The following is a 52,499-nucleotide window of genomic DNA, read 5'->3' as shown; positions in this document are numbered from 1 at the left end:
GTGGGCCAGAGCCAACTGAGAGACGGCCCTACAGTTGGATGCATAAATATTTATAGAGCTCTTCCTAGGCCGCCCGACTGTCCCTAGGAGGCAAGCAGACCCCTGCCCCCCTGCAGGCCTCAGTTTCCCCGCGCACACCTCGTTTCTGCCTGTTGAGATTCTAAACCGCCGCCCCAAGCGGGCGTCGAACGGAAACTACAACTCCCGAGAGGCTTTGCGGTCAGAGCTACGCGAGAACTTCCGAGGTGCTGGTGGGAGGAGCCCTGCGCACGCCTCTCGCGCAGCCAACGGCCGCTCGCGGAAGGCTCGGGCTGCCCTTGGCGCTGCCGGTCCCGAAGGTCGCTGTAGTGAGGCGTCCGCTGGCGACAGCCCTGCACGGGGCGGATGAGGGGGCCCTGACCGGGGCTCGGCGCAGGCGCAGTGGGCGCGGGTCCCGTCAAGCGCACGCGCAGTGAGTGCGAGCGGCGGCGGCCATGGACGACGAGGAGGAGACGTACCGGCTGTGGAAGATCCGCAAGACCATCATGCAGGTGAGCGGCGCGTGCGGCGCCCCGCTTGGCGGACGCGGGGAGGGCGGGCCTCGCTGGTCCGGGCGAGCCGGGCGCGCGGCGGTCCGGGGGGCGGGCGGCGAGCGCACGGCCCGGAGCGGGGACGAGCCTCCCCCACGCCCGCCCGAGCGGCTGGAGCCGAGGGGTCGGCAGGCGGGGCCCCCGAGGCTGCAGCGGGCGGGGTCTGTGGGGACGAAGGGACTCCGGGGGCAGGGGCCTGCGGGGGCCGGGGGACCCCACAGGGGCCAGCAGCCGAGTCGAGAGTCCGAGCGGCCCCGGGGGCGGGGTCTGCGGGGATGGGGGGACCCCATAGCGGCCAGCGGCCCGGTGGCCGGGGTCTGCGGGGACTGGATGACCCCACACGGGCCAGCGGCCGAGTCGAGAGTCCGAACGGCCCCGGGGGCGGGGTCTGCGGGAATGGGGGGACCCCATAGCGGCCAGCGGCCCGGTGGCCGGGGTCTGCGGGGACTGGATGACCCCACACGGGCCAGCGGCCGAGTCGAGAGTCCGAGCGGCCCCGGGGGCGGGGTCTGCGGGGATGGGGGGACCCCATAGCGGCCAGCGGCCCGGTGGCCGGGGTCTGCGGGGACTGGATGACCCCACACGGGCCAGCGGCCGAGTCGAGAGTCCGAGCGGCCCCGGGGGCGGGGTCTGCGGGGATGGGGGGACCCCATAGCGGCCAGCGGCCCGGTGGCCGGGGTCTGCGGGGACGGGACGACCCCACAGGGGCCAGCGGCCGAGTCGAGAGTCCGAGCGGCCCCGGGGGCGCGGTCTGCGGAGACTTTTGCTGTCTCTCCGGGCCGAGATCTCCCTCGAGTTGGAGAGGGGGAACGGCAGACACTGGGTGTCCCGCTTATTGATGTTTTTGGAAGGCGGAGCACCACCCCGCGTGCCTAGCTCAGAATGCCAGAATCGTGGGCTGGGAAGATACTCTGGTCAGCTGGCCTGAGGTGCCGTCCTGCGAGGATGTCCGTCTCTGATCTCTCGGTTTGGTGGCTGCTTTTGCGCCTCGGCCACCAACTTGGACTTCCTGGGGCTGGTCGGAGTGGAGTGACACTAGCCAGCTGGTTGAGCAGTCACTGTTTGTCACTTGCTTTAAGCCGTCCTGTGGGAAGGGACCAGTGTGACCCTCAGAGGCCCGGTGGGGCATGGCCTTGACCAAGACCGCCCAGCTTCTCTACTGCTTTGCAAAGTGACCCCAGAGACAGGGGCTGAAACAACTGTGCTTCAGGCTGACAGCGTTGGGGACCCTGAGAGAGCAGACATGAGGGCTCAGGAGGCAGAATCGGGCTGTGGGGACTTCACGGAGGAGATGGGGTGGGAAGCTCTGACTTTCCTGTTATCCATCTTTGTCCTCTTCTAGTTGACCCCAGTCAAAGAGCCCACACGCTCAGGCCTTCACCCAGTTTCTGAGCTGGAGTTGCCTGGCCAGCCCAGCAACGCCCCTCTCACCCAGCTGTCTCCATCTGCCCCAGACCCCAGGGCCCAACTCTGCCGCTGCTTCCCACTCAGGGCCTCTCCCCGAGGCTGGGGATAAGACGATGACGCACACGATTACCTGGAGCAGCTCGGGGCTCTCAAGTGCCCCGTGGTCTTTGTCTCCACTCGTCCCTTCTCCCTTTTCTGGCCTCTACGCACACCCACTGCACCAGGCCCCACACTGCCCACGGCGCCCTCTGCAGCGGCCTCGTCCGGCCCCACCTCTTTCTGTTATGCCTTCTCTGCCCTGGGGTCACTTGACTCTTTCTGTCTGCAGCTGTGCCACGACCGTGGCTACCTGGTGACCCAGGACGAGCTGGACCAGACGCTGGAGGAGTTCAAGGCCCAGTTCGGGGACAAGCCGAGTGAAGGGCGGCCGCGGCGCACGGACCTCACCGTGCTGGTGGCCCACAATGACGACCCCACCGACCAGATGTTCGTCTTCTTCCCAGGTGAGGGCTTTGCCGGTCCCTGGCAGCCGTGTGTCCGCGAGGGGTCATGGTTCTGGTGGAGCCATCTGAGGGCCTGCTGTGTGGCCCAGAGTCCACACTGGGCCTTGTCTTTCTGGGAAGAAAATCCCCCTCGCCCTCCTTATTGGGAGGGTGGTGCCGTTGATCTCTGAACCCTCTCAGTGCCTTGTCTAGCTTCGGTCTCCTTGGTCCCCTTCCTTGTTCTCTTCTCCTTGGCTGTTTTCTCTGCCCAGGATTATCACAGGCCTTTAGCTGGGCCCCCGGCCCCTCCTGACCTCAGATCCACCCGTGTCCTCTGCCCCCACCCCGTCAGCCCCGCCTGCTGCTCCCTGAGGCTCCTTCCTGCCCTTGTCCCTGCCGATCCCCCTCACCACACCGTTCCTCTTCGCCCTGCCTGGTCGGTGTCCATCATCGTCCCTAGAGACCCAGCTCAGGTGCCGTCTCCTCCAGGACCCTCTCTGAGCCCGGGCTGAGTGAAGAGCCCCCCGAGGGGTGTCCCAGGACCCCCGCGTTCCTGTCTCTGCGCCTGCTGCACTCAGGCAGCCTGGCTCTGAAGCCTGCCAGAGTTGGGCCACGCTGGGGCGTGAGCACCTTGGGGGCGCTGGAGTCAAGGGAGTGGGCAGAAAATGTTTGCAGAACAGACCCAGGTGGCGCTAAGAACGGTGTCCCCCGTGTGGAGACGTGTTTACTGGGGACAGTGAGGCCTGATCACCCGCCTCCCCAGACCCTGCCTGGGGGCCGGGCTGCCCTGGAGTTGGGGGTCTCTCTCTACTTCCTGGTCTTTGGTGACGTTGGGGGCGTCCTGCTTCTCTCGGACGTGCCTCGGGGCAGAGTTGAGGCTCCCACCTGTGTTGCTTAGCTGGGGCCGCGCCAACGAAACACTGCGGGCTGGGACTTAGCAGACGTGTGTTCTCTCCCAGGGCTGGAGGCCGGAGGTCCACGTGTGGTCAGGGCCGGTTCCCCCGAGGCCTCTCTCCTTGGCCTGTAGACCGCCTTTTCCCTGTGTCCGCACGTGTTCCTCCCTGTGTGTTTGTGTCTTCATGTTCTCCTCTTAAAAGACCCAGTCAGAGGGGATGAGCGCCCACCCTGATGGTCTCTTTGAAGGCTGTGTCTCCAAATATAGTTGTAAGCTGAGGTCCTGGGGGGTCAGGACTGCAACATGGGCGTTTGGCTGACACAACTTGCCCCAAAACATTGCCCATTGGTGTAGTGAGATGTAGCATGAGGATAAACGCCCAGCTGGGAATCCCCCACAAATCCTGGTGGCCGGCGCCCGGTGGCTGACCTAGGCTCGCAGGGTCCAGCAGTTCTCCAGTGACAGGGCCCCAGGCCCTGCGTGCGGCAAAGAGGGTGAGGACCCTCACCCTGGCAGCATGGGGATGGGGGCTGTGTCTGTGTCGGGACCGTGCTCTCGGGGTCTCCTGGCCTCATCTGCTCTCTGAACACCCAGTCATACATCTCATGGGCTCCCTGAATAACAAAGCCACTTAATCTGGGGGTTCCCAAACCCCGGAGCCACTGAGGCACCAGACCAAACCCAGACCCCAGACCCCACTTCCAGAGAGGGATCCCTCGGGGCCCGGGGTGCAGGGCGCCTTTCAGCTCCCAGGTGACGTGGAGGCCGCCAGTGCCCTGTTCTGGGAGCCAGCAACTCAGTTCTTTTGCAAGTGGGGAAACCGAGACCCCCGACAGGGGCAAGGGCTTCTCACAGCCCCGGCACGTGCCCAGAGCCCCAGGGCTCGGGGGCCCCTGACAGTGAGACCCTCGTGTGCTCTGTCCCCAGAGGAGCCCAAAGTGGGCATCAAGACCATCAAGGTGTACTGCCAGCGGATGCAGGAGGAGAACATCACGCGTGCCCTCATCGTGGTGCAGCAGGGCATGACGCCCTCCGCCAAGCAGGTGCCCACAGCCCGGCCCCGGCCCCACCGCTCCCCTCCTGCCCCCAGGCCAGGCGCTTGCTTCCTCTTCCCTTCCTTTCCTTTCTCTTCCCTTCCCTTCCCCGGGCATCGCCCTGGGTGGCCCCGGCGGTTTTCACCCAGGGGCTATCCTCACCTCGGGCCCCTGGAGGAGAGAGCGAAGGGGGCGCTGTGCCTGCTGGCTCCCCAGCTGTCAGCCCCATGTCCCGATGTGGCTCCGGGAGCTCAGGATCTGAGGAGGAGCTGCTGTCCCCAGTGGGTGGGATGGGGTGTCCCCCCGAGTGGGCCCAGCGTCGCCCGTCTGGGTCTGGGACAGGCCTGAGCGGAGGCGGGTGGTTGGGCTGGAGGACCAGCGAGCACCTCCCTCGCTGGGGGCTGCAGGGCCTCGAGGTCCCTCGCCTCTCCTGGGAGGGGCTGCCATGCCTGCCCCAGGACAGGGCCGGGAGCACCTTGACAGATGGGAGTGAGCTGAGGGCCGGGCGGCCGGCTGTTCCACGGGGAGGCCCACCCGGTGGCTTTTCCTGATTTGTGACGCCTGGCGTCTTGCTGAGGTGCAAGAGGACCCCAGTCAGCTTCCTGCCTGCCGTCGGCCTCTGGGGAGGAAACGGGGTGGGGCTGTCTCGGGGGACGCGGCCAGGGTGGGGGAGTGGCTGCCCCGGCGAGCTGAGGGTGGGGTCTCTTCCAGTCCCTGGTCGACATGGCCCCCAAGTACATCCTGGAGCAGTTCCTGCAGCAGGAGCTGCTCATCAACATCACGGAGCACGAGGTGGGCCTGGGGCTGGGTGGGGGCGGGGAGGCGATCTGCTTTCCCAGCAGCCCGGGGGGCTCCGGAGCTTGCCTGGTGGCCCGTCCGCATGACAGTCCTGGGGGCGGGTGGGGGCACCATCCATGGGTGCCAGCGGGACGGGGTGGGCCTTGGGCCAGGACTCCTGCAAACCCCCTGAGCACCAGGGATTGATGGTTCACGCCCAGGAAACGACCCAGGGCCCACCCCGCACCCCTTCTCCGCGTGGGACGCACGGGTTCTGTCGCAGCCCCACGGAGACCCTGTTCCTCTCTTGGCAGCTGGTCCCAGAGCACGTGGTCATGACCAAGGAGGAGGTGACCGAGCTGCTGGCCCGGTAGTATCCTTTCTGGCCCCTCGGGCCGTCGCCTCCCGCTTCTCGTGTGTCCCCCCCGCCACACCCATGTCAGTCCAGCTGGGCTTTTCCCTGACCCGCTTCCAGTAAGCTCCGAGAGAACCAGCTGCCCAGGATCCAGGCAGGAGACCCCGTGGCGCGCTACTTCGGGATAAAGCGCGGGCAGGTGAGAGGCCCCCATGCAGCTCCTCTCCGCCGGCCGGCCCTGGGACCCCCCCCACCCCAGCCTCCCTTGGAGCCAGGGCCGCCCTGTCCCCATGTGGCTCCATCCCTGGAGAGGCCGCCCCAGCTCTGCTCTCCGTCTCGTAGGTGGTGAAGATCATCCGGCCCAGCGAGACCGCCGGCCGCTACATCACCTACCGGCTGGTGCAGTAGCCACCCGCCCCTGCCCGCCGGGTGAGACGGACGCGGGGCCCAGCGGGGGGCCTGGGCAGCTCGGGCCTGGGGGGCAGTGTCCACCTCCCCCAGCCGTGTGCAGGAAGGTTCCGGCTCCTTCCCTGAGCGAGCCCCACTCGGTGTCCACCCCGCTGAGGTTCTGACCAGAGGACCGAGCACAGCCCTCCTTTCCAGACCCAGCCGCCTCTGCGCCCCGCACCCTCTCCTCGCTGGTTTCCCCACAGCCCTCGGGCCACGTCCCCGTCCTCCTGTGGGGCTTGGAGGAACCCTGTGTCCAGCCTGGGCATGCCAGCTCACGGGACGGACCTGACCGCCGTCTGCTCTGGTCCAGCTCCCGGGAGATGGACACGCACTGTGACCACCCTGCCCGGCCGTGGGCGAGGGGCCGCCTGCCTGTGGGACCCGCTCCTCTTGGGACCTTGCCGCTGCTCCTCCAGACCCCAAGGCGGACTGGCCGCGAGCTCAGGGTCTTCATGGCCTCGTCTGGACGCTGAGCCCCCACCTTGGATCGTGTGTGATGTGACGAGCCTCAGGAGGGGATGGTGACAGACAACAGTCCCGGGTTCTTGTTGACTCTCCCTGGGGGCCCCGAGTCCAAGCCTGGTCAGCCCCTCTTCCTCCCGGCCTCCTGTCGCCGTGTCCCCCTCATGGCGGCCCTGTCGCCATCTGTCTGTGAGCTCGGAGGGCAGCAGTGGGCGAGATTAAAACTTGTGTGGATTTTGAGTTACTGTTGAATGCTGGGTGTTTTTAAAAATTAAAGATATTTGGAGTAAACACATTTGCTTGTCTGAAAAACCAAGAACAGCAGGTTGGCGGTGAGCGGCCTTCCTCCAGGCCCGCTCCCACCTTTGTGTCGCCGTGCTTTTCTTGCAGAGAAGTTTGGGGTCAAACTACCCACTTTCCCCCATTTGGTGTCTGATTTCAGACGGCCTTCCCCACCCGGGTGAAAGCAGGCGTTTGTGTCTTCTAACACCTTCATTGAGAGAGTTCACATACTGTCCAGTTCGTGTGTTCACGGTGCGCAGTGCAGCGGGTTTAGTCCATTCACGGTCGTGCGTCTGGCACCACCGTCAGTTTTGAACATTCCATCACCCCGAAAAGAAGCCCCGTCCCCGTGAGCAGTCACCCCCACCCCCTCCCCAGCCTCTGACAACCACGAACCCGCTTTCTGTCTGTGATGTGCCTGTTCTGGACATTTCACATCAGTGGAATCACACACCGCGTGTCCTTCTGTGTCTGGTTCTCTCACTGAGCGTCGTGTGGTCAAGGTCCGTCCACGGTGTGGCTGTGTCAGGGCCTCCTCTTCATGGCTGCGTCATGTTCCAGTGTGTGGGGGGACACTCGCTGTGCACCTGCCTGTGTGGGGGGACACCTGTGGATCCGTCATCCACTGCTGGCCACCTGGGCTGCTTCCCCCTGGCTGTTAAGAGGCGTGCTGCCGTGCACGCCCGCGGACAAGTCCGTGTGGACGTGTGTTTTCATTTTCTCTGATGTGAGCCTGGGAAGGGAATTGCTGGGTCATGTGGAAACCGCTTACCCTTTGGAGAAACTGCCAGGTTGCCTCCCACAGTGGCTGCCCCGTGTCACCGCCCACCAGCCTGCACAGGTGCCCGTTCCTCACATCTCCCCAGTGCCAGTGACTGTCCGTCTGGCAGGCGCGGGAGGCGGCGGCTCGCTGGTTCTGACTCACTGCCCCGATGACGGTGACGGAGCGTCCTCCCCCTGCCTCCCGGCCGTTTGCGTGTCGTATTTGGAGAAGTGTCTGCAGACTCTCTGCCCTTTGTTTAGCGGGGTTATTTCTCTTTTTCTTATTGACTTGTGGGAGTTCCTTCTACATTCTTGATACAAGTCCCTCATCAGATAAACAATGTGCAAAAATTTCTTCCCCTTTTTGTATTTCTTAAGTGTCTACTTATAGGTTTGCTGTCTACACAGGCCGTAAGTCCTGGGATGTACTTCCAGGCATCGGATGATGTAGCTTTTTTGCCCCAGACAGACTGTGGTCTCCACACGGTTCATTGAACATCTGGCAGGCCCTTTTGTTTTTTTTGTTTGTTTGTTTTGTGTGTGTGTGATGAAGATCAGCCCTGAGCTAACATCCATGCTAATCCTCCTCTCTTTGCTGAGGAAGATCGGCTCTGAGCTAACATCTGTTGCCAATCCTCCTCCTTTTCTCCCCAAAGCCCCAGTAGATAGTTGTGTGTCATAGCTGCACATCCTGCTAGTTGCTGTATGTGGGATGCGGCCTCAGCATGGCAGGACAAGCGGTGTGTCGGTGCGCGCCCGGGATCCGAACCTGGGCCGCCAGCAGCAGAGCACGCGCACTTAACCGCTAAGCCACGGGGCCGGCCCCGGGTCTTCTTTTTCATTGGTCAATTTAGGTTCTTAAAATTATAGTTTTTGGTAGATCTAATGGTAGAACAAGTGTCCTCTTTCCCCCCAAAGATACATACATTGTTTTCCAAAATCGTCTTGGCCAAAACGAGCCCAACGTGGAAGGACAGATACTGTGTGGTCCCCTCACAGGAGGCCCCTAGAGGAGTCACAGCCACAGAGACAGAAAGTGGATGGTGGGGCCAGGGGCTGGGGGAGGGGACAGGGAGTCAGTGTTTCCTGGGGACAGAATCTCAGTTTGGGAGGATAAGAAAGTTCTGGAGAAGGATGGTGGGGATGGGTGCACAACAGTGTGAATCTGCTTCACGTCGCTAAGCTGTGCACTTAAGATGGTTAAGACGGTGAATTTTATGTACATTTTACCACAATAAAAAAAAATCTCCTTGGCTGTTCTTGACTATTTTTGCATGTGAATTCTAGGATCAGTTCATCACGTCTGTAAGATTCCTGTTGTTCTTGGTTGGGCCTGCCCTGGCTCTGGAGCTGGTACAGCCTTCGCCAGCCCGTAGGAACACCTTGGACGCCCTCGGGTCGGGTTTCCTGTCAGCTCTGTGGAGGGAGTTAGCTGTTACCGCCCAGCCGTGCCCCTCCTTCCAGCAGCACCTGGCTTTCCTTTGGGAAGTCACCCCTTTGTTACTTGGGGACCAGATCCTGCCTTTGCCACCGAGCCCAGTCAGTTCCAAGTCCCCGAGATGGGCCACTGTCCTGTGTCACCTGCCTCGGGGCTTCTGCAAGAAGTGGCCCCTCCTGGGGGAAGGGTGGGGTGAGGAGGGGGGCCTGGGCATGCATGCAGCCCGCGGCCACCGTGACAGGCTGTGAGCCTGGGTCAAGCTGCGCCTGAAGCTGGCTTCACCTGTGAAGCCAGGTGATTTGGTAAATTACCAGGCATGTCTCTAACAGCACCCAGAGCCCTGTGTTGCCAGGCCCGGCCAGGCCCGCGAGATACTTTACACCTGAGAATGGGATGCTTTTCATGACGTGTGCTATTTGACTAACGCTGTCGAGTGGAAAGCTGCCGTCCAGCTGAACACTCGGACTTCTTAAATAGTTTGGTCTGTTAGTTCTTCTGACCTTTTAAAAAATGTAGATCAGGGGTCGGCAAATTTTTTCTGTAAGGGGCTGGATAAAGTAAACATTTTTTGCTTTGTGGGCAGACGTCCCCATTGCAACGACTCGACTCTGCCGCAGCCATGCGCCATTAGCCTGTGCGCAAAAATCCCGCCCTGGGCGGTCATCTGCCAGCCTCCTTTTCCAGCTTTCTTAGGAATCTGCTGCGGGGCGGGCAGCCGTGACTGTGCTCCGCCCCGAATGGCTGCAGGTGACGGGGACGGGGGGCTGCAGTCTCAGGGCTGTGCTGTGTCAGAGGGGACCCCATTGCCTCGCTGTTTAAGTCGTGACGCTGATCCCATCTAATGCTTCCCGTCGGATGGAAACGTGGGTCTCCTCTGCTGGGTGTCCTTGGCCCTCCCGGACAAGCCCCCCCGGGGGTCTCTGAGCTGTGCCAGGGGTCATGACAGGAACGGGTGGGGGGTCCTCGCTGACGATCCGCTGTGCCCTCCCAGGGCTCGTCCATCTCAACAAGCTGCATGAAGTTTCCACTTCAGTCCGCAGCACACTGGCTGCGTTTCCAGTGCTCAGTGGCCACGTGGGGCTGCCACCTGCCACCACGGAGAATTTCCATCTTCTGGAAAGTTCTACCCCCAGTCAGCACTCAGCTGGAAGTTTATGAGGCAGTCATCTGACCTCCGAGTGTCTGCACTGCCCGCCCGCACCTCCAGTCTCCGAGGCCGCCTGGGCTCACACACCTTAACAGGCTGTCTCCCGGGGGGATCTCTCCTCCTCAAGCCCTCCCCAGCGAGGAACTGGGCGCGACCTGAGGGCCCTCCGTGACCCCGCCCCAGGCCGCCGCTGCCAGAGAAGACGGGCTCTGAGTACAGGCTTTATTTTAAGCAAAATAAATGTGCATGTCAAAAAACTGCATCGTGACCCATGGGGACCTCATCGTGTACCTGAACCCAGGTGTCCACACCTGGTATTCCGGAAAATCAAGGGCATCCTGAAGCCACCGCCCACCCCCACTGTCAGCGGCCAGAGTGGCCTTCCCTGGCCTGGCGACTCAAGGGCAGGGCAGGGCCTGCGGTCCAGGGGGTGGCCGGCCCCGAGGGGAGAGCAGGGGTCACCCAGGGGGCTTCTCTGTCCACACAGCCCCACGGCGCCTCCCAAGAGCAAACTCCCCCAGCTCGGCCGAGCCGGCCTGCAGGGCATGCAGAGGAGCGCAGGGCGGGCCACAGTCTCGTGCCACACTCCTGGAAGCTTCTGGAAAAGGCAGCTAGCCATGCCCTCGTTGCTGCGGGCCAGGAGGAGGAGATCTCATGGCGACCAGCTCTGGTAGTCCAGGCCGGCGTGGCCGGGCTGAGGAACGTCCACAGGGACAGGAACTAGGAAGGGGACGGGCCTGTCCTTCGCCCCGTCTAGACAAACTCCGGCCGCCTCTCCCGGCCGCTGCCCGCCGAGACCTGCCCGCCGCAGAGCTGCATAGCGTGCAGCCGGGCCTGGGCCACATTGTTGCTCTGGTTGGTGTTGGACTCGGAGAGCTGCCCGGCCAGGCCCTCCCCATGCCCCTCCCAGAGCCCGTCCCTGTCCCCGTCCTCGTCCCCTGCCTCGGCCCCCAGCTGCTCCTCGCTGCCGCTGCGGCTGCGGCCGCCCCGGCCCTCGTCCACGCTCTCCAGGAGGCTGAGGCGGGGCAGGGCGCCCCCGCCCGCCAGGGACAGCGGGTCCAAGGTCTCCTCCAGCTCCGAGTCAGAGTCATTGGAGGCGGCGCGGGATTCTGGGAAGTCCGAGAGAGGAGAGACAGGGAGAGAGAGGGATGTCCCCGTCACCGAGGGGCACCCGGGGTCCGCTGCCTGTGACGGTGCGAGGCGGGTCGCCCTCCGCAGGCCCGGGTCTCCGCTGGGAAACCTCCCCCACAGGTGGACGTGCACAGAGGGGATCGTTTCCATTTCAAGGTGCCCGTTTCTCAGCGCCGGCTACACCCCTCCAACGGGCACCTCCTCCCTCGTGTTTGCAACGGACGGAAGCGATGAATGGACACTTGGCAAACGCGGTCGCCGTGGGAGACAAACCCACAGGGCGCGCAGCCTCCGGGCACGTGACGTGGACCCGTGACGCCATGTCGTCCACCCACCTGCCCGTCTCCCCGGGTCGGGCACCCGTGGCCGTTGGCGAAGTGCCCCCCAACCCCGGGGACCACGCCACTCACCTGGGCCCCCTTCTTCGGCCTCCTCCTGCCGGGGGAAGGTGGCCTCCTCACTCACCTCCAGGTAGGGCACCTGGAGCGCCACCTCGGCCCGCTGGTTGGCCGGCCCGTCCTGCGGGGTGGATGGAGCTCAGGGAGGGACCCAGTTTCCGGCCCAGCCCCAGCTCTGTTCTCTTTCTTGTAAAGTAACCAAATAAAAACCCCCAAAATTGTTAACACTCCCTGCTGCTGAGAATGTGACAACGCCCGGTCCCCATGTCATAAGCGGGCCAAGCTCGTCCCACAGGACAGAAGGCCTCGGCCAGAAAGGCCAGGCCCCTGCAGGGGCACGAGCATAGGAGCCACTGTCCTGGGGCCACACCCAGGCTTCCAGTCTCCGCCTCCTGCCTCCCCAAACCTGGAATCTGCCTCCCCCCAGCACTGAAGGACACCAGCAGAGGAATTAAAGAAACAGAATGGCGACCTGAATACACGAGCAGGAGGCTGCCCGGAAACAAAGAAACAGAACTTGCACACGTGAAAACTGTGGGCACGTAATTAGAACTCAGCAAGCAGGAGAAGGGGCAGGCTGGAGCCAGCTGAGTGACACGTGTGCCAGGGTGCGAGGATGTGCTGTAGGCACCGTAGAGATGGGACACGGGAGAGGGCCAGGTGGAGGGCAGAAGCAGAGGGGGTGGAGCGACGGCCACAGGGCCTTTGCACTGTCTGCGGCTCTGCCCCAGATCTGAGCCCACACTCCAACAGTTCTTTGCTTACAAGATACCTCAAAGGCCGCCTCTGACTGCCCTCTGAGAACCAGACGTCTCCCAGCTGTTTTTCCCGTCTGCACCCTCACGAGCGGGCCAGACTCCTGGCACCCTTACAGAGCCCAGCACCCTTCGCCCAGGGTGGACAGCCCTTGGGCCCACCCACCCCTCACCTGGCTCTCCAGCATCTCCTCGGGCTCCTCCTCAAAGACCAGGCCGTAGTGGGTGATGAGGGTCTCGACGATGCGGGCCTGGTGAGGGTAGTCCACCAGGGAGGAGAGGGACACGGTGGCCTCGGTGGGCCGCGGCCGCAGCAGCGTGGGCCCGAACACGATGCCCAGGTTCCCCGGCGTCATCTTGTTGTCCTGCTCCACCTCCACGAGCCTGGGGGGTCGGAGGACGCAGGAGCGGTGTGAGCGGCTCCCCGGGGCCCCCCACCCTTGACCCCGGCCAGGCCGGCGCTCACCTGCGCAGGTGCCGCAGCAGGTACTGCAGCGTCGCCCGGTTCTCGGGCGGCAGGTCCCGCAGGAGCTCCCGCAGCCGGCCCGCCATGGCCACGGCCGCAGCCTCGCTCTCGGCCGGGTCCGGCCGGCCCCGGGATGCCGCCTTAGCCTCGGCCTCCGCCTTCAGATTGTCCTTGGCCAGCCCCACGAGCTCGTGGTAGAAGCGGAAGGAGATGAGCGGCTCGGGCAGCTGCGGGGCATCAGGGCAGGTCCGGGGTCAGAAGACCTGGCCCAGCTGCTGCGTGTCCTGCCCTGGCCACGCCCCTGGCCTAGGAGCCCCGCCCACCGCGTGCCGACCACGCCCAGTCTAGCGGCCCCCGCCCACCCTTACTGACCACGCCCCTGGCCCAGAAGCCCCGCCCACCCACGCTGGCCCCGCCCCATCCATCTTACCTGGCGCAGGTAGAGTTTGAGAACGTTGCTGATGTCGTGGGGCGGGGCCTGCGACAGCTCCACCAGCTCCTTGCCGGTCTCGAAGGCCTGGCACAGCTTCTCCACGCGCGTCTTCACCCCGTTGACCCGGTAGATGCCCTGCGGCGGCTGCAGTCAGCCTCGGCCCAGCCCACCTCCCTCCCTGCGCCCCCAGGGCGGAACCCGCGCTGTCCCCGGGGTGGTCACCTTGGTGCGCAGCGCCCGACGCTCGATCTCGCAGACGCACTTCTTGACGATGAAGGGGACACCGTCCGGGGTGCTGCAGGCTGCCTGGCTGAAGTCTTGGCCAAAGAGCTGCAGGCGGCCCTGCAGCTTCTTGTGGCCGCACTGGATGGCCAGGGTCTCCAGACACTTCTTGTGGCAGGCCAGGCAGCACTGGGGGGAAGGGGGGGCAAGCGAGTGAGCAGACCCCTCCCGGCCCCCGCGCACAGCGCCCACGCCCCCGCCTCCACCTCCCGCCTCCTCCTTGATGCCCTCACAACCGCCCCCTACAGGAGCAATCCGGATTGTCACCCTGGGCTCGCTTTCCCCGCCCCCACCTACCCCTCCAGGGCCCCTCCTTGGTTTTCTTCCAACAGCTGGTCGGGTCCCGCGCCCAGGCCTTTGCACTGGCTGTGCCCTCCGCCAGGGACCCTGTCCCCCAGGACCATCCGGGTCTCCAAATGCTCTCGTTTGCGCCTAGCTTAACGTCCCTCGCGCACTCTGCGTGCGCCCCTCCTGGCTCCCGCTGTGCCCTGCCGTCCCCGGGCCCCCACGCACCTCCTCGCACTCGGCGCCCTGGAAGTACACGTAGCTGTTGCACTCGCGGCACTTGGCGGGCGTGCGCAGCTTCCGCAGCCGGTGGGTCCGGGCCGCCTTGGACAGCCCCACGTGGCGGAAGGGCCCGCTGGGAATGGCCACCGGCGGCAGCTCGGAAGCCATGCCGTTGAGGTCAGCTGGGGACGGGCAGGCAGTCAGCCCCATAGGCCCAGTCCAGACCCCCTGGCCCCTCTGCCCAGGTCGGGGCCGCCTCACCTTGCTCGAAGGCAGACGCCCCCGCACTGCCCTCCTGGTCCGCCAGCTCCTCACTGGACGACATGGTCCCGCTGGACGACGTCCGCTCGAACTTCTTAAAGTCCCCTAGGCAGGACACAGGGAGGTCAGAGACTCCGAGGCAGGAGGGACTGGGCCATCGGATGCTCCCCCGAGGACCCTCGGCTGGCACACTCTCCACCCCCCGGCCGCACGGTGAGCCCACCGACGCCTCTGCCCCCAGCCGCCGGGCAGTCCCCTCCACCTGGGCTAGGGCTGGGGTCCAGGCTGCTGTCGGAGTCGGAGATGGAGATGGGCCACGATTTGTGCACCTGGTGTCCGCGCCCGCCTGCAGAGGGAGACATCTCCAGTGAAGGTCTGAGGGGGGCTGAGAGGGGCGTCACGGGGGCCGTGCCCGCCCCCACGTCCCCGCTGGGCACTCACCCCTGCGCTCCTTGGCCAGCGCGCGGTCGTCGCTGGGCCCAGCTTCCTCGGGGGGGCTGCCCGCGGCCTCTGCCCCCGCCGCGTCGCTAACGTTGAAGCTGCCCTTCCGGGCGCGCATGACCGGTGACCTGGTGGGACGAACAGCCAGCGGGAGTGGCCGTGATGGGGGTCACAGAGGCACGGCCACGCCCGCCCCCACCCCGGGCGGGAAACCCGGGCCCCCGCGCACGCGCAGACGCCGTACCAGGCGTTGGTGGGGACGTGGGGCTCGAAGTCGTAGTGCACGTCGGGCTCTTCGCCGCGCTGCAGCTGCCGCACGTGGGAGGCGTACTGCTGGCCCGGGTCGTAGAGCTTGCTGCTCTCGCAGAGCATCTGGAAGTGCACGGGCAGCGGCGCCGTCTGCATGTGCATCGTCTGGTAGTAGGAGATGGTGGCCTGCGCACGCGCGGGAGCGTCAGGAGGCGGCCCGGCGGGGGTCCCGCCCACCGCGCGTGGGAGCCCCGGCACGCACCGACTTGATGGTCTGGTCGCTCTGCCGGATGACCTCCTGGATCTGCCGCAGCGCCGTCACCTTGGCGTCCTCCAGCCCCTGCTTCTGCGTCTTCGCGTCCGCCACGCACGTGCGGTAGGTGGCCATGGCTTCCTCCGCCTGGGGTGGGGGCCGGGGGCGCACAGAGAGGCCTCAGCTCGCGGGTCAGCCCTCGGGGCAGCGTCAGGCCCGACACAGAAACGCAGGCGGCAGGAAAGGATGGGCAGGCGTCCCGGCGGGACGCGCAGCCTGGGCAAAGGCCCGGAGCGGGGACTGCGCATCGTGTGCCAGGAACTGCGGCCCCTGGGGAGGGCTCGTCCCCTCCGCTGCCCCCTTCCCCCGCCCCACTGCCCGCCCTCACCTTGTTCTTGGCCTCCTCCTCCAGGCGCCGCCGCTTGTCCAGGGTCTTGGAGGCGGCGCCCCCCGCCCCGGGCCCAGCGCTGGCCTGCTCCTCCTCGGCCTTGGCCACCAGGAAGCGGGCCTTGTCGTGGTCCTCGCAGCGCTGCGTGTAGCCCTGCTTAGCCTTGCGCAGGTTGTATTCCGCCTCTTGCTGCGGGCGTGGAGCGGGGAGACCAGTTCTGAGCCTGTCCCCCAACCAGGCTGTCTCCCGGCGCCCCTCTCCCTTCCCAGACTAAGGCACCTCCGCCACTCACCTCTCTTGCACCGAGATCCCAGGGCCCAGTCGGGCAAGCAGAGGCCCCCGCCCAAGAACCGATGGCAGAAGAAAAGGAGGAAACGCCTACAGCGGGACCCCAGGAGGAACGGGCCCATTTTACAGCTCAGGAAGCTGAGACACAGCTAAGCCCTGGACGAGGCAGGAGCTGCATCATCCCCTGACGCCGACACCCCCCCCCCCCCACCAGCGGGGCGGCTGCCCGTGCTTCTGTCTCTTTCACTTCCCGTGTTACAGACAAGGACAGCCTGAGGCCACCCAGGCAGGAAGCCAAGCACCCTCGGGGGTGGCAGGAAGAGCTCTCTGTCAAACCCAGGGGGCCTTCCGGGGGCCACACCTCACAGCCCGCAGCACAGACGCTCGACTGTATACACAAGAACTTGTACAGGTACGGGGTGAAACCATGGAGATTTTTTTTTTTAAATAACCACAGTGTGGGGAAGGCCTTTCAATGTGTGACACGAAAACCAGAAACCATAAAACGAAAGACTATCATCAACAACCAGGGGTTTCTACCTGGAAAAACAGGCCACGGGTGAAGTCAAAATTCAAAACAATAAACTGGGGTTGGGGAAGGTCTGTAATGCACATCATTGAGGGCTGGGTTCTCTAATATGTAAAGAGCTCTGGCAAATGAATAAATAGGCCACTGTCCAATCCAAAGTGAGCAAAGGATAGAAACCAAGAGTTCAGAGAAGAGGAACAGCATGGCTGAGGCTCGTCCACCCACACCCCTTGACCCAGCCATTCCATTTTAGGCACTGATGCAAGATATAAACAATTGGTCACACATCTGAGAGGTGAGAGACGGGGGCACGAGCTTGTCACAACAGTGCTGTTTGAACCAACAACAGTCTAGCAATGACTAAAATGTCCATCAATAGGGATTTAGTGGAATAAGCCACGTGGCCTCCACAGCAGAGCACTTGTAGCCGAAAAAAGGGACAAGAATGCTTCACGTGGACTGAGAGGGGCCAGCCTCTGGATGTGGAGGCCTGGAGCAGAACAGGGTGCTCGGCCAGCTGTCACCAAGCGCACAAAACGGGGAGCTGCGTATATGCCGGGCTGTGTTGGAAGGGTCCCCAGGACACCACTAGCCAGAGCTGGGGGTGGGTGGCCTACTTTTCTACAGACCCCATTAACATAGCTAAAATGAAACCCCAAAGATACTGGTGCCATGGGAACAACCCACAAGAGACGTGAGAAAAGAAGAGGCAGGAACCTGGAGCCTCCCCCAGACTGGAGAGCCTCACCCCTCCACCCAGACCTGCCCGGGCACCCCCGGGAGACGCAGTTTCTCCCCAAGTGTGAACCACGACAGTGAGTGGGGGTCCTGCGGCCTCTGCTGTGCAGCTGGGGGCCACCGCGCTGGAGCCTCTTTGAGGCGGGACCCGCTCCCGCCTGCGACGCCACGGCCATCGCCACTCGCGCACAGGACAGGACCGCTCAGCCCGCGCTGGGGGACTGCGCCTGCGCAGAGGCCGGCACGCCTCGCCCCGCCCCTCGTCCATCTAGCCCCGCCCCTTTCTCTAGCCACCGCCCCTTCTCCCTCCCGGGTACCAGCTTCCTCTGGGCGCGGTGCCACGACTCCTTGATCTCCTTCCTCCGCTTCTCGTGTTCTTGCCGCCGCAGGTTCAGGGGCTGGGGCGAGACGGGCCGTGAGTGGGGACCCCGGCCCCCTGCCCCGCCCGTCCCCGGGCCGCAGCCCACCTGCAAGAAGGTCTGCGTCTGCAGCGTGCCCGCCGCCTGCACCAGGCCGTGGCCGAACTCCAGGTCCTGCTCCAGGGTCAGCGAGTAGATGGACAGGAGGGGCATGTGGGGCTGCGGGGGCGAGGCCGGCCGTCACGGGGGGGAGGGCGGGACAGAAGGGGTGCCCCAGCACCCCAGCCCTGCGGAAGCCCTGCCACCTCCCCGCTAGCGTCACCAGCAGAGTACGCATGGGAAACCGCTGCCCTTGGGCCTCCCCGGTGGGGCCGAGACGCACACCCGGCCCCGGGACCCCTGCCCGGCGCCCCGGGGCCCACCTCCTGCATGAGGCTCTGTCTGCAGTTGAGCGCGATCTTCTGCAGGCCTTTGGCAAAGTCCATTTCTGCGGGGGCAGGGGCGTGAGTGCGAGGGGGGGCGGGGGGGGCAGGCCCTCCGCCAGACCCCACCCCGGGCCGGCGCTCACCCAGCGTGGTGCGCTTCTCCAGGTAGCCGATGAGGTCCTTCATGTACTTGGCCATGTTCTTGGCGTACTGCAGCGCCGCGTCCACGCCGCCCTCACAGCGCTGCAGCAGTACGTCCACGGCCTCGGGGGGCGGGCAGCCTGCGGGGGGCGGGGCCTGCTCAGCCCGGGCCCCACCCCCAGCCCCCGCGGACCCACTCGTCCTCCTCTGCCCCAGGCCTCTGCTCCTCCGCGGCTCAGAGACTCACCCTCGTCACAGTCCTCCGCGCCGGTGGGGGCGCCCTCGCTCCCTGGTCCGTACAGGCTCTCCATGGACTGTCAGGGGGGGACACGGTCAGTCCAGCCCCGGGCTGGGGACGGTCCAGGCCCCCTGGACAGAGCGGGAGACCCAGGTCCACAGAAGGAGCAGGGGGGACCCACCCGCTGGGCTGGCCTGACTCCGGGCTACATCCAGGCCACCCTGCTCACCTGGCTCGGGTCCCCGGGGGGCAGCGACAGGAGGGTGCTGCTGTCCACTTCGCCCATGAGGAACTCCGACACGCTGCAGGGCCGGTGGGTCAGCATCAAGAGGCACATGGGCTCCCCCCTCCCCAGCCCCAGCTCTGCACCCGCCCACGGCTCACGTGCTGCTGAAGGACACTGCGATCGTCTCCAGGGCCTTCTCAAACTCCTGCTTGTCCGACTCATTGTTACACTCATAACGGAAGCCTGGGAAGCAGAGACAAGGGCGAGGGGGTTTGGCCGCGCTGGCAGGTGACCACCCCTGCAACTAACTGAAGGGGGCCCTTAGCCCAGAGGGAGCATTGGAGCAGTTGTGCCCATCAAACTCCTATGCATCCTTCAAAACCCGCTTCAAACATCCCCTCCTCCAGAAAGCCCTCCCAGGCAGAGAGCCCTTGCTGCCCTGCCCTGGCTGGCTGACCTTTGATCTTGGCAATGAGGGTTCCAGCAGCTGTGAGTGTCTCCAAGGTGTTAAGCAGTGGGTACTTGTAGACGACCTGGTGTATCACACGTAGGGCCTCACCCAGGCGCTCATGGGCCAGCGGCCGGCGGGCCTCAAGGAGGTCTGCCGGGCAGATCGAGTGTGAGCAGGGAGGGAGGCGCCTGGCCCCAGGGAAGGCCTGCCCACCTCCTCCTCAGAGCTCCTGGCCCCAGGTGGGGAAACTGAGGCAGAGATGGGAGAGGGCAGCTGCCCGAGGCTCTCTGTGGGACCTCAGGCGAGGCCCTGTCCCTCTCTGGCCTAGGCAGTCCCCTCTGCTCAGCACACTCTTTCCTCGTCTCTCCGGAAAGCAAACCTCCATGCAGCCCGCCTGCCCCTTCCCTGCCCCTACCTCTCAGGGCTGCTCAGGGCCCTGCCCAGCTCTCTCCCTGCCCTGCCGACCTGGGCCCTGGGCCTTGAGCACCCTGTTATCCCACTCTCTCCCCACAGCCCCCCCACGAGCCAGGCACTCTCATCATCCCCATTCTGCAGATGGGGAAATCGAGGCAGAGAGGGGACGTCATTTCTCAAGGACCACGCGGCTCCTCCATCTACACTAACTCCGAAAGTACGAGAACACCAGGCCGAGGGACCCTGCCTGGCTTTATCTCGAGGGCCACGGGAGCCACCGAAGGTGTGAGAGCAAAAGAGGGCGAGGTTGGACGTGCTTCTTGGAAGGTGGCTTTTAATGCCCTCCACGAACGTTCTTAATTGGACAAAAGCAGGCAGAACAGTGTGCTCATTAGTGGAAACAAAACGTGGGGACGCAGGAAGCGGGGAATGAGCAGTCGCTGGGGGCCCGGCGGCTGGGAGGACAGCTGGGCGCCTGTGCCCTCTGACTCTGCCTGTAGACGATGCTCCGGGATCCCGGGCGCGCACCGACGCACCGCTTGTCAGGCCACGCTGTGGCGGTGTCCCATATAAAGTGGAGGAAGATGGGCACGGATGTTGGCCCAGGGCCAGTCTTCCTCAGCAAAAAGAGGAGGATTGGCATGGATGTTAGCTCAGGGCTGATCTTCCTCACACGCGCGCACACACACACACAAAAACCTAAGTGGAGACGGAAAACAGTGCCCCGTTCCTTTTCAGCTCCGAGGACCCCGCTGAATGCCTCCGCCGCGGGGGCGGAGTCGCTGGTCGGAGCCCCCTCCCGGGCCGCTCCACGTATTTGCTGCCTGAAGCCGAGGCCACCTCCGGGAGGTGCAAAGGGTCTTCAGAAACCCGGAGAAGCCGCTGGAGAAGGGCCGGGCCACACCCCTCCCCCGGACATTCCTTCCACGACCCCGCCCCTCGCGTCGCCTGGGCCTTGGCCGCCCGGGTCCCTGCAGCACAACCCCCCTCCTCCCGGGAAGCTGAAGGCAGGGGTGACCCCGGCGAAGCCCCGACATGCCCAGCTTGGCACGGCCACGGCAAGCGCGCGGCAGCCGCTGCGTCCCCAGCGCCACGTGCTCCTGGCTGGGCTGGGGGACCCCGCAGCCCGCTGTCCCCTCACCTCGGGGCCCCGCGCGGCAGCGCTCAGGGCCCTGCTCCAGCGCCGCGTGCAGCGTCCCGCAGATACACATGGCGCGGCCGTCGGGGCGCGGGGACCGGGAGCGCGGAGCACGCACAAGGCGACTGGCCGGTCTGGGGGGTCTCTGGTGGCCGGCTGGCGGCCAAACCGGCTCTGGCCGGTCCGAAGGCCCCACCCCCGCCGAGGGAAGCCCCGCCCCGCCCCGCCGTCCCGCTGGCGCTGGCCGGGTCCTCCATCCCCCGACTCAGGGCGCAGAAGCCTGGGACCAGAGGCCACCTGATTCGGGTGGGACAGGCCGAGAGCGGGAGGGGAAACTCAGGCCCACAGGCGACGAACAGGGCGCGAGGAGGTGCCGGGAAGGGGCGGGCGGCCCCGGGAGACCCCGCCTGGCCCACGTGGACCCCGGCGCCCGCCACCTCCTGGGCTGACAGCTCCGGTGTCCCCAAGACACGGTGTGGTTCTCACTGTCCCCACAAGAGTCACAATATGCCGAGGACGTCTGGGTGCAGTAAGCACCCAAAGGTCGTCGCCCCACTTCACAGATAAGACACTTGAGGCTGAGAGAGGGGTCGGCTCGCCCGGGATCTCACAGCTTGGCTGGGGGGCGGCACCCGAGCTCCAGCCCACATCCTCTCCGCTCCAGGCGCTCCTCCGAGAAGGGCACTCCCGCTCGGGCCCCGGCCCGGACCTGGCCTCCAAGGAAGCGCCAGGATCGGAAAGGAACCGAGATTATGGTTTCCCCAGGAAACGGCTCGGCCGGCCCCTGGGACCCGATAACCCCAGGGGCTCCCACCCCCCACCCAGCAGGGCCGGGCCTCTGCCACAGAGCCCCTCATTAGGGCTGGAAAGGCACAGAGGCCACTCTGCTCTGCAGGTTGAGATCAAATCCTGGCTCTGGCCCCTCCTTGGCTAGGTAAGCCGGAGATCAGAGGCCCACTTGGGGCCTCGGTTTCCTCATCTGTAAACCGGGCGCCTAGGAGGAGCAGGTTGGTGCACTGGGCAAGGCTCTGGCGCTGCGGTTTCCGGAGGAGCGTGCAGGGGCCACACGCAGCACACGAGGTGCCCGCCCGCTGCCAGGGACAAACAGGAAGCAGATGAAAATAACTCAGCAGGAAGCCTGGCTGTCAGCGGCCGCGTGGAGGAGAAAACGGAACTGCCATCCCACAGGCGACTCACTGCATAAACTCTTGCAGCTCACGTGCGGGCCCGGCCTCCTGCTCCTCCTGAATCTCTCCAGCCAGACCTGAGCCTGCCTGCAGTCCACCTTGGTCCAACATGCAGATCCGACCTTGTCCCACCTCTGCTCTAACACCTTCCATGGCTCCCCATCACCCCCAGGACAACATCCTGGGTCCCCCTGCCTGCCGTCCTCAATGCCTTCAGCCTCACACACTTCAAACACCAGTGACACCCCAAACCCGTTCCCCGAAATGCATCTCCATTTCATGTTTCTGGGCCTGTGCATACGACATTCCCTCTGCCTCAGTGCCTTTGCCTCCTAGTTGCCACTGAACTCCTACACATCCCTCAGAGCCTTAGCTGCCGTGGCTTCTTCCATGAAGCCCTCCCGGCAACCCCCTTCTGAGCCTCCTCAAGTCCCTCCCTCCACCCAGCCTTGACCCCACAGGGTTTGGGATATCTGCGCCCGGCTCTGCCTTCCATCCAGGTCTCGGCGTCCCTGCTGGTTCTCACCGTCACGAAGAACACACTCCTTGAGCTTCTCGAGGCCCTCGGCGAAGCGGGCCACGTAGGCTAGTAGGTGGGAGATGTCCTCCACGGTGTCGGGGCCAGGCCCCTCGATGGGCACATCGGCGGGGCTGGCTGCGGTCATGGGGCTGCGGTGGCCCCGGCCCAGCGTCCAGGAACTGCTGCCGGACAGCGGGAAGCCGGCGGCACTGGCATGGCGGCTCAGGCTGGTGGGCCTCTTGAGCGTACCCGTGGCCTTGACATTGGAGGCCGCGCTCAGTGGCTCCAGGCTGGGTCCGAGGGACACTGCATCCGGCCCGTCTTTCCTCGGCAGCTCCTGGGAGGGCGGGGGGGGGGGGGGTGAGCTGGTAACGCCAGTGCTCCAGGCCAGGCACCGCCTCAGTTTCCCCAGAAGTGAAGTGGGGCTCTGGAGGGTCTTCAGCCTGAGCCCATAGGGGTCAAAGGCCAGAGGTCGGAGGGCCGAGATTTGGTGCGGTGCCCCTCCCACACCTGTTACCCAACATCCTCTTCCCCAGAGCTTTCACAAACAACCGTCTCTGCCCAAACCACAGCCAGGGGCGGGGCCTGTGGGGGTGTGGGGGAGGGGGCACCCCACTTCCTGGAGGGGGGAGGGAGGGCCAGGGGAGGGTCCCCAGCCCTGTAGCCCCCTCAGGCTGCTCCAGACGCACCTACTCCCTGGTAAAGACCCCTCCAGTGACTCTTATACCCAAGGGTCCTCTGGACTCCTGGGTCCCCCCAAGACTCCCAGGCCTTGTGGACACCACCCGACTTTGTAGAGCCTCTGGGTGCCGGAGACAAACCCCAGGACCCGGTCCCATGCTCTGCTGCCCTACAAGCCTGGGTCTCAATGTCTGTGCCACAGCCCTCACTGCCAACGGCACGCCGACCCCCAGATCTCCTGAGCCCCCCTCCTACAGAGTTCAGACCCAATGCCACCCCCACTCTAGCAGCCTCCCCACCCACCCCCTGGGCCCCACAGCCCGCCCTGGAGGGGATGGAGGATGCGCGCCCACCCCAGAAGCTCCTACCACAAGCTGAACGCCGGGGTCCCGACCGGTACCTCGCGGCGCCCCCAGTCCGGCCCGGTGGGGGCTGTAGCTGGCCCGAGCCCCCCGCCGCCGGCCCAGCATGGCGTTGCCGGGCCCCCGCCCCGCCCGCCGAGCACAGGATGCACCCTGGCCTCCCGCTGCCCGAGTGTCTCTTCAAGGTCCCCGCCCGCCGTGCGCTCCCCGCGGAGGCTCACTCACCCCCAAGGGCTGCGGACTGGGGCTTCCCGCGCGGTTCTTTTTGGAGATAGAAGGGGTTTTCATGAGCTCCCGCTTCTTCCTGGAGAACATGGTGGGGCCGGGGCCGAGCGGCCCGAGGGGGAGGGCCGAGGTGGGGCAGGCGGGGGTCTCAGCGTCGCAGCTCCCGGCCCTGGCCGCCTCGGAACCACATTGTCACCGGCCACCCCCTCCCCAGCTGTCAGGCCCACGTGACAGACCCAGCCCTCATTGGCGGGTCCTCCCTCCACAGGAAAAGGCCTCCGGGGCCGGTGACGCAGACCTGTCTCCCACCCTCCCAGCCTCAGCCTGCCCCTCCGCAGAGTGGGCTCGAAGGTGGGGTCCCAGGCCCCGCCCCCAGACCGGCCCCGCCCCCAGCTTCCGCTTTCGGGAGCTCCGCGCGCGTCGGACCGCGCGCCCCCGCCTGGCCCCGGCGACCCGGACGGTAGAGACGCTGATCCTTACCCCGACCCACCCAGACGCAACCAGAGGGCAGACACGCGCGAATGACACTCCGGGACAGACTGGGACACGTGCTCACATAGCTCCGCAGACGAAACGGATGACCCGGAGCTGCGCGCCCAGTCCCCGGACACAGACGCCCGCCTTCCAGCCCCCGTCCTCTCACGGGCGACCCGCACCCGCCACAGACCCCAGGGCCTGGGCAGCGCAAGGCATAGCGGGTCGCCTTCCCCTCGGCCCCGCGCCCGCACTGGCCACAGCTCAGCTCCCCGCCCCTACCCCCACCCCGTCCCACATTCCAGGGCGCACACTGACCACCGGACGTGGTGGACGGCGAGACTGATAACGCCGGAGGCCACCAGGCCGACTCCTCACATCCCTGGGGTCGCCCCGAGGCCCGGGTCATCGGCGTTGTGCACAGATCCCCACCCCCGCCCCTCCCCAGGTCCCTATCCCCTCTCCTGCTCCCACAACCACCTCTTCTCTTGGAGCTCTCCCAGTCTGAGCCCTCTCCCCTCCCCAATTCTTCTTCCCCTCCCCTTCCGAAGTCCCACCCTCAATCCCAAAACCTCCGAGCCCCTTACTTTTCCCACCGCCTGCCCTCCACTGACCTGGGGTGGGAGGGGAGGATCTCCGGGGCACAGGGCGCACAGGCCGCAGCCCGTCATGCCAAACCCTGCTCTCCAGACCCGGGTCCATCCGCAAGCCCAGCCCAGAAGTCCCTTAAGGATCCTCTGCCCACCACTCATGATGGCTCTGGGGGCCGGGATCAGGGGTGAGGGCAGGCTCGGTGGCTGGCTGGCTGGTGGGTGGGCTCCTGGCCGACGGCAGGCCTGAGGGCCGGGCCACCCCCGCCTGGCTCCTCTAAGCTGGCCTGAACATTCCCGAGCCCTGACCTCATGCCCACTTCATGACGAGGCTCTCACAGGTACCGCCCTCAGGCGCCAGACCCACGTGGGCGCTCACTCCCCGGCCCCCCATAGAGACCTTTACAGCTGGGGGTCCAGTCCGCTGTAGCTGGGCTCTTACCTGCGCCCTGCGAATTGCACCTGTGTCCACAAACCCACACATGCCCACCCTCGGGTGCAGGGGCCGGTAAACAGCGCACAGAGAGGCATTTTCGGACACGCGCGCACACAGTTGCACACCACAGCTCCTCTTTATTATTTCCTCCAGGGCGGCGGCCCCTCTCGGAGCCTCTGGGTCCCGCCCCAGCCCCTCTGCTCGGCCTGTGTCGCTCTCAGGGCCTCCCACCAGCCCCACATAGAAGGTGGGCTCAGAGCACTGCCCCGGCCGTGCTGGGGTCGTCGAGGAATCGGGTGATGAGTTTGGGCCGCTGCGGGCCCGGCACAGAGTCCGCCCCCTCTCCTGCCTCCTGCTCCTCCTCCTCGTCTTCCTCCTTCCCCTGGTCCTTGGAGAAGTACAGGAATACCTAGCGGGCGGGTGGCCCGAGGACACAGGAGAGGCGGTCAGCCTGAGGGCCTGGCCCCCAGCCCCGCCCTCACCCCAGCCGCATCCCGGCTGCGGGCACCTCCTCCAGCGTGGTCTGGCTCACAGAGAAGTCCTCCACGCCCTGCTCCGCGCCGTGCGCCGCCAGCTCGCCAAAGACGCGCCACAGGGCGCAGCGCCCTCCCGGCGGCAGCTGGAAGCGAAGGCGCCCGCCATGCGCCTCGCGCAGCTCGGCCCCCGGGAACGCCGCCGCCACGAAGGCCACTGCCGGCTCGGACCGCGCCGCGGGCACCCGTAGGGTCAGCGTGTAGCCGGCCCCGAATCTGGGGTGAGCGGGGCCGGAGTTACTAGACACGCCCATGGCCCCGCCCCACAGCTCCCCAGCTCTTCTGACCCCGCCCCCTACACCTGGCCCCTCTTGACCCCCCGACCCAACACGTGACCTCATCCCGGCTCATCCTTGCCCCGCCCACATGCTAATCCTTTCTCTAGCCCCGCCCTCATAAGGCGGTGCGCACACTCAGGCCACGCCCCCAGCTCGCTCTACAGGACCGTCCACTCCTGAGCCTCCTCCCCCTCCGCCCACGGACGGCGCTCACCCATCAGACCCCGCCCCTCATTCATCTCTCCTGGACCATCCACGGCCCTCGCCTCCCCTCCGGTTAGAGCCTAGCTGGCCCCACGTGGCTCCGCGTCTGGTCTCTCTGCTGGCCGCACCTACACCCCCACCCTCATCCTCCGGCTCCTGCCTGCACAGCGGCCCTAGGGGCCTCGCCCCGCTCACCTGCCCTTGAGGTGCTGCGCGCTGCCCAGGCAGCGGAACCGCCCGTTCACCATGATGGCCAGGCGCGTGCAGAGCGCCTCGCACTCCTCCATGCTGTCGGGGGACGAGCGCCGTGAGCTGCGGCCAGGCCTGGGCCTGCGCTACCCCGACCGAGGACCCTCCCCATCCAGGCTCTGGACACTTCCCGCAGCCCAGACTGCTCTGGCCCGGGCCAGGTACCACCGCCGTGTGTCCACCGACTCGGGCCTGGCATCCTCGGCCCCAGGTCAGGGCCACTCCATGTCCCTGTGCTGTCGACAGCCTCTGCTCGGCTCCTGGTCCACCTCTCTCCCCGGAGCCTAGACCAACCTGACCCACAGCCCAGGGCATCCGGCGCGGGGCCCACCTGTGCGAGGTGAGCACCACGGAGCGGCCCTCCCGCACCACAGCCAGGATGCTGTTCCAGAGGAAGCGCCGCGTGCTGGGGTCCATGCCGGTGGTCGGCTCGTCCTGGGAGGGGGCGATGCTTCAGCCCCGCCCCGCCCCGTCCAGGCCCCGCCCCCAGGCCCCGCCCCCACGCACCAGGAAGACCACGGGCGGGTCGCCCACCAGCGCCACCGCTGTGGCCAGCTTCCGCTTGTTGCCGCCGCTGTAGGTGCCCGCAGGCCGGTCCGCGTACTGCGGCAGCCCCAGGCGCGCCAGGCCCAGGCTCGCGGTCTGCGGGGCGGGCCGGAGTGGGGGACCCCAGAGTGAATGTGGGGGGGCAGAGTGAGAGCAGGGGGTCGGGATGAACATGGGGGGGCAGAGTGAGCATGGGGGGGCAGAGCGAGAGCGGAGGGTGGGTGGAGTGAGCATGGGGGGGCAGAGCGAGAGCGGAGGGGGGGTGGAGTGAGCATGGGGGAGTCAGGGGGGCCACAGTGGGGGAAAAGGGGGACCCAGAGTGAGTGAGGGAGGGCTGAGTGAACCAGGGGGTGCACAGTGTGGGGTGGGGGCCAGACTGAGAGTAAAGGGGGGCTACACTGAGCACTGGGGGGGCCACAGCGAGGATGGGGCGGGAGGGGAAGAGAAGGGGGCAAGGCTCCATCCTGGGGGCGGGGCCCCATCCTGGGGGCGGGGCCGAGTGGGCAGAGACGGGCCTGGCGCAGGCGCAGAAAGGCGCGAAGCCGGAGGTGGAGTCACGGCGAGTGGGTGGGGCCCCAGCCCGGAGGGGTCAGAGAGGGGGCTCCCTAAGCGGGGTGGGAGTCAGGGTGCAGCCCGGATGACCGTGGAGAGGTGGATGGGCCCACGTGAGTGGACGAGCTGGGGGTGGGGGGGCGTGGGCAGGGAGAACAAAGCTGGGGTGACATCCAGAAGCCCGGGGGGGGGGGGTCACCTGGGCAACCTGAGCCTCGGGGACACCGCGCAGGCGCGCGAACAGCTCCAGGTGCTCGCGGCCGGTCAGCAGCTCGAAGACGGCGTCAGACTGGGGGCAGTAGCCCATGCGGCGGTGCGCGGCGGCTGGTTCGCGGGCCACGCTGGGGACGGGGGACAGAGGCTCAGGGCACTGGCCAGGCCCCGGCCATGCCAGAGGCAGACAGGAGTCTCAGGACCCCCACCCCGGACCCCCCTGGTAAGGGAGAGGGTGTCTCAGGGCCCTCCACCTGCAGGGGTGTGGGGTACAGGGGCCCAGAGCCCCTCACCTGTGGCCTGCCAGCACCGCCTCGCCCCCGCTGGGCAGCATTTCCCCGGTGACCATGCGAAAGGTGGAGGTTTTCCCCGCGCCGTTCACGCCCAGCAGCCCGAAACACTGCGGGTTCACCCACAGACGGCGCTCAACAAGGCCCGGCCCCGTCCCAGCGCCTCGGGTCCCAGGGGCGCGTTCCTCAGTTTCCCCTTGGAGGGCTGTGGACACGGGGGCCCCTGGGGCAGACACTGGGGGTGTGCGGGGAGGCGTAAAGCTGCCACTTAGCAGGAACGGCCGTCAGCACAGGAGCTGTGTTTAATCAATCCTGGCACACAGTAGGGGTCCTATTGAGGCCGTACACAGCAAGTGCTCAATAAATCCCAGGGCACGAGATCGCTGGATGTCTCCTGCCACACAGCGGGTACTCAGGCTGGGTGTGCAGTCAGCCCGAGGCGGAGAGGTTGGCTGGCACACAGTAGGTGCTCAATAAAGGGCAGCAGCCTCATAGTAGGTGTTCAGTAAAGGGTGGTATGCACACAGAAGGTGCTCTGTAAAGGGCTGTGTGTGCACAGTAGGGCAGCCTCTCACAGCCCCTGCACCAGGTCCTCAGCTCTGACTCACCTCACCGGGCGGGATCCCCAGGCACAGGCGGTCGACAGCTGGTGTCCTCTGCCCCTGGTACACCTGGGAGGGCAGCAGGTCCCTGAGACGGGTGGGTGGGCCAGTGGGAGCCCCCTCCCTGCCACGCGCTGCCTGGCCGCACCCACCTTTGTCAGGTTCCACAGCACCAACACGTCCCCTTGGGTGGCCCCTCGGACCACCCGTTCCCGCTCATGGGCCACATCCTCATCCTCCTCCCGCAGGGGTGGCAGCGGCCTCAGCTTGGGTCTGAGGGCAGAGACGTGAGTGGGCCCAAGGCCAGGCCCTGGCCCCTGACACCCTACCCCGGGCCCCACTGACCGTGGCAGGAGGCGGTGACGGTGCTGCAGCAGGAGCGTGAAGAGGAGGAAGAGGGGCCCCTGCACCACCATGGCCAAGAGGTTCTTGCCGACCACCTCCCAGCGCAGGGGTGACTGGAAGTGCCCATCTCCTGGGGGGACAGGAAGGAGCGACTGGGTCCTTAGGGGGTTTGGTTTCTGGGCCCTTCCTCATCCCAGTCACCTTGGGTTCTTAAGGGAAAAGACAAAGAACTGGATAGGCCACTCAACTGTCATAGAAAACAGTGATATCACCACCTCCCTTATTTAGGGCCTGAGATCTCTTGTGATGTGACCCAAGATGGAATTAGCTTTTATGGCCACTTTGCTGCACCTCTAACATGGCCCGGACTTGGAGCCACCTAAGACCTTCAGGTTTCTTCTCGAGGGCTGATGTTTGTCCCCACCCTGTATAATTCACTCCTGGCTGGCACTTCTCCACCTGGAAGGAGGTTCTCACCCAAGCGCTCAAAGGCGTCAGCCACGGCCTGGTTCCGCACCATGTCAATGAGCCCCCGGCCCAGGCAGAAGTGGGGGAAGATCAGGAAGACCCGTTTCAGGATCTGGCTCACCTCCTGCAGCTTCTGCTCAGGGGTGGGAAGAGGGAGGCGGGTCAGGGGCTGAGGCCAAGGCCCCAGCCCAGCCCTGGCCCGAGGCCCAGGCTTGCGGAGCCCCACCTGATCGGAGAAGAGCTCCAGCACAAAGGTGGCCATGCTGCCGTTGATGCCGATGAAGAGGTTGATGCAGGTGAGCACCACGTAGGCCGTGCTGGGCACGGAGAAGAAGAAGGAGGCTGGGTACATGAGCGGCGTGATGGACCAGCTGGGGGGCAATGGGAGTCGCTGGGTAACCACCCAGATGGGGCTGAGTGGCCCTGAGGGGACTACAGACCCCTCCCGTCCTCCCTGCTATATCTCTATTAATGTGTCTGGACAAGGTGAGCTTTTAAAGCCACCTTGGCATACCATTGCATTAGATCACACTTGGGGTCCCCTCAGACCTCCAGATCCTCTCCTTGGGAGCTGCTACAACATTAGGCAGGGGGGCAGGGCAGTCAGGAAGAACAGGCCCTGAGGGGTTGGGGCCTCACCCGTACAGTAATAGCAACAGCAGGAGAGCAGGCAGGTTGGCAGGGGCCACATACGCCCTCTGCTGGAAGGCCAGAAAGATGAGCACCACAATGCATGCCGCCACCAAGTAGTTACACTGCATTGGAGACAGCAGTTAACCCCCATCGGTGTGCGGGGGCAGGAACGGCCACTCTCCGCCCTGTGCCCCACCCCAACCTCCCTGCAGTTCGGGCAGTGGGACACCAGGTCTCCCACCATCCCCAAGACTTCCCCCAGGGCCATCCTGGACAAGTCCCCGTGCCTCCGGGCAGTCCCCGCACCATGTCCCAGAGAAAGTTGCTGAGCCAGTAGAGGGTGGGGGGCAGGCCCCCCATGAACTGCAGGTGCTTGGCTCCAGTGACGCGCTCCTCAATGAGGATGAGTGTGAAGCTGGCTGGGATGAAGGACATGGCGAACACCACGCAGATGGAGACGAGCACGTCCACCGAGGAGGCCATCCTGGGGCGGGGGGGAGGGCGCAACAGTTGTTCAGAGCGGGGCTGGGCATGCCATCAGTGGGTCTACGGGGCTGGCTGCCAGTGGGGAGACGGCCCGAGCCACTTGGGATGAGGGGGGCTGGGTGATTTGGGAGGGAGAGGTTGTACAGGTCTCTGGTGGGATAAAGGTTGACGTGATAAGGACGTGTGGGCTGCTGAGAGGACTGGAGCCTGTGGAGCCTGTGATGTCGCATCACCCCAGCCTGGGGAGCAGAGGAGCAGTTCCTGTCCCCCATTCCCACAGCAGAGCATGGCGGAGTGCACATACACTCCCACCACTTAACACAATGGAGAAACCGAGGCAGGGGAGGCCATGCAGGGCAGACGGACTCACAGCACAGCCTTGGACAGCTGCTCCTTGGTGAGGTTCAGGGGGTGGTTGAGTGTGGTGATGCTGTGGGCGCTGCGGTTGGGGCCCGGGGGCAGGCGGGCACGTAGAAGTGCGTTGTTGGCTCGGTTGACAAAGGCCACCATGGCGTGCCAGCCCTTGTTGTTGAACCAGATCTGGGGTGGGGGATCAGGGCTGAGGGGTCAGGGCCATGCGGTCAGACCTGCCCCCACCGGCTGCCCGCCCGAGACCCCTGGTTCCCACCTTGAGGCTGTCCTGGGCATCCAGGCCGTGAGCCCAGGCAGTGAGGTTGTTCAGGACGTGGTCGAGGGCCCCGCCGGGCTGGGGGCTCAGCAGCGCCCGCAGCTCCTCCAGTGAGCGGCCCACCTCACGGCCCGAGGGCAGGCCCAGGTCGCGGCCCCCCAGGGAGAAGCCCCCGTACCTGCAGGGCAGGGGGGCAGCTGAGGGCCGGGGAGGACGGGGCGGGAGAGCCCCCAGTGGGCAGGCAGGGGTTTGGCAAGGGGACCCGGGGGGCCCTCCTCACCTGACCTCGTTCACCCACTTCTTGGTCTTCAGGCTGCGGGAGAAACGGACAGATAAACAGACACGGGGTGGGGACAGTGGTGTGAGACAGACGCCCGGGAGACGGTGGGACACGCAGGGGCGCCCCGGCCAGGGTCCACCCGACCTCCCCTGGGGCCAGACCTCCTGGGCCCGCGGACCCGTGTGACAACCGGGGAAACCGAGGCGGGCGGCACTCACCCCTGGCGCACGAGGCGCGGGTAGGTCTTGACCAGGAAGTCGGACAGGTTCCGGCCCGTGAGGTTCTGCACCATCTCGCCCGAGCCGCTCAGGGCCTGGGGCGCCGGGGGGCCGCCGGCCGCCGGGGGGCAGGCGGGCAGCAGGCGGCGGGCGCCGGGCCTGCTGCACTCGCAGGCCGGGGAGGGGTCCGCTGGGGTCCAGTTGCCGCCGGCCAAGACCGCGGCCACGTCGGCGGGAACCTCGGGCACCGAGAAGTGGCAGGCGGCGGGCGGCACGCACGCGGGCGTCCTGGGGGACAGGGTGGGCTGTGGGCACCTGCTCCGGGGGCTCCCCGGCAGGCACGGGGATGCTCTGGGCGCCCCCCGAGGCCCACGGCCAGGGCGCAGAGAGGGAAACTGAGGCTGGGTCCAGGCGGGGGGCCTCACCCGCTAGAGCTGTTCTTCGGGGACGGGTCCTGCAGTCCCGCCTCCTCCAGCAGCGCCTCGAGCAGGCGCGCACGCTCGGGGTCCCCTGGGGCGTCCTCGCTGTGTGTGGGGAGCGGGGTCAGCGCCGCATCCCCAGGCCCCTGGCCCCCACCACCAGCCCCTCCTCTGCGCCCACCTGAAGAAGGACACCTGGGCGCCGTACATGCTGGGGCTGAGCCGCAGAGCCGGGTAGTGTCCGAACGGCGGCACGATGAGGCTGAATGCCAGCGCCAGACCCACAAAGAGGGCCGGCAGCACCATCTGGGGGACCGGCCGTGAGCTGCCCTCCCTGCCCCTGCACTACGACCATCCGTGGCTCCCCAGTGCTCCCAATGCAGGTGCTCAGAGCGGGGGGCACGCCCGGGGCCGGGCGGTTGGTTGAGGCCACCGAGTGGAGACAGGTGTGGCGTCCCCCACGCGCCCTCCTCACCTGGGCGAACAGGCCACAGCGGCTGCGGCGGGCCAGCAGAAAGCGCTTGAGAAGCAGGGCCCGGAGCTGTTGGCAGGTCAGCGCCCAGCCCTGCACACGGCCTGCGGCGTCCGGCCTGGAGCCCCGCAGGGCCTGCGTCTCCGGGGCTGACCCGGCTGTGGGGGAGGGGAGGGTCGGTGATCAGGACTTGGGGGACCGCGAGGGGCCACAGGGTCGGGGCAGGGACCACTCACCTGGCGCCCCATTCTCCAGGGCTGACTCCTCCGGCTGGATCTTGAGCCGCGTGGTCGTGTCCAGGTAAGCAGTGCCGGTGCACGGGGGCGGCCTGCGGCCACCATCTGTGGAGCCACCGGGGGCCAGGGTCAGGGGTCAGCCTGGGGTCTGGGTCAAGGTCAAGAGTCACAGATAGAGGAGCCAGGAACAAGGGTTGGAGCTCAGGGTTGTGCTTCGGGCCAGGCTCAGCCAGGGGTCAGGACTTGGTCTGAAGCCAGGTCCAACTCTGGCCCAGGGTTGGGGGTAAGGACAGGGACCTGCAGCCGCACCCTGTGGGTCTGTGTCCCCAGCATTGTCCTCCACCACCTTCAGGAAGATCTGGGGAGACAAAGCGGGGGCTCAGAGTGCGCGGCCCCACAGGAGGGAGCCCCTCGACCAGCTGTAGGACACCGTGGATCCTCCAGACCTCCCCAGGGTATTTGGAGCCCCGCAGTGCCCTGCCCTCTCCCTGGGGTGCCCTGCTGTCAGCAAGCAGACCCCGCCTCCTCCTCCAGGCAGCCCGCCCCCTGCCTCTGGCCGCCGCACCTCCTCGAGGCTGGTGTCGGAGATGCCGTAGCCGGCCAGCCCCAGCTCCCCCAGCCGCCGGTCCAGCTCGCGGAAGAGCTCGGCGAAGCTGCCGTCCAGGGCGCCCTCGGAGGGCAGCGCGAGCACCAGCTCATGCGGCAGCTCCTCGACCAGCCGCGCCCCAGGCGCCCAGCGCTGCACCAGGGCCAGCAGCCGGGGCGCACCCGGGGGGACAGTGGCAGGCTGCACGGCCCCAGCTCCCAGCCCGCCTCTCCCAGCCCAGCCTCCCTGGGGGAGGGGCTTGGCCACCCAGGAGGCACCCGTCCCTGTGGGCAGAGAGGTCAGGGGTAAGCACTTGACAGCAGGACTTGACCTGGGGTCAGCGCCAGAGTCCACCTGAGGTCAGAGGTCAGGGGCGTCTGTGTGTGGGCTCAGCCCAGGTTAGGTCAAAGGCAGGGCCGGAGTCAGGCTCAGCCCGGGGTCAGGGGTCTAGTCTGGGGTGATGAAGCCCCACTGCCATGAACCAAGCCACTGCCACCCCTGGCCACTCCCTGTGGCTCTCCCTCGCCAGCCCTCACCGGCCGGGCTGCCCGGCTCCTTTTCCTGCCTGGCATCCACGCTGTCCTCCATGTCAGCGTCACCCTGCAGGCAGAGGGGCACCAGCTGCTATGGCCGTTGGGGCTGGACAGAGGCTTGGGTCAGGGGTCAGGGGTCAGTCCAGCCCTCACCTTCCTGCTGGTGGCCAGGGGTGGGGGACCTTTCACCAGTGTCAGGTAGTAGCTGGAGCCCAGGTGGCGACGCAGGAAGAGCAGGGAGCCACAGCAGCACAGGCGGCCGCCCGCCACCACCGCCACACGGTCTCCCAGGAGCTCCGCCTCGTCCAGGTGATGGGTGGAGAGGACCAGTGTGCGACCTGGTGACAGGGACCCAACCCACGTGTACCCTCAAGCCACAGGTCTCTGCCCAAGTTGTGGCCTTTGCCAAGAATTGCCTGCCCTGTGTGGTAAACTCCTATTCATCCCTCAAAACCCCATCCCAGCACCTCCTCAACAGGAAACTTATCTCCTTCTCAGAAACCTTTTCTAGCCCCTCAAGCAGAATCCAGGGGAACCCTGGGTCACCCCTAACTCTCACCTTCGCGGTATTTGAGCAGCAGCTCCCAAATACCACGGCGAGAAGCAGGGTCCACACCAGCTGTGGGCTCGTCCAAGATGACCACTGTGGAGCCACCCACAAAGGCGATGGCCACTGAAAGCTTCCGTTGCATCCCACCTGGGAGGGGACAGGTGTCCAGATCTCAGCATGACCCCCCCAGTCTTGGGCAGGGCTGCCCCCCCTCCACGCCCCTTCCCCCACCCACCTGGACCGCAGTGCCTGGCTCCTCCTGGGTCCCCCAGACGCGCCCTTTTCCTCTAGCTTCCCACCTCCCTTGGCATGAAGTCCCAGCCCCACTCCAGGCCGGGCTCACCGGAGAGGTGGCGCGTCTGCGCTCGCCGCTTGGGGACGAGACCCGTGTCCTGCACCAGACGGTCCTGCTCGGGGCCCACGGCAGCTGCACTCAGACCCTTCAACCGCCCATAGAACCAGACGTGCTCGTCCACGGTCAGCCTGCGGCCACGGGCGAGGAACAGAGCGGCCACCGTGGCAGGCGGGTCCCCGAGCACCCCCCGGCCTCCCACCGCTGCCCCCGGGCCCCCTGAGACGCACATGTCGAACAGCACGTTGTACTGCGGGCAGACGCCCAGGTGGGGCCGGATGGCTGCCATGCCGGACCGGACGTCATGGCCCAGGACACAGGCGGAGCCACGAGTGGGTGGAAAGAGGCCACTCAGGATGGACCTGCAGGTGCAGGGGTCTCAGAGCAGCTGCTCCTTCGGAGGGGGAAACTGAGGCCCCCAGAGAAGGGGCACCAGTGCTTAAAGGGCACCTACTGTATGCACGGACCAAAGGAGTGTGACCTCCCCGTTTTACTGGGGAGGGAAACTGAGGCTCAGAGAAAACATGTATCGCCTGCCTACTGTGTACCCAAACAGAGGGTCCCCTCCCACTGTTGACACGGGAACCACCCGACCCCAGACGCCTTTCCCATTGAACAGATGTGCAAGCTGGGGCCCAGGGGCGGGGAGGGCGGTGGCGGCCACTCACAGCGTGGTGGTCTTGCCGGCCCCGTTGGGGCCCAGGAAGGCGGTGATGTGGCCCTGGTAGAAGTCGAGGCTGAGCCCGCGCAGCGCGGGCTGCGGGTTGCCAGGAAAGCGCTTTTCCAAGCCCCGAATGGAGACCCCCGGCATCAGGCCGGGCGGCGCCTCTTCCACCAGCACTGTGGAAGGAGGGCAGACTCCGTCGGGGGAGCCCGTTAAAGCTGGTCTGCAGAGTGGGGGACCTATCGGGCTGGGGTCTGTAGGAGTTAGGGGAGCCCCCGGGCGCCTGGGGAGATGAGGGAGATTGGGATCTGTGGGAATCTGGTTTTTGGGGGACCTGGGGCATCCAGACGGGGAAGCGGCTGCTAAGGCTTGCGGGGCCTCACCCTCCGGGTCTTGCAGGGCGGGGGGCGGGGCGAGACACTTGGGGGGCCGAGGTCCGAACCAGTAGCTCCTTCGAAAGGGAAAGTTCCACGGTTCGGGGATCCCGTACTGGCCTGGGGGGAGCGGTGCTCAGTTGCCCCTGGAGCCCATCCCCCTGGAGTGTGCCAGCTCTGGCCACACACCTGGGATCACGGCATCCAGATAGGAGGCGACCAAGAAACTTCGCCCACCAGCCCAGGCCGCCCCTCAAACGCGGCCTCCTATGCGCATGCGCCAGGAAGCCCCACCCTCTCACTTCCGACCGGCCTCCAGGTACCGAACAGCCCCTCAGCCCCGCCTCCCTCGTGCAGATACGCCCCAGCCGGGAGTCCCCACCTGGGCACACGGCCTCCAGGTACCAAGTGGCGAGGCCGTAGAGCACGGCATCGAGCAGCAGAAGCCCTGACACTTGGGCCAGGCTGAAGACGTCGGCCGTAGGCCCGGTGCCCATGTTGTGCCACTGCGCCCCCTCGCCCCGCTCCTCCAGCAGCGCCAGGCCCTCGCAGCCGAAGCCGAAGGCCACGGGCGACAGAAGGCTCTGCCGATGGGGGTGAGCGGGTCAGCGAGCGAGCGCCTGACGGTGTCCCACACCCCGCCCGGCCCGGCCCGGCTCTCACCGCGGCCACCCGGCCACCCACGGGCAGCTGGTCCCGCCAGGCCACGCACAGCACATAGGGCAGATAAAGCACGAAGTAGGCGAGGCCCCCACAGGCGGCCGCCAGGTTGGCGCGGGAGAAGAAGGCGCTCAGCAAGAAGCTCTGGACCACCGTGGCCACGGCGAAGGCCGCCAAGAACAGGAAGACCACGGCCGGGTTGCTGTAGGGGAGGATATCCCCGAGCTGCGGGAGGCAAAGGCGCCCAGATTTGCCCAGGGGCGCGCACAACACAAGGTGCCTCCTGGCTGCCACCCTCCCGCGCGCGCGCCCATTCTGCAGCCAGAAAGACCGAGGTGCGCCCACCTTGAGCACCAGCACGAGCAGCGCGGTGCTGAAGAGGAAGGGCCCGAGGCAGCTGAGGAACCAGCTGAGCCACAGCACGGCGCCGCCAAGCCCCATGGCGCGCATCGTGTAGCGCAGCCGCGTCTCCTTCTCGCGCACCACGGCCTTCACCGTCAGCGCCACCGAGTAGATCCAGGCCAGCGTGAGGAAGAGCGGCAGAGACCGGCTCAGCACGCGCAGGAACCTGGGGGTGGGGGGCGGCAGAGGTGGGGGCAGAGACCCTGTGCAGCCCCCGTCTGGCACCGCGTTGGCGTCTCAGGATCCCAAGACGCAGCCAGCTCTGGACATTCGCCCTCCCTTATCCTCGGGCCCCTGATCTAGCCTCAGGGTCCCAGCGGTCAGCACAGGCCACGTTCTCCGGCATCCGGAGACCCCCGGCCCTCGGGGATCCCTGCTCCTCCCGCCACGGGCCTCGGGGTTTGCAGCCTTGACTGCGTGAGCGTTGCAAACGGAGTCGGGGTCCCCCCCGGGACCCGGGTTCGGGCGGCTGGGGCGCTCACGCGTCGTCCACGTAGCACGGGTAGGGCATCTGCTGCACGTAGAGGCCGGCGCGGGGCGCAGCGCCGCTGAGCACGCGCACGGCCGCGCGCTCCAGCAGGTCCTGCAGGTACACGAAGCCGCCCCACACGTAGCGCAGGTCCGTCAGGGGATCAGCGGCCGGGCCGGGGTCCCAAAACCTGCGGCATCGTGGTCCACACAGTAAGGAGCGACCGGGAACTCCCAGCCCTGCCCATCACAATCTTAGCTCCGCCCTCACCCGCGGGCTCATTTATGCTCTCGGCCTCGCCCACCATGGCCCCAATTGGTCTAAGGAGTCCTGGGCTCCGCCTACCATGGTCTCCAATAGGTGGTATGCCACAGCCCCGCCCACCACACTCTTCGCCCCGCCCAACAGGCCACGCCCCCCACCTGTCTCTGATCTTATTGGTTTTCATGACGTCGTCGATGTCCATGCGGATCTTGATGCGCACGTGGCCGGGGCCTGGGAGCGGCGCGGGGTCCCCCGGGTCCTCGGGCCCCAGGAAGACGACGCCCGCCCAGAAGCGGCGCTCGGCGAGCAGCTCCAGAGCCCGCACCACCAGGGCGCCCTCCGAGGGCAGCGCCTCCAGCTTGTCCAGCGTCACGCACTGCGGAGGGGCGTGGGCGTGGGCCCGAGGCACCCAGGGCCTCCCCTTGGACCTCGCGGCAGGGCCGTGCTCCCTCCTCAGAGCCCCAGGGTGGGGCTGGCTCCTCCATCGGACCCCCACAGGGTGAGCTGGGTGAACCCCAGTTTCCCAAGTGAACACCCCCTCACCTCCATCACATGACCCAGCATGCCCACCAGGTGCCCCACATCAGTGTGCATGTCCTGCCAGCTGTAGCCGCGCCCACCAGGGTCCAGAAAGGCACGAAGGGCCTCCGTCCGGTTCTGGGCTCCAGGTCCCGGCTGCCTCTTTCCTGTGCCCTGAATTTCCAGGAGCCTCTGGGGGGTGGCAGGGGAAGCTGGGCGTCTGCGCTGGGCATTATCATCCCTCTCCCATCTCCGGGGCCTGTCCTCACCATGGACACCACATCCCACCTCTACACCCATGTGCAAGCGGCCCTGCCCTTTACCCAAATCCTCAGCAAGGATGGGTTGGGGATGGATCTGCTGCCCTCCATCCTGGTCGCACCTGCAGCATGGCGACATTGGCACTGTCGTTCATGAAGCTAAAGAGCTGGGGTCCCAGCAGCCCCCACACCTCCTGGACGTCCTTCAACAGAGCCAGCTCCTGGAAGGTCCGGTTCACCTGCGGGAGACGGGCGCCAGGACCAATGCCTGTTCACAGCCCTCCCCTCCTCTGAGGACCCCCGCCCATCTCTCCTGCCTCCTCCACTTTACTCCATCCTGTGTCTGGGAGCGCAGGCACATGCTGATCCCTCTGCCTGCAATCCTGCAAACTCCTATCTCGTCAACACGTGCTTCCATGGCCCACCCCAGGAAGCCTCCGGGTCCCAGCCCTCCCTCCAGCCCGGCCCTCACCCACCTGGGCTCAGGGAGGGGCCCGTGACCCGCCCACCCTCACCTGGGCCATGAGCTGCTGGGTGAACGGTGTGTCAGGTGCAAACAGCAGCTTCCCGAGGACCAGCGGCTTCACGCGCCTCCAGAGCAGGCGGGACAGAGGGTGGGTGTCCAGGGCCCCCATCAGCTCGGCACAGGCAGGGCCTGGGGTGGGGGCGCCATGAGGCCCTGCCCCCGTGCCCACCGACCCACTTCCCCCACCAGGAAGCCGAGGTCAGTCGCTTACTCAGGGTGTTCTCGGGTAGGGCCGGTGCCGCCTCCTGCCCCACCAGCTCCTTCAGGTCCCTGGCTTTGTACCAGTTGAAGGAGAATCCCCCAGGGATGCTAGACCCCCTGGCACTGCAGAGTGCTTCTGACACCACCTCCAGAGGGCCATCTGTCCCTCGGAGCCTCCGCAGCAGCCTCTGCAGCTCCGCCAGGCTGGGCAGCGCCAGGAGCTGGGGGGAGGTCCCCAGAGGGCGCTGGCTGTGCTCCCTCCCTCGAGGTCTTCCCACCAAGCCTTAACCGGGATGGGGCACCCCTCCAGTAGCACCCTCTCCCTCTCCTCCTGCCAATTCCCCCCAAAAAACCTACCCAAGGAAGTGCCTGGGGTGCCCTGTCACCTCCCCATCTAGGCCGCCAACCCTTAGAGTGTCCCGGCTGGGGTCGAGGATGAGGGACCTCTTACCTCCTGGGCCAGGTCCTCTGCTGCCTCCAAGAAGCTGCCCACAGACTCCTGGGCTTGGCCTAGCTCAGACCCCAGGAATTCCTGGGGAGAAAGACAACAAGAGTGACAGTGACCTTGACTGAGGTCTCTAGGGCTCAAGTACTTTGCCAAGCCCCAGGCGGTCCCTACTGTCATAGACCCCGTTTTACAAATAGGGAAACCGAGGCTCTGAGAGGCATGTGGCCCCATGCAAGGAGTCACGGGCTGGAGTCTCCACCACCACGCCAGACACGGCCTATCTGGGCACTGAAAGGACAAAGAACATCACTCCGGGTGCCCAGGACAGCCCAGGCAGAGGCCTGGAGGCTGGCCTCAGAGGCCCCCAAGGGAGGCGCCCGACCCAGGATGGGGCAGTGCAGGGGCTTCCTGAGGGCAGCATCCCAGAGTCAGCCTGGTCTCTCCCGGCCCCACCTCACCCCTCGAAGCAGTGTCCCCAACAGCTCGGCAGCCAGGGGCAGTCCTTCCTGCGGCCAGTCACTCAGCAGAGGCTGGGCTGGGAGAGGAATGAGTGGAAGCAGTCAGGCAGAGCTTGGCCCGAGATGCCCCCACCGCACGCCCATTTCGCAGCCAGGCAGGTCGAGGCCCGGAGGACCTGGCCTCCTCACCTGCTCTGCGTGCAGCCCTCAGCGTGGGCATCAGCTTCCCCAGGCCGGCCAGCGTCCGGTGGGCACTGGGGCCCCCCAGCACAGTGCGGGCATCTGCCAGGAGCCGGGAGACCCTGGGAGCAGAGAGAGAGGGGAGGAGGCTGGGGCCCAGCGGGCACCCCCGAGCCCATGGCCCCCGCACCCGCTGCCGCCGGCTCACAGGGAGTCGTTGAAGTTGCTGAGCACGCCGGGCTCCTCGCCGGGGGTGGGCCGCGGGAAGCAAGTATTGTTCATGTTGCAGATGAGGCCCTGGAGCCAAGGCACGGTGCCCGCCGAGGGCAGCGGCTTGTTGGGGAAGTGGCCTGCGGGGACCGGGCACCTCGTCTGAGTCCGCACCGTGATCACACACTCCCAGGGCAGAGCGCTCACTCTCAGCCCTGTGTTGGGTGCCCGGTCCGTGCTCCCTGCCGCTCACCGGGGCCCTGTGGATAGGGTGCCCTATTGCTCCCCAACACACACAGAGGGTCTGCACCCTGGGGGGGCTTACATTCGTGCTGCTCCAATGGGGGGTGGGAATGGCGGACAGCCACCAGGATGAAGAAGAGAAAGAGAGGCCACAGCAACTCCACCAAGAGCTGGATCTGGGGGGTGCAGAACAGGCGGGGATAGTGGGGGACAGCGGGGTGCGCCTGGGCCACCCCGCCCTGGGCCACCCGCCCGGGCATTACCGGCTGTCTCCTGCGATAAAGGAAATTCTTCCAAAGCAACAGCATCAGCTGCGTCCAGAAGGCCATGGTGGGAATGGACAGCGGACAGGGGGCAGGACGGAGGGGTCAGGCTGAGGACGTGCTGTGTGGCTGCGGCCAACTCCCTGTCCCTCTCTGAACGTCATTCCTCTATCCCACTGCGCATGGTTCCTGAAACCTCTCCCTAGAGCCGGGCAGATAGTGGGCACTTTTAAAGGGACGCCCCTCTCCCCGGACGGGTGGAGCGAGCCAATGGGAGCCCTGCCCGAAGCCGTCATCGCCTCTGATTGGTTGCCGGGGCTGTCGCTCGCCGCAGGGCAGCGTCGGGTCCCAAAGGCTATCAACTAATTCTTCAGGGGGCGGAACCTCGGCTTAACCCCTTCATCGCCAGGCTCCGCCCTAAGCCCCACTTGGGAGCCTCCAGGTCCGGGCCCCCAGCCTCACCTCTGGTCCGGGGAAGGATCCCCTTCTCTCCCCCGCTCTTTCCCAACGAGTATTTACTGTGCTGAACATTTTACACGTCTGGATGGAAGAGGGGGAGAACCCAGGCCCTCAGAGAGACAGGCGGGGTCACCCAGCTGCAGGCGGGGCCCCCAGCTCTGCCCACCCCTCATGTATTATTTATCGCTCAGAAGAACCACAAGATCCAGAAAATGAGTTAGGAGAAGGGGTAGCGATGGAGGCTCCTGGAACCAGCGGTTCCTGATCCCGTCGCTCGCTTGGAACTGTCAAGCTGCGGCCTCCTTCATTATTGTACAGATGGGGAAACTGAGGCCGCCAGAGGGGCAGGGAGTTGCCAGAGGTCACATACGAGGCGGGAACTAGGACCCAGGACCCGCGACCCCCACCCAGGACTCTCTTTACATCACGTGGGATCTGGGGGGAGCGGCCTCAGTGTCCCCATTTGTAAAATGGGGGCAGAGGGCTGGGAGGAGTTCTAAGGGGAGGGGCTGCAGGTGGATGATGGCACAGCCCCTCTCAGCTGAGTCTCATGCCGAGTCTCCCCAGTGAGAATGAGGGATCAGTTCTGCCGCCGCCCGACACTCACATGCAAGGGGTGAAGGTGAGAGTCTGGACACGGCCTGCACCCCTAATTCCCGGGGAACCTGCCTCCGTCCCATCCACCCCGACTCCCGCATTCTCGAGTCTCAGGCTTTCCTCTCTCTCCGGACCCTCTCACCGTTCCAGCCCTCAGCTCTTGCTGCCTTCCCTGAGCACGACAGCAGCCGGGGAGCGCGGCTCCTTTAAGAGGAGCCCCCGGGCGGGCGCGGCGCCCCTGAAACTGACCTTACCTAGCATCCGGTGCCTGCGGCCGCGCCCGGCCCCGCCCTCGCCCGCTGCCATTGGCCGGCGTCTCCGCCACTCACGGGCTGGGCCAGCCGGAGCCGCGCGCACCAGGGGGGAAGGCGGGGCCACACCGGGGCCGCGCCCAGCCGGGTTTCTTAAAGGGACCGCTCGCTTCTTGCTGCATCACCGTGAGACGGCGGGGCGCCTGGCTCGCCACATGTGGCCCGGCCTCCGGACATACCAGCCGGGCTGTCTCCCCACGTCGCATAGCCCCCTGCAATACCGCAGCTCCCGGTCGCAGGAGGTCTCTTTAGCCCTGCCCCCCAGCCCTGCCAGACTTCCATCCAGATAATGAGGGTTCAACTAGTCATTCGTTCATTCGTTCATCCAACAAACATTCCTTGGTCCCTACAGTGGGCCAGGCAATGGCATAAGGGGGAGAGGGCCCCCAACATTCTAAGATCAAGTCCTCGGTCACAATGGTCACCCCCACTTTGAGGAAAACCTCTAGCTCTGTTTCCCACTCTGGAAAACTGGGTCTATTTCACAAGGTCGTGGTGAAGGTGAAACAAGTGTGTGGACGCACAGCTCTGAAGGCGCAGGGAAGGGGGAGAGGTGTGGAGGGCTCCACAGAGGACGTGGTTTTGGTGTTGGGGCTTTGAGGATGAATAGGAGTTTTCCAGGGAGGGAACTCCAGGCAGAGCGAATGCACAGAGGGCAGGAGGCTGGATGTTGCAGCGTCCAGACAGGGGTGGCATTGAGGCCTCCACTTTCTTTCTAACCAGCCAGGAGGCCCAGCCACTTCCCCAACCCCAGGTCCTGGCCCTCAAACCATTTCTGGGAGCCACAGTCACCGTGCCCTGGGCCCTAGCTTCTCCCTCTCCCAAGGCAGCTGTGGGGACTGGCTTAGAATGACAGTCACCCCCTTGCCCCCCACCCCAGGCCACCACCCTCCCGACGCCAACACCTCCCCAGGCAGCCTTGGACACCAACTCTGCCAGCACCTTCTTTTCCTAGAAAGAGGTTTTATTGCCTTTGGTCCACAGTTGGTATTTCACATTATCTCTTGGTCCCAGGGCTCCCTGGTGGGGGCTGGTCTCTGGGAGGGCCTCAGGGTGGGGGTCACCGCGCAGTACTCGGTGAGGGGGCTGGGGAGGGACAAGTATGGAGGTGGGGGGGCGTCTGGCTTTGTCTCAGTCACTCAGAACTCCACTGTGCTGTCTGGGCCTCAGTTTCCCCCCGGGGTTGGCGGCCTGAGGGTCCTCAGGAAATCCAGTCCCTCCCAACACCTAAAACATCTCGGGACTGTGACCTGGCCCTCCCCCAGGGGACCTAGTCCGCCCCCAGCACCCCCTGCACCATCCCCCCACCATTCCCCTGAAAAAAAGAAGTATTTTTCTTTTGTTAAAACTGCCTGAAACTTCTGTGGGTACAGAAACCACAAACTGTTCGGCAGAGAAAAGGGAACAGAAAAAGAAGCAACCGGAAACCATTCGGGGCAGTTCCCCTACCTGCCCAGGTTTCTCCCCCACCCCCCCAGCTCGGCCCAAAGCCTGCTGGGAAATTTGCTGCCGGTCCAGCCCTGACCAGACCCCCACCCCACCCGCATCTGGAGACTGCCTTCACCCTCTCCCCCCAGACCCTCGGCAGCAGCACTCGGACATGTAGAAAAACAAGATGAAAACACAGAGAAACCCCAAAACCCAGACGGGGCGATGATGTGGGGAGACGCCCTGTGCGGGCGCCTCAGTAGCCTGCCCCCTCCTGGTAGTAGGGGGGGTACTCTGGGGCCTCCCCTGGGCCCAGGCAGTCGCCAGCGGCCGCTGGAGCCCCGTCGGCCGCTGGGCCTTGTGGGCAGTACTTGGGGTCGTATATCTGCCGGCCGAGGCCGAAGACCTGGCCACTCTGGTTGGCGCCCTGCGTGTAGCCCATCTGCAGGGACATGGAGGAGTTGTCACATTTGTCTGTCCCCAGCTTGGTGTCATAGATGTGCCGCCGGGTCCCGGGCGCCGTCATGCCCACCTGGAGAGGGAGCAGAGCATCAGGGCAGGAAGAAGATGGAACACGGAGACTCCAAGAAGAGAGGAGAACTGCCAGATTCCTATCGCCCTGTCTTTGTACTCGTGGCACAAACTCCTATGGACCCTTCAAAGCCCAGCTCAGACACTCTCTTTTCTGACTCTACGACCAGCGACCCTCTCCCTGGGAACCAGGGGTGTTGCGTCCAGCTCTCCCTGCCAGCCAGGAAGCTCCCCCTTGGGGCTCAGGCCTCCTGGGAACCTGAGAGCTCCACGACCGTCACACTGACACACGTGACATGGCAGGAACGTGTGAACCACGGGATCTAAAGGTGTCAGAGTTAGATGGGCCTGTGGGCAAACCTTTGAGGGAAACTGAGGCACGGAGCTGGGGACTAACTTCCCTGGGGACACACAGTAAGCCCAGGTGGAGACAGAGAAGGCACCACCAGAGAGGGGGAGGGAGACCAGAGTGGGGACTCAGCGACAGGGATGAGGCCGTGGGTTTGGGGGGCGGGGCGAGGCCCACCTGGCTGGCGCACTTGTTGGTGCCCATCTGGAGGCTGATGGTCGAGTGGTCCATGGGCGGCAGGATATGGTTCTTGGGGTCGTATAGGTGCCGTCTCGTGCCGTAGGCCGTCATGCCCGACTGGCTGGCGCACTTGTTGGTGCCCATCTGCGGGGAGGTGGGCAGGAGAGGTCAGGCCGCCCCGCCAGGCATCGAGACCCTGCCCCGCACTCGAGGGGCCACCGGGCTGGACGGGTCCTGGGCGCTGCATCAGAAGCCCACGCCCCCGAGGGTCCCGGGGGCGGAGGGCCCGGCGCCCACCTGGAGCCCGATGACGCACTGGCCCGCCTTCATGGTGGCGTCGTCGAAGTTCCGCTCTTGCTTCTCCGAGTACTTGACTCCGATGTCCACGCCGCTCTGCAGCCCCTTCGTCTTGGCCTGGGGCGGGGGGGGGGAGTGTCAGGGAGGGGCGGCCGGGGACCTGGACCCAGCCCGGAGCGTGCGACCCCGGGGGACACGGGGAGGGGGCTGCAACCTGCCCCGTCCACCGCCGACACCTTGGCTGTCAGACTCACCCGGTCCCCGTGGCCCCTGCCTTCCAGTTGCTCAGGCCAAGAACTTGGGGGCGTCCCTGCCCCCCAACCTTCCATCACCTCCTTCCACCCAACCCCCCGCCCACCCGTCCAGGCCACGGCCACCATCTCTCCCCTGGACGCCTGCCCCCGGCTCCTCCCGGGCCCCCCGCTCCACTCCCCACGCGGCAGCCACAGGGGGCTCCTGAGAACACCATTCAGGACACAGTTCGCGGACCCCAAACCTCCTCCTGTCCCCCCGTCACGGCTGTGCTGTTCCCTCCTCCTGAAACACTGTTCCAACCCACCCTGGTCTCAGTTTAAGGGTCCCCAGACCCTAGACATCAGTCTCACTCTTCTCCTTCAATTGATAACTTCTCACAATTTATAACTTAGAAAAAATGACTTAAGAGTGAGTTTAAGGTAAACTCGGGACTCTGGGGGATAACGAGGTGCCAACAGGGGGCCCTCGATTGTAACAAGCGTCCCACTCCACGCGGGACGTTGACGGCGGGGAGGCTGTGCACGAGTGGGGGCCGGGGATATATGGGGAATCTCTGTGCCTTGTGCCCACTTTTGCTGTGAACCCAAAAGTGCTCCAAAATATAAAGCTTTTTTCAAACAAACAAAAGTTTGTTCACTGGCTGCTCCTCTATCAGACGGCGAGCCCATAACGGGGTGGGCTGCGTCTGCCTCGTCCACCGTTGAACCCCAAGTGCCCGGCGCCTCGCGGGCGCTCAGGAACATCCGCAGAGGAACGAATCTGTAAGTGCACGTCGACCTCGCTGTGTGACTCTGGGCAGGCTGCTGCCCGTCTCTGGGCCTCACCTTCCCCGCGAGGGCGAGGAGAGACACCTGCACTTGGGTCATGTTCCCGCTCTCAAACAGGTCGTTGGCCTCGAACAGGTCCACGGGGTTCATGCCGTAGCCGACCATGGCCTTGATGAAGTTGGAGAGGTTTTCTAGCTAGGGGGAGGCAGGAGATGGACGGTGAGGGGACCCGGGTCCGCCCGCCCGCCCGCCCGCCGGGGTCCCTCCGCCCGCCGGCCCCTCACCTGGTGCCAGTTCTGCATGGAGCGGTTGACCTTGGGCACGGAGCCCGGCTGCAGCTGATTCATGAGTCTGGGGGGGAAACAGGATCTTCCGTTAGTGCGGGGGGCCCTCCGAGACCGAGAGACCCCGTCTCATCTCGGCCACGCTCACGCCTTCCCGGGCAACCTCCTGCCTCTCTCCGGGCCTCAGTTTCCCCTCGTGCAACGTCATCGTCACCCACCAAAAAAGCAAAAACGCCAAAGAGCGACAACAGCCGGTTTGGGGAGTATAACCCGGAACCACTGACTCTGGGGAGTGAATCTGGGAATTTCCAGGAACATCTTTAACGTGCGAACCGTGGAACGTTTGAACGGCCGCTGAATGGGATGCAGCAGAGAGAGGCCTCCAGAAACTCGAGCGGCTCAGCCGTGAAAGGAAGGGCGCGAGATCTGGACGCTCGCAGTGAGCCATCTCAGACAAAGCGAAAAGACAAGAAAAAGAGAGCGAGAAAGAGCCGAGACGCGTGGAGGCAAAAGCGAGCAAGCTTCCGACGGCACGTGGAGCGTGGTCTCAAGGGCAGGGCAGTCAGGGTGACCAGCGGATGGCAACGCATGCACTCACGTGCACAAGATAATGCCATCCTTCAGACCCTTCTGGAAGTCGGGGCCGATGGAGAGGCCCGTGAGTCCCTCGATCCAGCTGCGGAGCTCTGCCTCCTTCTGAGGGTCATATTTGGACAGGAGCTGCACGAGAGAGGGCACGGGGTGGGTGAGTACTCACCCAGCAGCGGGGCCAAGGACTCCGAGGGAAGAAGAGACAGAGGGTCCTGGAGGTCCCCACACCACTAGAGCAGACGCTCCCCCTTTCCCACCAGCAGGGACGTCACGGGCACTGATAAACCCCTCACGGCACACACACGCCCGTACCTCTCCCTGATAAAGACGGGCGCAAATCTACTTCCGAGGATGCCAGACCCCACACGGCCCTGCAGGATCAGTCCCCGCAAATCTCCTCGCTCTCTCGGCACTAGAGACACTGACCCCTCTGTGCTGTTGTTTTTAAACCGTGGTGAGATGCACATAACACTTGCCATTTTAAAGCGCACAATTCGATGGCATTCAGTGCATTCACAGAGTTGTGCAACTACCACCTCTACCTAGTTCCAGAATATTCCATCACCCCAAAAGGAAGCCCTGTCCCCATTAGCTGCCACTTCTTACTCCTCCTTGCCCCCAGCCCCTGACAACCATGAACCCACTCTCTGTCTGTGGATGTGCCTGGTCTGGACATTTCACATCAATGGGATCAGACACCGTGCGTCCTTCTGTATCTGGTTCTCTCACTGAGCGTCGTGTGTTCAGGGTCCATCCACGGTGTGGCTGTGTCAGGGCTTCACTCCTTTTCATGGCTGAATACTAGTCCATTCTATGGACGGACCACATTGTGTGTATCTACTCACTGTTGATGGATATTTGGGTGATTTCCACCTTTTTGGCTATTGTGAATCATGCTTCTGGGAACATCTGTGTACCAGTTTGAACACTAGTTTTCAGTTCTTTGCGGTATACACTGGGGAGTGGAATTGCTGGGCCATGTGGTAATTCCTCATTTAACTTCCTGAGGAACTGCCAAACCTTCCTCTGTTCCTTGAACTAGCCACACCAGTCGCTGCCTCAGGGCCTTTGCACATGCTATCACTTTTGACTCAGATGTCTGCATGGCTGGGTCCCTCCCTGCAATCCAGCCACAGCTGGAAGGTCCCCTCCCTGGAGAGGACTCCCCCATCCCCTGGCCATGACGCCCTCCTCGCACCCTCTCTCCCCAACCCTGACTGATTTCCTGCAGCTTTGGTCTCCATTCCCTGCTGCTCGATGTATCTCCTTGCTCATGGTCCATCCCCTCTCAGTCCAGCTCAGTGTTGCCTCTGCAGCCTCTGGGTGTCTGGATACAAATGCTCACGGTCCCCCATCAGTGCACACCCACTGTGCACGAGCACACACACGCCCTGTTCACTGGGGCAGCATCTCAGCACCGAAGGCCGAGGAAGCCCGGGAGAGCCCCAAGATGTCAGGGAGACCCAGGCCGGGGTGCGAGCAGACACGGGCAACTCCTTGGGGGGTGGTAAGAAGCTGAGTCCAGCCCCATCCAGGACCAGACTGTCCGGCCCAGTGGATTTTACGCTGGGGACCCCAGAGCCACACTTTGCAGACCCAAGTCTACTCCCAGCTCCGCCTCCAACTCCCCGACGACCACAGAGAGTTCTCTCCCCGAGCCTCAGTTTCCCCATCTCTGTCTAGAATTGTTGCATGAGGGTCTCCTGACTGGGTCCCCTTCCTGGTTCCCGCATATAAACCCAGGGAAGTGGGATCAGGGCTGAGCCGCCCGGAGAGAGTGCAGGAGACAGAGGCGGGAGGCCGGTCACCCGATCCGCCCGGCCCAGCCCCCTCGGGCCTCGGTCTCTGGGTTCCCACGGCCCCGGGGAGCAGCACACGAGAAGGGGGTCACGTCCCCAGAGCCGAGCTTGAGGCCGCCGGGCTGGTCTGGACGCCTGGTCCACCCACCCAGCTGGGCCCCGTCTCCAACAGCTCTCGGGGGCCGGGAGGCCAGGGTCCCGGGCAGAGGCGCCTGCCCGGCCCCGCCCGCAGTGCCCCTTCCTCCCCCGCTGCCCAGCCGGCCGTCGGCACATTCCTGCTCACCGCAAACTGCCAGGAATGCAGCCGTGGCCTCTGTCTAAATCGGGACCAGCTGTTCCCAGCGGTCTAGATCCCCCTCCCCACGCCAGAGCTGGCCAGAGAGCTCACGGCCACGGTTGCTCAGAGACACACACTGGACACTGGCCTGCCTCCGTGCCATCCAGCAGCAGGGAAACTGAGGCACGGGGGCCAGGCCGAGGGGTCTCCGGGTCCCCCTCCTCTTAAGCAGCTGGTAAACTGCACAGGGCGTGGGCCCAAAGCCGCAGGAAGCTGGTTTCCAATGCAGGCGTGCCCCCGAGGGACCCTGGCAAGCTGGTGGGTGCCCCACCCATCCTCCAGACCTGCACACTGAGTGCTTCTGGCCTCACCTCACCGGAGCAGGTATCAACCTGCCCCCGTCCCGCTCCGTCCCCGGAAGCTGCCCCCACCCTGCCGGGTGCTGCGCCCTCACCCGCTTCCTGCTGCCCCCGGGGAGAAGCTGGGACCAGGAGGACCACGGCCACCAGCCGCTGGACACGGCAGGTCCAGGTTCCAGTTGGGACTCTGCCTCTTGCAAGCTGTGTGGCTCGGGGCAGCTTGGGCGACGTCTCTGAGCCCCGTGTGCAAACCGGGGCCCTTAAATGCCTCGGTGCCGGGTGGGGCCACGCGCCACGCGCCTGGGGCCCGTGAACGCCCAGCCAGTGGAATTATTGCTGGAATTACGGCGGAATCGTGCGTTCCAGGGGCAGTCGGGGGCTGGCTGAGGGACCCTGCGCCGTCCCTTGGCTCCCTGATCCTCGGCTCCCCTTTTCCCCTGCCGGGCTGGAGGAGGCTCCGCGGGAGGCCATGCAGAATTCTCCACCCCGTCTGCGCCCAGCCCGTCTGCGCCCGGGGTGCGGCCCGCAGGTGCCGGTCGGGAGCTGGCAGGGCCGTGCCCTCCGCGTGCCCAGGCAGGCTCCCGGCGGCTGCCGGCTGCGGGGCCATATTCCCAGGTGCCTGGTGGGAGGATGTGGGGGGGCAGGGATGACAAACCCCCTCCAGCAGGAAGCGACCTTGGGTGTCAGGCCTCTGTCCTGCCCCGGGGTCGGGGATTACCCCCTGCTCCCCCTTCCCCTGCTGTGTGACCCTGCAGAGGCGTCTGCCCCTCTCTGAGCCGGCAGCACAAGTGACTTCTTAAAAAGTGTCTCCCCGCGGGCCCCACCCCGGGGTCTCCACGTTACAAACCGCACACATTTGAGGGTCCCATTCAGGGCAGGGAGCCCTCTCCTCTCCCTTTAACTTTGTTGGACACGGACAAAGAGAATGTAGGAGGGAGCAGCTGGGGCGGCCCCCTCGGCTCGAGCTTCCCCTGGTGCCCCCCCTCCCAGGTGTAAGAAGTGGGGAAATTCCTGGGGGGGCCGCACCCTTCTGAAAAAAACACCCGGCCCCGCCCCCTTCCTCTCGGGCAGCTGAAGTGGCCCCAAAAGCAGAAGTGGGGCCGCGGATGACGAGGGGGCTGCTGGGGGCTGCTGGGGTCCCCTCGGACCCTCAGGCCCTTCTCAGGCCGCGAAGCGCTGCGGGACCCCAGGGCTGTGGGGTTGGGGGGGTTTCAGATGCCGGCGGGCTGGGTGGCGGGCCGGGGGGAGAGGTCAGACCCGAGCGCCCCAAGAGGTTGGGGGGAAGGGTGGGTCCCCCGGATGGTAGACCTCCCGGCCCCCCCAGATTCGAGGGAGCCCCGCGGGCACCCCCAGATGTTAGGGAGGAGAAGGGCTGCGTGCCGGGTCCGGAGCTCCCTGCCCCCCGATGTTGGGGGGCCCTGCGCCCTGCATTGGTCCGGGGGCGCGGCCTGGGCGGGGGCCCCCTACTCACCCGGTTCTTGACCTCGGCCGAAAGCCCGTACGAGGGCCCCTTGTTGAACTGCGTGGAGCTCATGGCCGGCGCGGGACGGACGGACAGACCGACGGACGGACGGGCTGCCGGCGCCGGGACGCGGGGTGGGACCACGCCCCCGCCGCTGATTGGCCCCCCGCGCACATGGCCTTATAAGGCCGGGCCGCGCCGGATTCCTGCGGCCGCCGACTTCCTGCGCCCCTCGCCGCCGACCCCCCGCCCGGCCCCCGGAACCGCCGGGAAACTGAGGCACGGGGGCGCAGGGGCTCTGGCCGTCAGGACGTGGCACTCCTGCCCTGTCCCGGCTGGGCGCCCCGAGGCGGCTCTCTCGCCCTTTCTGGGTCTCAGTTTACCCTTCTGCGCGAGGATGGGAGACGGGGGAATTGTGCGGTGGGACCCTAATTCCCTTGGGGCACGAATAAGGACCCTTCTCGGCCACTTAGAGGCGCCTCCCAGTCTAGTCCCGCTCTAGGAACTCCCATAGTTGGGTGGTGGACAAGGGACCTAGGGCAGGCTGCTGGGAGGAGCGGGCCATGGGAGCTGGGGTGTGGAAGGATGAGTAGGAGTTCGCTAGTCCCAAAGGGATTAGTGTTCCTGGCAGAACAAAAGGCGCAAAGACTTGCAGGGACTGTCTGTGGTTGAAAGCGTGTAGAGGTCAATCAGACAGGTTGGGGAAGGAGCTATAAGAGGCCTTGAATTCTGGGTGGAAGGATGAGGCCAAATGGGGAGGGGGGTGGAACAGCAGAGGGTTGAGGTCAGGAGATGCCCTGGGGGGCAGGGCTGAGGCTGCCAAGTGTACCAGGCCAGGCCGGGCACACAGTTTGCGCTCAATAGGTGGTGTCTGCTTGTGCAGATCAATCAATCAATAACAGAATAAATGAATCCACTTATTCAGTAACTCACTCATTCATTCATTCACACAACGATTCATTCATCGAAAGCCCCCGACACAGCCTCTGGGACAGTCCCTTGCCAGGTGATGCTGGCCCCCAGGAGACTTAGCTCTGGCCCTGCCCATCCCGGGGAAGACAGAGCCAGGTACAGACCCCCTGCCCCATTTGAGCAGGCACAGGACAAAAAGAGGGGCCTGGGGTGGAGGAACCTGGAGGGGGAGTGGGGGCTCCACCGGAGGAGTCCAGGAAAGCTGCATGTAGCAGGGGAGGTGGGAGGTGGGGTTTTGAGGCATGGGTAGGAGTCTGACACACAGGTGGCTGGTTGGGCTCTGTGAGGGCCCTGAGACAACTCGCCCTGGTGCCCCACTGCCTGGATGTCCGTTTTCTCTCTCTGCCTGTCATTCTCCCAGTCCATCTGGCTGAAGGCGCCTTTCTTCAGGGGTCAAGTCCCAGCCGGCTGGTCTTGGGTGAGTCCCTTTCCTTCTGGGTCTCAGTTTCATCACCGGTGAATGGCGCCCAGTGGACTGTGGGAGGGTCAACAATGAGCCAAGGGCTCTGGGTGGAAACATGTGGTTTGCTGGTGTCTAGGTGGGGAGCTGTGAGGGTGGTGGGGACTCAGGGGTCCGGGTGGACCCCTGCACGTCCTGCTGGGGCACAGTGATCAGCAGCACCCAGGACACCGTGGAGGCCTGTGGCGGTGCGCGGCTGCTGGCCCCACACCCAGGAGTGTCCTCGTCACACCGGCTCCTGGTGCTTGCCCAGGGGGCCCC

General features: G+C 65.4%; 4 protein-coding genes across 17 annotated transcripts; 1 reads left to right on the top strand and 3 right to left on the bottom strand.

The window, feature by feature from the left end:
• The first annotated feature begins 422 nt into the window (after positions 1-422).
• Positions 423-6,722, top strand: POLR2E (RNA polymerase II, I and III subunit E). 3 transcript variants are annotated; one of them, XM_058537692.1, is made up of 8 exons: positions 423-530; positions 2,305-2,479; positions 4,281-4,396; positions 5,099-5,179; positions 5,479-5,537; positions 5,640-5,718; positions 5,862-5,948; positions 6,280-6,722. In XM_058537692.1, exons 1-7 carry the CDS (start codon positions 474-476, stop codon positions 5,925-5,927), a joined length of 633 nt encoding a protein of 210 aa, XP_058393675.1. In that variant the 5' UTR covers positions 423-473; the 3' UTR covers positions 5,928-5,948; positions 6,280-6,722. The 3 variants fall into 3 exon arrangements, with proteins under 3 accessions (XP_058393675.1, XP_058393674.1, XP_058393676.1); XM_058537691.1 differs by having other exon boundaries at positions 5,862-6,722; XM_058537693.1 differs by lacking the exon at positions 5,099-5,179 and having other exon boundaries at positions 5,862-6,722.
• Positions 6,723-10,268: 3,546 nt separating this feature from the next.
• ARHGAP45 (Rho GTPase activating protein 45) lies at positions 10,269-24,846 on the bottom strand. 4 transcript variants are annotated; one of them, XM_058537822.1, is made up of 23 exons: positions 24,635-24,846; positions 22,285-22,615; positions 19,026-19,169; positions 18,727-18,811; positions 18,572-18,644; positions 18,352-18,418; positions 18,107-18,244; positions 17,961-18,025; positions 17,647-17,757; positions 17,497-17,577; positions 15,625-15,813; positions 15,246-15,383; positions 14,979-15,169; positions 14,735-14,862; positions 14,556-14,639; positions 14,294-14,398; positions 14,039-14,214; positions 13,466-13,654; positions 13,241-13,378; positions 12,811-13,037; positions 12,518-12,728; positions 11,602-11,710; positions 10,269-11,169 (listed from the first exon to the last, which is right to left on the bottom strand). In XM_058537822.1, the coding sequence occupies exons 1-23, from the start codon at positions 24,770-24,772 to the stop codon at positions 10,814-10,816; spliced, it is 3,474 nt and encodes a 1,157-aa protein (XP_058393805.1). In that variant the 5' UTR covers positions 24,773-24,846; the 3' UTR covers positions 10,269-10,813. The 4 variants fall into 4 exon arrangements, with proteins under 4 accessions (XP_058393805.1, XP_058393807.1, XP_058393806.1 ...); XM_058537824.1 differs by lacking the exon at positions 24,635-24,846 and adding an exon at positions 23,547-23,906; XM_058537823.1 differs by lacking the exon at positions 24,635-24,846 and adding an exon at positions 23,328-23,444.
• A 63-nt stretch (positions 24,847-24,909) lies between these two features.
• Positions 24,910-42,188, bottom strand: ABCA7 (ATP binding cassette subfamily A member 7). 9 transcript variants are annotated; one of them, XM_058537816.1, is made up of 46 exons: positions 42,171-42,188; positions 40,861-41,062; positions 40,680-40,773; positions 40,353-40,494; positions 40,154-40,266; positions 39,965-40,041; positions 39,510-39,590; positions 39,069-39,279; positions 38,847-38,986; positions 38,454-38,570; positions 38,096-38,263; positions 37,711-37,928; positions 37,302-37,478; positions 36,763-36,985; positions 36,421-36,642; positions 36,140-36,341; positions 35,767-35,877; positions 35,388-35,559; positions 34,950-35,081; positions 34,711-34,850; positions 34,377-34,514; positions 33,971-34,155; positions 33,821-33,884; positions 33,264-33,568; positions 33,008-33,056; positions 32,699-32,803; positions 32,466-32,620; positions 32,172-32,296; positions 31,997-32,095; positions 31,572-31,859; positions 31,354-31,386; positions 31,074-31,251; positions 30,816-30,985; positions 30,266-30,443; positions 29,966-30,081; positions 29,553-29,697; positions 29,336-29,459; positions 28,859-28,988; positions 28,666-28,786; positions 28,520-28,582; positions 27,915-28,021; positions 27,608-27,749; positions 26,818-26,952; positions 26,642-26,745; positions 26,257-26,349; positions 24,910-25,455 (listed from the first exon to the last, which is right to left on the bottom strand). In XM_058537816.1, exons 2-46 carry the CDS (start codon positions 40,924-40,926, stop codon positions 24,921-24,923), a joined length of 6,693 nt encoding a protein of 2,230 aa, XP_058393799.1. In that variant the 5' UTR covers positions 40,927-41,062; positions 42,171-42,188; the 3' UTR covers positions 24,910-24,920. The 9 variants fall into 9 exon arrangements, with proteins under 9 accessions (XP_058393799.1, XP_058393795.1, XP_058393796.1 ...); XM_058537812.1 differs by lacking the exon at positions 42,171-42,188 and adding an exon at positions 41,323-42,164; XM_058537813.1 differs by lacking the exon at positions 42,171-42,188 and adding an exon at positions 42,059-42,164 and having other exon boundaries at positions 40,861-41,400.
• A 1,329-nt stretch (positions 42,189-43,517) lies between these two features.
• On the bottom strand, positions 43,518-50,924 carry CNN2 (calponin 2). The gene is made up of 7 exons (XM_058537826.1): positions 50,816-50,924; positions 46,917-47,038; positions 46,319-46,385; positions 46,092-46,229; positions 45,013-45,129; positions 44,713-44,859; positions 43,518-44,187 (listed from the first exon to the last, which is right to left on the bottom strand). Exons 1-7 carry the CDS (start codon positions 50,876-50,878, stop codon positions 43,912-43,914), a joined length of 930 nt encoding a protein of 309 aa, XP_058393809.1. The 5' UTR covers positions 50,879-50,924; the 3' UTR covers positions 43,518-43,911.
• Positions 50,925-52,499: the final 1,575 nt, after the last annotated feature.

This window comes from Diceros bicornis, unplaced genomic scaffold, assembly GCF_020826845.1.
Source record: "Diceros bicornis minor isolate mBicDic1 unplaced genomic scaffold, mDicBic1.mat.cur scaffold_67_ctg1, whole genome shotgun sequence".
Classification (NCBI taxonomy): domain Eukaryota; kingdom Metazoa; phylum Chordata; class Mammalia; order Perissodactyla; family Rhinocerotidae; genus Diceros; species Diceros bicornis.
The sequence above is the reverse complement of the archived record's forward strand: the minus strand, read 5'-3'. Positions and strand labels throughout refer to the sequence as shown.

Excerpts from the sequence above, each read along its gene's own strand:
- ABCA7 (XM_058537816.1), bottom strand. The coding sequence starts at position 40,926 with ATGGCCTTCTGGACGCAGCTGATGCTGTTGCTTTGGAAGAATTTCCTT. Across the intron at positions 37,929-38,095 it reads TGCTGGGTCATGTGATGGAG|TGCGTGACGCTGGACAAGCT; the intron begins GTGAGGGGGTGT and ends GCCCCTCCGCAG. Across the intron at positions 32,096-32,171 it reads GCCCAGGTGTCCTTCTTCAG|CGAGGACGCCCCAGGGGACC; the intron begins GTGGGCGCAGAG and ends CCCCACACACAG.
- CNN2 (XM_058537826.1), bottom strand. The coding sequence starts at position 50,878 with ATGAGCTCCACGCAGTTCAACAAGGGGCCCTCGTACGGGCTTTCGGCC. Across the intron at positions 46,230-46,318 it reads CCATGCAGAACTGGCACCAG|CTAGAAAACCTCTCCAACTT; the intron begins GTGAGGGGCCGG and ends GCCTCCCCCTAG. Across the intron at positions 44,188-44,712 it reads CCAACAAGTGCGCCAGCCAG|GTGGGCATGACGGCGCCCGG; the intron begins GTGGGCCTCGCC and ends CTCCCTCTCCAG.
- ARHGAP45 (XM_058537822.1), bottom strand. The coding sequence starts at position 24,772 with ATGAGTGGTGGGCAGAGGATCCTTAAGGGACTTCTGGGCTGGGCTTGC. Across the intron at positions 18,645-18,726 it reads GCAGTGTCCTTCAGCAGCAC|CGTGTCGGAGTTCCTCATGG; the intron begins GTGAGCCGTGGG and ends CCGGCCCTGCAG. Across the intron at positions 18,245-18,351 it reads CGCGGAGGACTGTGACGAGG|GCTGCCCGCCCCCCGAGGCC; the intron begins GTGAGTCTCTGA and ends CGCCCCCCGCAG.
- POLR2E (XM_058537692.1), top strand. The coding sequence starts at position 474 with ATGGACGACGAGGAGGAGACGTACCGGCTGTGGAAGATCCGCAAGACC. Across the intron at positions 531-2,304 it reads TCCGCAAGACCATCATGCAG|CTGTGCCACGACCGTGGCTA; the intron begins GTGAGCGGCGCG and ends TTCTGTCTGCAG. Across the intron at positions 5,538-5,639 it reads ACCGAGCTGCTGGCCCGGTA|TAAGCTCCGAGAGAACCAGC; the intron begins GTATCCTTTCTG and ends ACCCGCTTCCAG.